Source organism: Oncorhynchus mykiss, chromosome 29 (assembly GCF_057628025.1).
Source record: "Oncorhynchus mykiss isolate SJ-2025 chromosome 29, ASM5762802v1, whole genome shotgun sequence".
NCBI lineage: Eukaryota > Metazoa > Chordata > Actinopteri > Salmoniformes > Salmonidae > Oncorhynchus > Oncorhynchus mykiss.
This window is the reverse complement of record NC_143050.1, coordinates 37,569,827-37,641,915: the sequence shown is the minus strand read 5'-3', so window position 1 is coordinate 37,641,915 and position 72,089 is coordinate 37,569,827. Positions and strand designations below refer to the sequence as shown.

The 72,089-nt window shown below is 42.1% G+C and overlaps 1 protein-coding gene across 2 annotated transcripts; it reads left to right on the top strand.

The window, feature by feature from the left end:
- Positions 1 to 17,784: 17,784 nt before the first annotated feature.
- Positions 17,785 to 41,309, top strand: zgc:63972 (protein CutA homolog). 2 transcript variants are annotated; one of them, XM_090227124.1, is made up of 7 exons: positions 17,785 to 17,997; positions 18,152 to 18,316; positions 21,635 to 21,783; positions 33,000 to 33,059; positions 40,117 to 40,162; positions 40,273 to 40,322; positions 40,483 to 41,309. In XM_090227124.1, the coding sequence occupies exons 2-7, from the start codon at positions 18,236 to 18,238 to the stop codon at positions 40,583 to 40,585; spliced, it is 489 nt and encodes a 162-aa protein (XP_090083250.1). In that variant the 5' UTR covers positions 17,785 to 17,997; positions 18,152 to 18,235; the 3' UTR covers positions 40,586 to 41,309. The 2 variants fall into 2 exon arrangements, with proteins under 2 accessions (XP_090083250.1, XP_090083251.1); XM_090227125.1 differs by lacking the exon at positions 18,152 to 18,316 and having other exon boundaries at positions 17,789 to 17,997.
- The last annotated feature ends 30,780 nt before the right edge of the window (positions 41,310 to 72,089 follow it).

The window sequence follows — 72,089 nt, the reverse complement described above, 5'->3', positions numbered from 1 at the left end:
AACGGTTTGATCTCAACCACTCTCCTCTTTCAACCGTTCCCTGTCTTTTCCATCCTTTTGTTTAATCACTCATGCCGGTGCTGGGGAGCGTTGCAGCCAGGCAGCGGCTCGTGCCACATCAAGGTCAACAGACTAGAGAAAAACATATGTATTCAGCAAACCCGCAAAATGGTGGATATCTTCCCACAGGAGATCCGTTCACACAGACAACACTTTGTTTGTAGCTGTTTTCTCTCACACCTTCCCACCGTAATTAGCGTCATCACAGCAGAAAACAGCCCCTCGTAGCGGCTCATTTAAAACTTTTCATGATCATCATTCTAATCGGACCAGACTACATTATGTTGTTAAAATAGGGATCTAAAACCAAAGTCGCTCTAGATAAAATTGCCACTAAATGACTATGACGTAAGTTTAAATGTCTATTTGGAAAGGGGGGAGTCGATATTTCTTTCACCATGTGAATTGGCCCCTATAATAGCTGGATGGGCACCTCAATAGAGTCATTTGGACGCAGGGCATATGAGAGAGCTGAAAGAGCCACCGCTGGATTGAAATCTACATCTATACAACACAAGGCTGTTTCATCACCAAAAAATACATTGGCATGTTAACCAGATTGACTGAGTCCCTGAATAGAATCCATACCCATCTGCCCATAAGGCTATGGCTGCGTAAGTAGAAGTAGTTTAAATAATTGACCTGCACTTGATTAATCTTGCTTTGGCTGGCATAATGGGACCAAAGAAATAGTCCCATAAATGCAAACCTGCCCATCTGGCATTCCATGCGGGCACTTGCAAGTGTTTGAAAAAACAAAATACGACTGTATTAAAACCAGGTCTGCTGCTTAGTGAGTGTGTTGGTACCACTTTACCATAAGGAAGTAAGAAGGCCTTGTCACCTGCTGCTTGGAGTCACATCTTCTCCTGCTCCTCCCCTCCGGCATATGATGTCTCCAGAATACTAACTACCGGTCCTGGGATTCATCATTACGCGCACCTGGAACTCATCATTGCGCGCACCTGTTAACCATTATGATTCACACCTGGACTTCATTACCTTCATCATTTCCTCCCCTTTATATGTCACTCCCTTTTGTTTTCTCACCAGCTGGTATTGTTCTTGTTTACCGGCTTGTAGCCTTATGGAATTGTCTCGTTACTGGTTTTGTTGTTTTATTAAACGTTTCACCTGCACCTGCTTCCCGACTCACAGCTCGGTTATTACACTTGGTTTATAATCAAAACCTTCCAATCCTAAAAGCCTTGTCTTAAATTGTGACCAAACCTTAAAACCTGTCTAGGACACAGGTTCCGCTAACGGAACCCCCCCCCCCCAACATTCCGCTGAAAAGGCAGTGCGGGAAATTCAAAAATATTTTTTCGAAATATTAAACTTTCACACATTAACAAGTCCAATACAACAAATGAAAGATAAACATCTTGTTAAGATAAACATCTTGTTAATCTACCCATCGTGTCCGATTTTAAAAAAAATATGTTTTACAGTGAAAACACAACATATATTTATGTTAGATCACCACCAAATCCAAAAAAACACAGCCATTTTTCCCAGCCAAAGAGAGTCACAAAAGCAGAATTAGAGATAAAATGAGTCAATAACCTTTGATAATCTTCATCAGATGACACTCATATGACATCATGTTACACAATACATTTATATTTTGTTCGATAATATGCATATTTACAAATCTTGGTTTACCATGGCACCATGTTCAGAAATGCCTCCAAATTATCCGGAGTAATTACAGAGAGCTATGTCAGATAACAGAAATACTCATCATTTGACGAAAGATACATGTTTTACATATAATTAAAGATACACTGGTTCTTAATGCAACCGCTGTGTCAGATTTTTAAAAAGACGTTACGAAAAAAGCATACCATGCAATAATCTGAGACGGCGCTCAGACGTAAATATATTTCTCCGCCATGTTGGAGTCAACAGAAATACGAAATTACATCATAAATATTCCCTTACCTTTTGATCTTTCATCAGAATGCAGTGCAAGGAATCCTAGTTACGCAATAAATTGTTTTGTTCCATAATGTCCATTACTAGTGTTCAATTATCTACTTTTGCTAGCACGTTTAGTTCACATGTCGAAAAGCTGGGGCTGGTCCAGGCGAAATCGGACGAAAACTTCAAAAAGTTATATTCCAGGTCGTATAAACTGATCAAACTAAGTAGAGAATCAATCTTCAGGATGTTATTATCAGATATATCCAATAATGTTCCAACCAGAGCATTCGTTTTTGTCTACAGAGTAATGGAACGCTATGCATATAATGACTACTGCGCGTAACCAGGAACTGGCATTCTGCCAGACCAGTTACTCAAATAGCTGCCATCCGGTCCCACATCACACTAGAGGCTTCATTCCACGTTCTACTGGCTGTTGCCAGGTTAATGCGCCTAGATAGCAGACACACTGGTGTTGCTCTGTCCCAGTGTCATGTTGTCCATTCTCTGTTCTCACCTTATCAGTAACCACGCTGAAGTCCTTTCTCTCACACACACACACCCAAACTCACGCACACACCCAAATTCCCACACGAACAGGCCACATAAACAATCCCACTCATTAGCATTTATTTATCTTTGAATAACCATCCCTCCTCTCTCACTGCTCTCTCTCTATTTACACTCTATCTTTTCTCTATCTCTTTTTCTCTTCCTCTATCTCTGCCTTCTCTTTCGCCTATGTCTCCCCTTTTTTCTCCCTCTGTCTCCCCTCACTTTTCTGAAGTGATTTTTCATTCTGAGTGGTAGGTGTGTTTAATTGTGCACAGCGGTAGAGGTCTGCCTCCCAAATGACACCCTATAATATAGTGCACTACTTTTGACCAGGGCACATAGGGCTCTGTTAAAAAGTAGTGCAATATACAGGGAATAGGGTACCATTTTGAACACAGTAGTAGAGGTTATCAGTTCCCTGGCAGAGATAGGCTGCATAAATATCCAACAGCACAGGGGCCACTTGTTTGGGAATAGGGGTGAGGGGTGAGGGAGAGGGGACAAAGGGTGATGGATATAAGAGGTGTTGGTCGCTATGTGTTTAGGTGAATACAATATATGATAGGCAGTAGGTAATAGGTTGTTGCTCACGTAGATAGGGTTTGGCCCCAGGTAAGCCTGAGGCCCCTGGTTTTAATGCTACTCATTTACATCACGTCATTCTGACACCTCCAGGGGATGCACAGATATCCAGGGGATGCTCGTATACACACACACACACACACACACACACACACACACACACACATAAATATAACCATGTTAGTTAGCGTTGCACGCTAGTAGTGTTTAAACTGGTGACGTCACTTGGCTTTTGTGGAGCAATAAGAACCCTTGTGGCTCAGTTGGTAGAGCATAGCGCTTGTACTTCTCCTGTCTTATCCGGTGTCCTGCGCTGCCGTGTTGCCTCCTCATACCACCGCCTCTCGGCTTTCGCTGCCTCCTGCTGTGCCTTGGGGCGGCGATACTCTCCCGGCTGTACCCCGTGTCCCTTGCCATCCAGGATCTCCTCCCATGTCCAGGAGTCTAGAGATCGCTGCTGCTGCCCGATACCACGCTGCTTGGTCCTTTGGTGGTGGGTGATTCTGTAACGGTTGTCTTCCTCTGACGAGGAGGAGTAGTAGGAAGGATCGGAGGACCAATGCGCAGCGTGGTAAGTGTCCATAACTATACTTTATTTACATGAACACTAAACTATAAAATAACAACGTGAATAACCGAAACAGACTAAACAGCCCCGCGTGGAACAAACACTGACACGGAAAATAATCACCCTCAAATCAAGGGTGAACACAGGCTGCCTAAGTATGGTTCTCAATCAGGGACAACGATTGACAGCTGCCTCTGATTGAGAACCGTACCAGGCCAAACACAGAAATCCCAAATCATAGAAAAAGGAACATAGACAACCCACCCAACTCATGCCCTGACCATACTAAAACAAAGACATAACAAAAGAACGAAGGTCAGAACGTGACAGTGAATTTACGTATGCTCTCACTAATTCTCTCTCTCTCTTTCTTTCTCTCTCTCGGAGGACCTGAGCCCTAGGACCATGCCTCAGGACTACCTGGCATGATGACTCCTTGCTGTCTCCAGTCCACCTGGCCGTGCTGCTGCTCCCGTTTCAACTGTTCTGCCTGTGATTATTATTGTTTGACCATGCTGGTCATTTATGAACATTTGAACATCTTGGCCATGTTCTGTTATAATCTCCTCTTCTGGCTGTGTCGAGTGGACTGGCCACCCCTCATAACCTGGTTCCTCTCTAGGTTTCTTCCTAGGTTTTGGCCTTTCTAGGGAGTTTTTCCTAGCCACTGTGCTTCTACTCCTGCATTGCTTGCTGTTTGGTGTTTTAGGCTGGGTTTCTGTACAGCACATTGAGATATCAGCTGATGAACTATATATATAAATTTGATTTGAAAGGGGGTGAGCGTAACCGGTGTGAAATGGCTAGCTAGTTAGCAGTGTGTGCTAGTAGCGTATAAATTGGTGACAAGCCTTGCTCTGAGTCCTTGAAGCAAGTGCCATGTCTAATGATGCTTTGTGGGAGGCAGTTGTTGATGTGTTCAGTGGGTCCCTGACTTCAAGTCAAGGTTGGGGTGAGGAGAGGGATGGAATCTATGCTGTTACACAAATACACACATAGATAGAAACAGTAAAGCCCAAGTTTTAAAAGATTACCTTGCTAATAGGTGTTTTTGCACTCTGTGAAGACCTTGGACAATGTTTTCACATGTTGAGCTTAAATTTCACATGTGAAATCATATTTTCACGTTTATTACATTTTAATACCACCTTTTCCGATGTGATGAGAATAGCATGTTTTCACCTCACGTGAATTGCAGTTTCATATGTGAAGTTACAACTTCACATGCGAAAAACAATGACTTGCAAATCACATTTGCAGTTTCACACATAAGAAAACTCCATTTGTATATCTAACTCTCACGTGTGGAATTGCAATTTTCACTTTTCAATTGCAAATTATGTAGTGCCATTCTGTATAAAAGTTACTTAGCCTGCCTGAGTATAATCATTCAAATAAGTATTTCTTAGCCATCCACTCCATTATGTAGTCATCCATGGTGTTGCATTGATATGCATGTATACTTAGTGCTACCACTCGGGAGATTGTTACTGCTGCAGACACTCAACCTTCTCTTCTTCATATGTTGGTCAGCGACCGTTAGAAAAAGCTCAGTGAAAAGAGCAGAGAAGTTAGCTCTCTGTGTCTCTATATTTTGAATCCTGTTTTTTTCTCTCCCATTAACCCTTGTTTGGTCTTAACATTCTGCATACACCCTTGTCCTAAGGGTAAAAAATACCTGCCTTCACTAAACCTCTAAAATAAAGCATCTTAATTTACTTTTAAACCCCAAATCTATTTTGCATGAAGACAACCTGTCGTTCATCACAAACTTTGTGAATATCTGTGTTTTTCCTCTTTACAATGCAGAAAGACTGCATTTAATCAGTGGACACCACTCGTTTTTATTACAACACACCTGTTATCATTGTTTTATTTACTAAAGTAGAGGTTTATAATTATTATTATTATTGCTAAAGGTACTGCATAAGTGTAAACATATATTTTTTGTAAGAGACCTGTATAGCCTAAGAGTAGCAGAAATGTGCAGAAAGTAGTTTTGAAAATTTTTATTGAAGAGAAACAATAAGTCTTGATTTTTTTGGGCCACATAGTGATATGTTCTTATATACCGTACAATGAGGAATTCAACTACAAAATATTAGTTTTTACCCAGTTTAAACCATTTGTCACGTTCTGACTTTAATTATTTTGTTATGTCATTGTTTAAGTATGGTCAGGGCATGAGTTGGCTGGGTTGTCTATGTTCCCTTTTCTATGTTGTGTTTCGTTTAGTGTTCTTGGTTCAATAAATATATGATGAACACTTACCACACTGCGCTTTGGTCCTCACCTCATTCCAACGATGACCGTCACAGAATCACCAACCAACCAAGGACCAAGCAGCGTGGTAACGGGCAGCGACCGAAATCGCAAGACTCCTAGGCATGGGAGGAGGGGACCCTGGGCACAGGCTGGGGAATATCACCGCCCCAAGGCAGAGCTGGAGGCAGCTAAAGCTGAGCGGCAGTAGTATGAGGAGGCAGCACGGCAGCGCGGCTGGGACGAGAGGCAGCCCCAAAAACTTATTGGGGGGGACACAAGGGGAGTGTGGCTAAGTCAGGTAGGAGACCTGCGCCAACTCCCCGTGCTTACCGTGGAGAGAGGTGGACCAGGCAGGTACAGTGTTATGCCGTGAGGCGCACGGTGTTCCCGGTGCGCAGACATAGCCCGGTGCGCTACATAGCAGCGCCTCGCATCGGCCGGGCTAGAGTGGGCATCGAGCCAGGTGCCATGAAGCCGGCTCAGTGCATCTGGTCTCCAGTGCGTCTCCTCGGGACGGGGTACATGGCACCAGCCCTGCGCATAGTGTCCCCGGTTCGCCAGCACAGCCCAGTGCGGTCTATTCCACCTCGCCGCACTGGCCTGGCTAGGTAGGGTTGTACAGGCTCGGTGCTCGAGACCTCCAGTGCGCCTCCACGGTCCGGTCTATCCGGTGCCTCCTCCACGCACCAGGCCTCCGGTGGAAGCCCCCCGCACCAGGCTGTCTCTCCATCTTCTCCCTACAGCTGCTCCCGCCTGCTCAGCGCTGCCAGAGTCTCCCGTCTGTCCTGAGTTGCCAGAGTCTCCCGTCTGTCCTGAGTTGCCAGAGTCTCCCGTCTGTCCTGAGTTGCCAGAGTCTCCCGTCTGTCCTGAGTTGCCAGAGTCTCCCGTCTGTCCTGAGTTGCCAGAGTCTCCCGTCTGTCCTGAGTTGCCAGAGTCTCCCGTCTGTCCTGAGTTGCCAGTGTCAGGACAGAACAGGACAGGGGGGGGGTACTGTCACGTTCTGACCTTAAGTTATTTTTGTTATGTCTTTGTTTTAGTATGGTCAGGGCGTGAGTTGGGTGGGTTGTCTATGTTCCTTTTCCAATGTTGTGTTTTGCATTTGGCCTGGTATGGTTCTCAATCAGAGGCAGGTGTCGTTAGTTGTCTCTGATTGAGAATCATAATTAGGTAGCCTTTTCCCACTTGTGTTTCGTGGGTGATTATTTTCTGTTATGTGTATGTCACCTATCAGAACTGTTTCATTTTGTTTCTCCTTTGTTATTTTGTTTAGTGTCCTCAGTTCAATAAATATATGATGAACCCTTACCACGCTGTGCTTTGGTACTCACCTCATTCCAATGATGACCGTCACACCCTTACCTCCACTCACAAGGTGTATAAACAATAAATAACAATAAAATAAAATAATAGATTTGTTTTAAACGTGAAGTACATAAATCATCTCTAATTAGCACATGTAGGACAGTATGCGTGTTCATGGACTTTGCAGATGTATTTTTCACATGTGCAGAACATAGTATTTGTTTTACTGTCCTCCTGTCCTTCAGGCTGCCTAAGTATGGTTCTCAATCAGAGACAACGACAGACAGCTGTCCCTGATTTAGAACCATACCCGGCCAAAAAAATAGAACGCCCACCCTAGTCACACCCTGGCCTAACTAAAATAGAGAATAAAAAGCCTCTCTATGGCCAGGGCGTGACAGTACCCCCCCCCCCCCCCAAAAGGTGCGGACTCCAGCCGCAAAACCTGACTCTAAAGGTGAGTTGCGGGACGTGGACCCTCAGTGTACCGCTCCACCTCAGTCTTGGCCCACTTAGGTGGCGCCTCTGGAGCGGGGACCCCCGCAGCAGGCCCCGGACTGAAAACCCTCGTAGAGGGCGCCACTGGACTGAGGGGCTCCGATTCTAGCAGCTCCGGAGTGAAGGACGATTCTAGCAGCTCTGGAGTGAAGGGCGACTCTGGCAGCTCCGGAGTGACGGTCGGCTCTGGCAGCGTCTAACTGATGGGCGGCTCTGGCAGCTCCGGACAGGAGGGAGAACCTGGAGGAAGGAGACGGAGAGAAAGCCTGGTCCTTGGAGGGGGCACAGGATAGACCGGGCCGTGGAGGCGCACTGGAGCTCTTGAACTAAGGGCCTGCACAACCCGTCCTGGGTGGATGGGGATTTTAGCCCGGCACGTGTGGGCGCAGGCTCAGGACGCACTGGGCTGTGCAGACACATGGGAGACCCAGTGCGCAGAGCCGACGCAGGATATCCTGGCCTGAGGAGACACACTGACTGACTGTCTGGAGAGCAGGGCTGGCACCATCCGCCCTGGCTGGATCCTCACCCTAGCCCGGCAGATGTGGGGAGCTGGGATGTAGCGCACCGGGCTAAGAATGCGTACTGGAGACACCGTGCGCTCCACCGCATAACACGGTGCCTGACCAGTACGACGCCCACCACGGTAATGGGGTCACACGGGGAGTGTGGCAGAGACAGGTTGGAGACCTGAGCCAACTCCCCGTGTGACCCCCAAAACATTTTTTGGGGCTTCCTTGCCAGCCGTGTTTGTGTCGCCAACTCCATTCTCCGGTACCACTCCTCGCACTGTTCTAGAGAATCCTGGGCTCCGGCACTCTCCCTGGGTCGACCGACCACCTCTCTATCTCCTCCCAGGTTCTCATACTCCAGATAGCGCTGCTCACCTGTCCAGTCCCTTTCACCACGCTGTTTGATCCTTTGGGTAGTTCTGTAACGGTTTTCCTCCTCTTTTGAGGAGGAGTAGGAAGGCTCGGACCAATATGCAGAGTCGTACGTGTCCATGTTAATATTTATTTAAACTGAACACAAAAACAAAATAACAAGAGAACGAACTAAAATGTAACAGTTCTGTCTGATGCAGACACAGACAGAAAACAACTACCCACAACCCATAGAGGGAAAACAGGCTGCCTAAGCATGGTTCTCAATCAGAGATAACGACAGACAGCTGTCCCTGATTGAGAACCATACCTGGCCAAAATCAAAGAAATACAAAAACATAGAAAAAAGAACAGAACGCCCACCCTAGTCACACCCTGGCCTAACCAAAATAGAGAATAAAAAGCCTCTCTTATGGCCAGGGTGTGACAACTGCACGTAACGCACCAATGTAAACTGAGATTTTTGGATATAAATTTGCACATTATCGAACAAAACATACATGTATTGTGTAACATGATGTCCGATGAGTGTCATCTGATGAAGATCATCGAAGGTTAGTGATTAATTTGATCTATATTTCTGCTTTGTGTGACTCCTATCTTTGGCTGGAAAAATGGCTGTGTTTTTGTGACTTGGCTCTGACCTTATTCTCTACATATGTTGTGCTTTCGCTGTAAAGCCTTTTTGAAATCGGACACGATGGGTAGATTAACGAGAAGTTTATTTTTCATTTGCTGTATTGGATTTCTTAATGTGTGAAAGTTACATATTTCAAAAAAATAATTGAATTTCACTCGCTGCCTTTTCAGTGGAATGTTGTCGAAGGGTTCCGCTAGTGGAATGCCTGCGCTAGAAAGGTTAATTAACAGAGTTTACAGTCATTCTTTAAAGGGTGAATGCTTGTTAGTAACTGGAATAAGCAATTTCATAAATGTGTCAAGTGCAGCATCATTACACAAAACAGACCAACAAATATTATTTACATCAACAACATAGGAATCGCGCTACAAAATGTATTGTATGACCTATTATACACTGTATTAGGCCCAGCCTTTGGAACTTTGGTTTTTCTAGATATGGCTACTTTATTGTGATCACTACATCCGATGGATTTGGATAGTGCTTTCAATCAAATTTCTGCAGCATTAGTTAAGATGTGATCAATACATGTTGATAGTTTCAGTCCTGTTTGTAACTACCCTGTTAAGTTGATTGGCAGCTTGATGAAAGCCAGTCAATATTTAAATCACCCAGAAAAGATTCCGCTCCATTGATATAATATACAGTACATTGTCAAGCATTTCATACATGTTATCCAAATACTGACTGTTAGCATTTGTTGGTCTATAGCAGCCTCCCACCAGAATGACTTTAGGTGAGGCAGATGAACTTGTAGCCTTATTATTTCAACAGTATTTAACCTCTCTGGGATATGTGGGACGCTAGCAAAAGCCATGGGAAAATGCAGAGCGCCAAATTCAAATAAATTACTATACAATTCAAAAGGCACTCGCACATCTGAGCAATCTAATTTGCAGGTGCATGGCAACAATTGAACAAGATGAAGGAAAAAGGAAACTGCACACTGCCCTTGATAGTATCACTGATATTTAATAAGCTTACGTGTCGGCCTCAAGGCCTCCGTCAGAGCTTTTTGAATTTTTTTAAATTTGCACCCTTATGTAGACCTAGCCCCTCCCACATCCATTCTACACATCGAATGGGGTTGAAGGCAAAGGGAAAAACAAATAAGTGCTACCAAATATATCAATATGCATTTCATAAATATTACAACATTTTATAAATAAGACGTATGAAACACGTCTGTAAAATCACAATGAGAACATACAGTGACATACAGTGACGACATTTATTGGATATTTCAAACTTTTTTAACAAATCAAAAACTGAAAAATTGGGCGTGCAACATTATTCAGCCCCTTTACTTTCAGTGCAGCAAACTCTCTCCAGAAGTTCAGTGAGGATCTCTGAATGATCCAATGTTGACCTAAATGACTAATGATGATAAATACAATCCACATGTGTGTAATCAAGTCTCCGTATAAATGAACCTGCACTGTGATAGTCTCAGAGGTCCGTTAAAAGCGCAGAGAGCATCATGAAGAACAAGGAACACACCAGGCAGGTCCGAGATACTGTTGTGAAGAAGTTTAAAGCCGGATTTGGATACAAAAATATTTCCCAAGCTTTAAACATCCCAAGGAGTACTGTGCAAGCGATAATATTGAAATGGAAGGAGTATCAGACCACTGCAAATCTACCAAGACCTGGCCGTCCCTCTAAACTTTCAGCTCATACAAGGAGAAGACTGATCAGAGATGCAGCCAAGAGGCCCATGATCACTCTGGATGAACTGCAGAGATCTACAGCTGAGGTGGGAGACTCTGTCCATAGGACAACAATCAGTCGTATATTGCACAAATCTGGCCTTTATGGAAGAGTGGCAAGAAGAAAGCCATTTCTTAAAGATATCCATAAAAAGTGTTGTTTAAAGTTTGCCACAAGCCACCTGGGAGACACACAAAACATGTGGAAGAAGGTGCTCTGGTCAGATGAAACCAAAATTGAACTTTTTGGCAACAATGCAAAACGTTATGTTTGGCGTAAAAGCAACACAGCTGAACACCCCATCCCCACTGTCAAACATGGTGGTGGCAGCATCATGGTTTGGGCCTGCTTTTCTTCATCAGGGACAGGGTAGATGGTTAAAATTGATGGGAAGATGGATGGAGCCAAATACAGGACCATTCTGGAAGAAAACCTGATGGAGTCTGCAAAAGACCTGAGACTGGGACGGAGATTTGTCTTCCAACAAGACAATGATCCAAAACATAAAGGAAAATCTACAATGGAATGGTTCAAAAATAAACATATCCAGGTGTTAGAATGGCCAAGTCAAAGTCCAGACCTGAATCCAATCGAGAATCTGTGGAAAGAACTAAAAACTGCTGTTCACAAATGCTCTCCATCCAACCTCACTGAGCTCGAGCTGTTTTGCAAGGAGGAATGGGAAAAAATTTCAGTCTATCGATGTGCAAAACTGATAGAGACATACCCCAAGCGACATACAGCTGTAATCGCAGCAAAAGGTGGCGCTACAAAGTATTAACTTAAGGGGGCTGAATAATTTTGCACGCCCAATTTTTCAGTTTTTGATTTGTTAAAAAAGTTTGAAATATCCAATAAATGTCGTTCCACTTCATGATTGTGTCCCACTTGTTGTTGATTCTTCACAAAAAAATACAGTTTTATATCTTTATGTTTGAAGCCTGAAATGTGGCAAAAGGTCGCAAAGTTCAAGGGGGCCGAATACTTTCGCAAGGCACTGTATATATACACACAAACAGGCTATGGGTCATACACATACAGTACATACAAACATACCCCCACCCACAATGTATAGCCAACGTGTACTTTACACATTTTGTTACATTTTTATATATTGCTACTAAAATTTTAAAAAATCACAAATAAAATGTTATATTATTGATTTCAAACAACGGCATTCGCATGAGAAGAACTTACCAGTCCAAAACGATGTCCTCTCCGTTCAAAAAATATTCCTCCATTTGGGAATCGCTAAATGAATCGTCCTCCAACAATCTCTGTCTCACTTTCCAGATCAATTTCTTCTAAAATTGTGTGTACATCTGTATATCTAGACTTAGATTTAGCTTTCCCCGACTTAGTCGCCATACTGATTGATATATAAACAGCTGAAGATCCGCTTTTCCAAAATAATGCTGTGCGTAACATGCGTGGCTCCTTCCGGTATGAATCTTCAATGGCGAATGACCCTCATTACGCCAGAGTTTACTGCATGGGTTGGTCTTCCAACACATAAACATTACATATTGCCATTTACCTCAGCTCATTGGCTATCTACCCAGCTAGATTTCAAGACGATCAGTGGTCATTGGATTAAAATACAGTCAATCAGCGAAATAGCGGTCATATCATTGGTGCACAATGATGTCTTTACTTGTTGTCTTCAAATCGGTTTCTTTCAGTCAATATGTCCTGCGAAATGACCCATCACGTTTGGTTGTGTTACAAACAAACCAGTTGATTGCAATGAAACCAAACATGACTGGATAAAGTCACGTTTAGTGTGTGTATTTACATCGAACGTGTCGTCATAAATGGAATGAGACGGAATTCACGACACGAGGTTCACAAAACGTTTCGTGTTAGGCTATAAAAATGGATTTTATCAAACAAAAGACCATTCATTGTGTAACAATGAGCATTGGGATTGCAAACAGAGGAAGATCGTCAAAGGTAAACAATTTATTTTATTGCAATTTGTGATGTTACGCCTGTGCTGGTTGAAATAGTTTTTTTTATGGGGCTCTATCCTCAGATAATCGCAATTGTATTCTTTCGCAGTAAACCTTTTTTTAAATCTGACAACGCAGTTGGATTAGCAAGATTCTAGACACTTGTATTTTCATGAATGTTTAATATGACTATTTATGTAGCGATCACCGTATGTTGTCGAATTTAATCCAGCTAACGGGTTCGGTGCGCAGAGAGGTTAAATACATGTCAAAACGTGAATATCTGTGTGAATCGTCACACAAAAATGTGTTTGTGACATTATTTAGATGTCATTTATTCAAACGTGTGTTCAGAAATGTGTCTGAAAACCACATTTATTGTTTCCATTTGATTTTTTTAAATGTCTGTGTGTGCATACGCGTGTTTTTTGTGTTTGTGTTTAAGATTGTGTTTATAAGTGATTTTGAGGTGTCAATCATTCTGTGCTGGAGAAGTCCCACGGGTCCAAAGCATTTAAGCAGTTAGAGGGAATGAAGATGCTTATTGTAATTCTCGCTCTCTTTCTGTCCTCTCTCTTCCTTTCTCTCTCTTTCTGCCTCTCACTCCCTCCCTCCCTCCCTCTCGCTCTCTCCCTCCATCTCTCGCTCTCTTTCTCTCTACTTTCCCTTTACTCTGTCGCCTGAAGGCACAGTACACGCCACTGCAAACTATCAATAAGCCAGCACACTAAAACTTTCAATCCGAGGTAAATATCATCCCCCTCCCACCCCTCCTGTGTGATTTTGGCGCAGGCCGCGTATATTATGAGTGGAGCTGTAATGAGATCGTTCCACAGCCATCAGAGGGGGCAATGAGTGAGGCGGTGACATGGTATGGGAGTGTATAGAGAGGGTATAGATTTTTCCTCCATGGCGGTAGGAAGGGGCTGGCTCTAAGCCCTGGTTCCTCTCCTAGTCTGTTGCTGATCATGTGTGACACGATTTAAGCCCTACGCCCACGGCAGCAGGCAGACTCCACAAGTAAAACCAAAAATGGAACCTTTTTTGTGCCTCTGCTGAGCTGTCTGTCTTAACTCAAAACCACTCAACCAAAACGTTCCTGTATCTCTTTTTCTCTCTTTTCCTTTCACCTTCATTCTCTGTCACTCATCTGCACTTCTGTCTACGGAAAAAAAAGTAATTCTTTCTCTTTGGCAAGGATACCTGGAAGGGTGGTTTTTTAAAACGATGGTGGTGATTTTCTCAAGCTGTGGCTATGATCACGAAATCACAGCTAGAATCTTTGGTCAGAAAAACATGAAAATGGCACAAATGTAGTTCACAACAACATGAAGAAATGGTCCTCCAAATGTATGCTGGGTTGGGGAGGTGGTCATGGTGGTCATTGTCCCAGCCAGACAAGCAGGCAGACAGGCAGCACAGAGAGAGCAGTGGCATTATTGTAACAGTTATTGTCACAGCCAGTCAGTTAGTGGTTGTGGATGTGGTTGAGTCATCATTCAGGGACTTTAGCTGTAAAGGACAGAAAGCAACGCAGCAACCAACCCCAGGAATCACATGATGGATGGCTTACTCACTCTGTCCATGAAGAGTGTGTGTGTGTGGAGGGGGGGGGGGGGCTCCTCTTCCTTTAGCTCCAATCACTACCGGGGAAAACCCCTCGTTAGGCCTCACCTGACCCCCCTACATACCACTCCACCCTTCCACCCCAATCCCTCCCTTCTTCAACCTACACACAGATAGAGTAAGGAGGGAGACTGTTTTGAAGGTCACCCACGATCTTGCTATTCACCCTGTCTCCTCTGACTGTTCTGCTGCTCTTTTCATGATTCCTTTACTTTCTTATCTCTCTTCATTATTTATTACTCTTTTCTCAGCCCTCATTTGCCGCCCTCTGCCTCTTGACTCCCTACACTCGTTCTTTAGATGTATCTTTCTTCACCTTCTCTATTATTGTCTCATCTCCTTTGTCACTCCTCACCATTTTCCCTCTCATCCCGCTTTCCCTATTATCTCTTTAACTTCTTCCACTGTAAAAAAAATTATCATATTTTTTTTTTAAATGGGGACCTGTGGCCTCATTATTTACCTCTCCACATTCCACTTTAAGCCTGCTGATATAAAAAAAATAAAAAGATGAAAAAACACAAAAACAGAATAAAAAAAATCCAAGGGACCACAAATGCTGTCTACTGAACTCCTAGGGAACATCCCCCCCACTGAGCGATGCCCCAGAACGAGCAGATCAAACGCCTCTCTCCCTAACTTTCTTTTTTCCCTTTCTCTCTTTTTTTCTCCACCATCCCTCTATTTTGGTGTTCCTCTTTCATGTTAGGGAATAGTGGCTTAAGTGGCTATATTGGTTTCTGACAGGATTCTCAAATGAAGCCTGTGTGAGTTGGCTGAGAGGGGGAAGTAAATTGGTTGGTTCTGGGGGCTGTGGCCCTGGTGGCGACCAATGCTGTGAACTCTTTGATCTGCACCGTTGCAGGATGAGACAGCTAGACAGCCACACACACGCATGCAGGTACACATGCACGCACACACACTCACACACACACCCATACCAACACACACACAAACACACACATAAAGTGGAGGGGTCATGGGTGGGGAGGGAGATTGAATTGGACGGATGAGTCACACTATTTTCATTCTTGGAACAAGCCTGTTTCGTTACAGTATATTCTGGTTATTGCCTATCATGACATGGGGATTGAGCGAGTGCCCTGAATTATTGATTTTCACATTGAAGGCAAGATTATGAAGGAGAAGATATGTGAAGCTACACCCCCATCTTGTGGCGGTCATGCAATATGACACCACAGGTTTGACAGGCTTTTATTGAGAGATGTGTCCTTAATAAACTGAAGCAGAAGTCAGTTGACTGTCTACTACCAACAACAGCTCAACCATGTCACAATCATGGAGCTGTTTATCCTTTTATTTATCATCTTCTCAGATCTTCGTGGGCTATAATCAGCCTTGTCTCAGGGTAGTAAGTTGGTGGTCTGTTGATATTCTCTCAGTGGTGTGGGGGCTGTGCTTTGGCAAAGTGGGTGGGGTTATATCCTGCCTGGTTGGCCCTGTCCGGGGGTACCCTCGGACGGGGCCACAGTGTCTGAGGCCTACCTGGCCTGATGATTCCTGGCTGTCCCCGGTCGACCTGGTTGTGCTGCTGCTCCAGTTTCAACTGTTCTGCCTGCAGCTATGGAACCCTGACCGGTTCACTGGACCTGCTGTGTCTCTCTCTCTCCCTCGCTCTCCTGCACCTACTGTCTCGACCTCTGAATGCTCGACTATGAAAGGCCAACTGACATTTACTCCTGAGGTGCTGACCTGTTGCACCCTCTACAACCACTGTGATTATTATTTGACCCTGCTGGTCATCTATGAACATTTGAACATCTTGAAGAGCAATCGAGCCTTAACGGCCATGTACTCTTATCCACCCGGAACAGCCAGAAGAGGACTGGCCACCCCTCAGAGCCTGGTTCCTCTTCCTAGGTTTCTGCCTTTCTACTCACTGTGCTTCTACATCTGCATTGCTTGCTATTTTGGGGTTTAAACCTCTTACGGATTAGCACTTTTTTTTCAATTTTCACCTAAAATGACATACCCAAATCTAACTGCCTGTAGGTCAGGTCCTGAAGCAAGGATATGCATATTCTTGGTACCATTTGATAGGAAACAGTTTGAAATATGAAAGGAATGTAGTAGAATATGACACAATAGATCTGGTAAAAGATAATACAAAGAAGAAAACAACCATTCTTTTGTATTATTTTTTTTGTACCATCATCTTTGAAATGCAAGAGAAAGGCCATCATGTATTATTCCAGCCCAGGTGCAATATAGATTTTGGCCACTAGATGGCATCAGTGTATGTGCAAAGTTTTAGACTGATCCAATGAACCATTTAATTTCTGTTCAAAACGTTGTATCAAGACTACCCAAATACCTAATTTGAATACCTAATACCTACCCAAATACATAATACCTACCTTAAATACCTAATACCTACCTAATTTGTTTATTAACTTTTCATGTTCAAAATTGTGCACTCTCCTCAAACAATAGTATTCTTTCACTGTAACAGTAACTGTAAAATGAACAGTGCAGTTAGATGAACAACAATTTAAGCTCTCTGACAATAGCAGATATGTTCTTGTTACTTACAACCTCGTGCTAATCGCATTAGCCTACGTTAGCTCAACCGTCCTGGGAAAGGGACTCCGATCCCGAATACGTTTGTAAGACTGGGTTTCTGTTTAGCACTTTGTGACATCTGATGTAAAAAGTGCTTCATAAATACATTTTATTTTATTTTGATTTAAAGGTGTGCCCTGTCAAAGTCCACCACCATGTCCTCTGTGGGTGTGCCCTTATAGGAGGAAGTATGTGGCTATATTCCAATTCTCTACCCTTGTCCCAAACTGGGTGAAGCCAGGGTAGAGAATCTGAAAGAAGCCAGTGTCTTGATTAATGACGGAAGATGTCTGATGCCTATGATAAAGAAAACCAAGTTCCTCAAATTATCTATATATTCACAGTGTGGGATTAGGTTGTGGCAATATTTTTTAGGACATGTCATTATGTCTTTGTTTATCATAACATATTTATATATTTTATAATTATGAACTGCGTGTTCAATAAACTCAACCATTATTGTGTTGTTGATGCCATGACCCTGATGTTGGTTTGCAGGTAAATGGAGCTGTTTCCTTGTGCATATATTTGGCAGATTTACTCAATTGTACCTGTCAAACAAGCGGGCCTACAGTATAGCCTCGCCCACAAAAAATTCAACCATTTATATTCCTAATCTGCGCACAACATACTTCCCACTCTCTATCCACTTTCTCGCATCCAGTGAAAAGCGCTTGTTTATGACAGCGCAAAAACTGTTTATGACAGGGTTTCGGGTAGCGACCTAGGGCGAAACCGGTGTTTCGTTGGACGCTGTTGTATCAGGAAGTGTCAAACATCCAATGACAAGCGGATTCTTGTTTCCACTGCGCTGATCCACCGATAAATGGTTTATCCAGCAGAAAAGTGAGTAAGGTTCACTTTTGCAGATTTTGAACATTCAAAATAGACTATTATTCACCAGAAATTACTCACGGACTATGAAGTGAGAACTTTATTGGTAGGTGAGGGTAAGCATATAGCTGCCTAGAAGTTAGTAGCCTACTCTCCCCTTCTCCAGGACAAATTGAGCGCACAAGGTGCCTCTGTTCTCGAACTCACTCTCTCCCGGACCTGACAGTTTGAAGAACTCGGTCAGAGTAAAATGGACTGGCTGTACCCACGATTTCACAAGGAGTCCCTAGCTCAAATTCTCTGTCGTTTGGGATTGTTCGTGATCTGTATGGTAAGTTAATTATTTTGTTGAATAAAATGATGTGTATCCAGCAGGTGGCAAATTATTTTCGCGTTGGATGGAGTTTTGTAGTAATAAGTAACACATTAGCTATATAAAATCAGTTAAATTATATGGGGCAACCCTCACCAAATAGGCCTAGTCACATATTTATTTAATTAGCCTACGTGAAATGCGTCTGTTTAATTATAAAACATTTTGGCGGATGTTTTGGACGGGGAGGGAGGGGGCACTTTAATATTGATTGAAATGCCAATCATTCCATCTCATACCATGCCGCTTGCAATGAAGCAGGGACAGGAGCTGCAGAGAGAGAGCGGATTATAAATTGGCCGCTATCTGTTCCAACTAACCATTCAGCTGTGGCAGTGCAATGATAAGAGGATAGAGGACAGAGAGAGTCACCAAGCTGTATCCCGGACACAGCATTCCAGCATTCTGAGAGGACAGTTATATGGATAATACCTAGCTTTGTTCGCTACCAATGAATGACCGTCAGGGTCAGGACCGTGTCCTAACTCCTTTCACCACTTGTCCTGATGTGACCTCAACTCAGAGATGTGACATGTGAAATATGTCCCTATAAACACTGATGCAGGGTTAGGTTTTGTTCAGCTCACTAATGGTTAAGATTAGGAGTTGCGGTATCTAATACTAGATCTGTGACTAAGGGCAACATGGTTCTCCCTTTGGGAAAAAAGGTATTCTGAGTAAATAAATGTTCAATAAAAAATATGTAAAAGTATTATGTTTGTTATGTCATCATCATTACTACCACCTCAAGGTGCACTGTAAAACATTTCCTGTCATTTTTCAAGGAAATTACAAGCAGTACAGTAGCCAGAAGGTTGCTGTAAATGTACAGTAAATTACTGTACAGTAAATTACCATAGATTTACAGGACTTTTACTGTAACACAAATTTACAGCATAGTACTGGAACACCTGACTACAGTAACATGCTGTATTTCTAGAATTTACAGTACATCACTGGAAGCAGAGTGGTTAGTAAACTTTTGCAGATTTACAGTGCAGGTAGCTCATGCCAACGACAGGCAGTGTATTCTGTTACATGTATTTGAAATAGGTATTTCAATACTTCCAATACGTATTTTGTCATTTGTATGTCACTGGCCTAAAATACATGTTTGTCATTTAGCAGACACTCTTGTCCAGGGCAACTTCCAGTCAGTGCATTCATCTAAGGGTGCTAAAGAAAACGCATGTCAAACAAATCTGTATCCGTTACAGGGAATGTTGTTTTAGTTAAGGATACATTGGTCTTCAATATCCTGTATTTGTAATAACATACCTTTTGGATGTATCTTTGCCCATCGCTGGCTAGTGCAAAGTACGTTATTGTAATATTCACATGAACTTGCCACCAGCTTCCTGTAGGTAACTGTAAAATGCAGAGCAATGACTGACATAGTACAAAACTGTGAAATGAGCCTACTATAATGTAAGAAAATAAATGCTACTGTAATCATGTTGGTATTTTACTGTAATCACATGGGATGAGTGCAAGCAGGTTGGCTGCTAGGTATTTGTATATTACAGCATATTTACGAATATTTGGTGTTTAATAACTTTAAGTTAATAACTAAACAAAGGCTTCCAAACTGGCAGTGATTACAAGGCAAAACAAATCAAAGGGACACTGCTTAACCCTCCTGCAGTGTTTCTGGTCGAATTGGACTGATTTACAAGTTTTCTCTCTGAAAAATGTAGTTCATTTAATCTGATTGTCATAAGGTTCCATGACTTTGTCCACACAGGGCATCTGAACACACAAAATACATTTGGCTGATTTTCATAAGATTTTGGGTGTTTTATTTAACTTTTGTACACCTGAGGTGTACAAAAATGACCGGTCATTAGAAATGAACGGGTGAGACTACAATTAGTGTCTAAAATTTAGTTCAGGCACATGCCCATTCATCAGATGGGCACACTTCGTCTCCCAAACCCCCACATGCATGTGTGTTTGAGCGCACACACACACACCCCACTCCCCTTCTTGGCTTCCATGGCAACCCAAACAGGAACCTTTCCCCAATATAATCTTTCCCCTACGGGAACCACACCTGTTGGCATTCTCACAAACAATTGCAACATTGTTTCAATAATATATATAACTTTTCTCGCAACTCTCATATATACAGTTTTTTTGAGGCCTTGCTCACAATTCATTCTGTGGCAGCACATGACCAAACGATATACTGAATGTGAGGTTCTTGATCATATATTTGATCATGACACTGGTAAGGAGGAGAGAGTCCTTGTTAAACTTTGACACAAAGTAGTCTGTGATAAATAGCACAATAAATTTCATCGGAATATTTGTTCAAGTCAAAATAATCCATACATTATGCTTTTTTTAAACTCAAAAACAAGTTGTATGAGCTCAGGTCAATGAGGCCTACAGGCCATAAACTGCAAATTAGAAACTTGTAATGTTCACAAGAACGTAAGTTGATAAAAAGATCTAACACAACATTAGGTGATAATATATGTATTATTATGGATTTATAATCTGCTATAAGGGGGCGGTCATTTTGGACCGGGAACACAGAATTAATGAACATGAAACGAACACTACAGGAGGGTTCATATTCAACCATTATAGGTTTAAGACCCACTGTCACTGTGATCTTTACCCAATATACTGTACTTTAAATCAGTTCAATTGGTACAGAATTCTCACTAACGGGTGCAACAAACATAGCCACTTAAAATATGTTAATGAGCCAGCTATTCTTTCTTCTCCCACAACATTTTTCCACAATGCTCCATCCTTTACGAAACACTGCAGTAAAATTATAGCAAAACAGGAATACAGTACTTTATTGTTAAATTGTATTGTAATACAATTACAGCAATTGCTAACAGTGAATATGTAATTGTATATTACAGTATACCAATTAATATTTACTGTTATACACCGCTTGCACTTGTAGAGGCCTTAACAAAAGTTTCTAAACTGGCACTGACTACAGGGCGAAATAGATCATTCTCGCTAATGGGTGCAACAAATATACCCCCTTTCAAGGCAATCCTCAAAATATGATAATGAGCCTGAGATTATTTCGCCCCACAACATTTTCCCACAATGCACCATAATTCACAGTATGCTGCTGTAATTCTAAATCAGTGTAGCGGAACAGCACGGTACTGTAATTTAGAATTACAGTACCTCACAGTGAAATTTTGCTGTAAATTTACAGGAATTTGTTACTGTGTGGGTGACATCTTGCGATTGTATTAATGTGAATTGTATTGTTGTTCTCCCTTCCATCCTCAACTCCAGGGAATGGTGTTGACCATGTCCATGTATCCCATGCTGAGGGCCCTGTGTGTCCAGCTCCATTCTGCCTTCACGGGGAGCTACGTACCTGGACACCACTCGGTCCTCCTCATCAACTGCCCCAATGAACAGGCAGCCAAGGACATAGGCAGGTAGGCTACCGAACAGCCAGCCTGGTCTCAGAGACGAGACATAATATAGTAAATGTAAAAGGAGGGTACTCAAATTAGTATGATATGTTACGTTTGGTATGGTTACGTAAGACAGATGGTTACTTAAAATCTTTAACCTCTCTCTGAAACTTAACCCTAACCCCTAGCCTAGCTAACGTTAGCAAGCTAGCTAACATTAGCACCCACATAGCAATCGTAACATATCCTACGTTTTGCATATTCTTTACATATTGTACATTTTCAAATTCGTAACATATAATACAAATTGTAATTTGTAGCGCATCTTACGAAATGGGTGATGGACATCCACATATTAATACATACCATACCAATCGTAACACATCATACTAAACTGAGTTTCTCGGATTTAGATACAGAATTATACAAAATGCTCTGAGACCAGGTTGGGACAACATACCATTACCACAACAGAATACTACACTCCAGTGTTGTCATACTCAAGACCAGTCTCGGTATAGAGCCCAGAGTTTTTCCTGGTGAGGACACTTGGCCAGGAAAAACTCCTGGCCCTATTAATATCACCCATGTGATATATCTAACCACTAACTAGAATATATGCTGGGTAATTAGTATTTCCACAATGCGTCAGTTCTCTCCTATTTGTAGATTACTTATTAAAAAAAACAATTAATAACAATAATAATACATACTTATTTGGAGCATTCCGGAATACTGAGTGATGTTACGTTCACTTCAGACCTAAGCTCTTATTATTGCTTTCTCTTTCTGCATTTATAGGAAATAAGTGAGTAAGCTGTGAAAGCCATAAGCCAGTGGAGTACTACTGTGAGTGCAGCTTCCTCTCTCCCTGCGTCTGTGGTGCATGTAGATGAGCTATTCTCTGTTTACCGTGTGCCTGCCTGGAGAGAACACTGAGTAGCTTTCAAACAAGCCACAATCTTCTGCCAAAATGTAAATGGCCATCCTCCCTCCTGTCTTCACAGGTTAGAGCAGTCAAATCAAGTTAAACAAAAACTATTTTTTTTTGTCATATGCTTCGTCAAACAACTGGTGTAGACTAACAGCGAAAAGCCTATTTATACAAGCCCTTCTAACAATGCAGAGAGAAAAAAATGATAACACAAGGAATAAATATACAATAAGTAACAATAACTTGGCTATATACATGGGGTAACAGCCGAGTCGATTTACAAGGGTATGAGGTAATTGAGGTAGATATGTACATATACAGTGCCTTGTAAAAGTATTCATCCCCCTTGGCAATTTTCCTATTTTGTTGCATTACAACCTGTAATTTAAACAGATTTTTTATTTGGATTTCATGTAATGGACATACACAAAATAGTCCAAATTGGTGAAGTGAAAAAAATGACTTGCTTCAGAAAATCTTTTTAAATAAAAAAATTAAAAATTAAAAGTGGTGCATGCATATGTCTTCACCCCCTTTGCTATGAAGCCCCTAAATATGATCTGGTTCAGCCAATTACCTTCAGAAGTCACATAATTAGTTTAAAAAAGTCCACCTGTGTGCAATCTAAGTGTCACATGATCTGTCACATGATCTCAGTACATATACACCTGTCCTGAAAGGCCCCAGTGCCTGCAACACCTCTAAACAAGGGGCACCACCAAGCAAGTGGCACCATGAAGGCCAGGGAGCTCTCCAAACAGGTCAGGGACAAAGTTGTGGAGAAGTACAGATCAGGGTTGGGTTATAAAAAAATATCAGAAACTTTGAACATCCCACGGAGCACCATTAAATCCATTATTAAAAACCTGAAAGAATATGGCACCACAACAAACCTGCTAAGAAAGGGCCGCCCACCAAAACTCACAGACCAGGCGAGGAGTGCATCAATCAGAGAGGTAACAAAGAGCAAAGATAACCCTGAAGGAGCTGCAAAGCTCCACAGCGGAGATTGGAGTATCTGTCCATAGGACCACTTTAAGCCGTACATTCTACAGAGCTGGGCTTTACGGAAGTGTGGCCAGACAAAAATAAGCAAACATGTTTGGTGTTCGCCAAAAGGCATGTGGGAGACTCCCCAAGCATATGTAAGAAAGTACTCTGGTCAGATGAGACTCAAATTTAGTTTTTTGGCCATCAAGGAAAACACTATGTCTGGCGCAAACCCAACACCCTTCATCACCCTGAGAACACCATCCCAGGGACTGGGAAACTGGACAGAATTTAAGGAATGATGGATGGCACTAAATACAGGGATATCCTTGAGGGAAACCTGTTTCAGTCTTCCAGAGATTTGAGACTGGGACGGAGGTTCACCTTCCAGACAATGACCCTAAGCATACTGCTAAAGCAACACTCGAGTGGTTTACGTCTTGGAATGGCCTTGTCTTGGAATGGCCTAGTCAAAGCCTGGACCTCAATCCAATTCAGAATCGGTGGTATGACTTAAAGATTGCTGTACATCAGTGGAACCCATCCAACTTGAAGGAACCGGAGAAGTTTTGCCTTGAAGAATGGGCAAAAATCCCAGTGGCTAGATGTGCCAAGCTTATAGAGACATACCCCAAGAGACCTGCAGCTGTAATTGCTGCAAAAGGTGTCTCTACAAAGTATTGACTTTGGGGGGGGTCAAGATGCCCTCAATTGACTTTTTCAGCCAGTCAAGGTGCCCTCAATGGTGCAGCTGTAGAACTTTTTGAGAATCTGAGAGCCCATGCCGAATCTTTTTAGGATCCTGAGGGGGAAGAGGCGTTGTCGTTCCTTCTTCACGACTGTGTTGGTGTGTGTGGTCCATGATAATTCCTTAGTAAACGAGGAACTTGAATCTCTCGATCTGCTCCACTGCTGCCCTGTCGAAGTGAATGGAAGCATGCTCTGCCCTCCATTTCCTGTAGTCCACGATCAGCTACTTTGTCATACTGACATTGAGGGAGAGGTTGTTGTCCTGGCACCACACTGCCAGGTCACTGACCTCCTCCCTATAGGCTATCAAATCAAATTGTATTTGTCACATACACATGGTTAGCAGATTGGAGTGGGTCTAGGGTGTCAGGTAGGGTGGAGGTGATATGGTCCTTGACTAGTCTCTCAAAGCACTTCATGTCTCTCAAATCACTTCATGAAGACGGAAGTGAGTGCTACGGGGCGGTAGTCGTTTAGCTCAGTTACCTTAGCTTTCTTGGGAACAGGAACAATGGTGGCCCTCTTGAAGCATGTGGGAACAGCAGACTGGGATAGGGATTGATTGAATATGTCCGTAAACACACCAGCCAGCTGGTCTGCGCATGCTCTGAGGGCGCGGCTGGGGATGCCGTCTGGGCCTGCAGCCTTGCGAGGGTTAACACGTTTAAATGTTTTACTCACCTCGGCTGCAGTGAAGGAGAGGCCGCATGTTTTGGTTGCAGGCCGTGTCAGTGGCACTGTATTGTCCTCAAAGCGGGCAAAAAAGTTAGTCTACCTGGGAGCAAGACATCCTGGTCGTGACGGGGCTGGTTTTCTTTTTGTAATCCGTGATTGACTGTAGACCCTGCCACATACCTCTTGTGTCTGAGCCGTTGAATTGAGATTCTACTTTGTCTGTATACTGACGCTTAGCTTGTGGTTGTCTGACGCAATACGAAACATATCCCAGTCCACGTGATGGAAGCAGTCTTGGAGTATGGAATCAGATTGGTCGGACCAGCGTTGAACAGACCTCAGCGTGGGAGCTTCTTGTTTTAGTTTCTGTCTGTAGGCAGGGATCAACAAAATGTAGTCGTGGTCAGCTTTTCCGAAAGGAGGGCGGGGCAGGGCCTTATATGCATCGCGGAAGTTAGAATAGCAGTGATCCAAGGTTTTGCCAGCCCTGGTTGCGCAATCGATATGCTGATACAATTTAGCGAGTCTTGTTTTCAGATTAGCCTTGTTAAAATCGCCAGCTACAATGAATGCAGCCTCAGGATGTATGGATTCCAGTTTGCAAAGAGTCAAATAAAGTTAGTTCAGAGCCATCGATGTGTCTGCTTGGGGGGGAATATATACGGCTGTGATTCTAATCGAAGAGAATTCCCACATTTGATTGTGAGGAATTCTAAATTAGGAAGGGCTTGAGTTCCTGTATGCTTTTGTGACCACACCACGTCTCGTTAGCCATAAGGCATACGCCCCCGCCCCTCTTCTTACCAGAAAGATGTTTGTTTCTGTCGGCGCGATGCATGGAGAAACCAGCTGGCTGCACCGACTCCGATAGCGTCTCTCCAGTGAGCCATGTTTCCGTGAAGCAAAGAACTTTACAGTCTCTGATGTCCCTCTGGAATGCTACCCTTGCTCGGATTTCATCAACCTTGTTGTCAAGAGACTGGACATTGGCGAGAAGTATACTGGGGAGTGGTGCACGATGTGCCCGTCTCCGGAGTCTGACCAGAAGACCGCTACGTTTCCCTCTTTTACGAAGTCGCTCCATCCATTCCATTGTCCTGGGTGAAAGGCAGAACACAGGATCCGCTTCGCGAAAGTCATATTCTTGGTCGTACTGATGGTGAGTTGACGCTGCTCTTATATTCAGTAGTTCTTCTCGACTGTATGTAATGAAACCTAAGATGACCTGGGGTACTAATGTAAGAATTAACACGTAAAAAAAACAAAAAACTGCATAGTTTCCTAGGAACGCGAAGCGAGGCGGCCATCTCTGTCGGCTATCTCAATGTCGTCGGTGATCAGGCCAACCACTGTCGTGTCGTTTGCAAACTTAATGATGGTGTTGGAGTTGTGCATGGCCACGCAGTCATGGGTGAACAGGGAGTACAGGATGGGACTAAACACGCACCCCTGAGGGACCACAGTGTTGATGGTCAGTGTGACGAATGTGTTGTTGCTTACCCTTACCACCCATCAGGAAGTCCCGGATTCAGCTGCAGATGGAAGTGTTCAGTCCCAGGGTCCTGAGCTTAATGATGAGCTTGGAGGGCACTATGGAGTTGTCCAGGTGGGAGAGGGCAGTGTGGAGCAGACCTGGGATAACTATAGTTTTAAATATGCTTTGTGGAAAGTAACTATTTTTTGGGCAGAACAAATAGTTACATTGGAGGTGACAACTATTTAAATACAGATCTGAAAAAAATTAGATGTTTAACTATTTAAATACAGATCTCAGAAAGTGACTATTTTTCAGATTTGCTGCCTTCAACTAATATCAGGGCTGCAACTGGGGCTGCATGTTCCAGATAGAAATATAATGACTAGAGCACACACAATGTCCTATAATATTTCAATCTATCGGACAGCAGATAATATTTTATCTAAATCAAATCAAGCTTTATTTATAAATCACATTTCAGACATGGAATGCAATGCAATGTGCTTTACAGGGAAAAAAACAACAAATAAAAAACAATGAAAATAATGCTGAAATATTTACTACACAAAATACACTATATATACCACGGTAAGTGGACACCCCTTCAAATGAGTGGATTCAGCTATTTCAGCCACTCCCGTTGCTGTTAGTTGTTTAAAATTGAGCACAAAGCCATGCAATATCCATAGAGAAACATTGGCCGTAGAATGGCCTTACTGAAGAGCTAAGTGACTTTCAACGTGGCACCGTCATAGGATGCCACCTTTCCAACAATTTGTCAAATTTCTGCCCTTCTAGAGCTTCTCCGGTCAACTGTAAGTGCTGTTATTGTGAAGTGGAAACGTCTAGGAGCAACAACAACTCAGCCGCAAAGTGGTAGGCCACACAAGCTCACAGAATGGGACCGCAGGGTGCTGAAGTGTGTATAGCGCATAAAAATGGTCTGGCAGTCAGATGGACTAATCTGGGTTTGGCGGATGCAAAGAAAATGTTACCTGCACCAATGCATTGTGCCAAATGTATAGTTTGGTGGGGGAGGAATGATGGTCTGGGGCTGTTTTTCATGTTTCTGGCTAACCCCTTAATTCCAGTGAAGGGACACCTTAATTCTACAGCATACAGAAATTACATTCTATATGCTTCTGTGCTTCCAACATTGGCTCTACAGTTTGGGGAAGGCCCTTTCTTGTTTCATTGTGACAATGCCCCCGTGCACAAAGCGAGGTCCATACAGAAATAGTTTGTTGAGATTGGTGTTTAATAACTTGACCTGCCTGCACAGATCCCTAACCTCAACCCAATCGACACCTTTGGGATGAATTGGAACGCCGACTGCGAGCCAGGCCTCATCGCCCAACATCAGTGCCCGACTTCACTAATGCTCTTGTGCCTGAATGGAAGCAAGTCCCTGCAGCAATGTTCCAACATCTAGTGGAACGCCTTCTCAGAAGAGTGGAGGCTGTTATAGCAGCAAAGGGATGACCAACTCCATTTTAATGCCAATGATTTTGGAATTACATGTTCGAAGAGCAGGTGTCCAAGTACTTTTGGTCATGAGTGTACGTAATGTGCATTCAGAAAGTATTCAGAACCCTTCACTTGTTCCACATTGTGTTACGTTGCAGCCTTATTCTAAAATGGAATAAATTGTTATATTTCCTCATCAATCTACACACAATAACCCATAATGCCGTAGCAATTTTTTTTTTTTTGAAATGTTTGCAAAAATATCACATTTTCATAAGTATTCAGACCTTTTGCTCAGTACTTTGTTGAAGCATGACGCTAGAAGCTTGGCACACCTGTATTCTTCTCTGCAGATCCTCTCAAGCTCTGTCAGGTTGGATGGGGAGCATTGCTGCACAGCTATTTTCACGTCTCTCCAGAGATGTTCCATCTGTTTTAAGTCCGTGCTTAGGCTGGGCCACTCAACGACATTCAGAGACCTGTCCCGGAACCACTCCTGCATTGTCTTGGATGTGTGCTTAGGGTCGTTGTCCTGTTAGAAAGGTGAACCTTTGCCACAGTCTAAGGTCCTGAGCGCTCTGGAGCAGGCTCATCTTTCCATCGATCCTCCCATCTCCACAGACGAACTCTGGAGCTCTGTCAGATTGACCATCGGGTTCTTCGTCACCTCCCTGACCAAGGCCCTTCTCCCCCGATTGCTCTGTTTGCCGGGCGGCCAGCTCTAGGAAGAGTCTTAGTGGTTCCAAACTTCTTCCATTTAAGAATGACCTTCAATGCTGCAGACATTTTTCTCTACCCTTCCCCAGATCTGTTCCTCGACACAATCCTGTCTCAAAGATCTACAGACAATTCCTTCGACCTCATGGCTTGGTTTTTTCTCTGACATGCACTGTCAACTGTGGTACCTTATATAGACAGGTGTGTGCCTTTCTAAATCATGTCCAATATATTTAATTTACCACAAGTGGACTCCAACCAAGCTGGAGAAACAGACTTCTCACAAGTCCTCAACTGGCAGCTTCATTAAATAGTGCCCGCAAAACACCAGTCTCAAAGTCAACAGTGAAGAGGCGACTCCGGGATGCTCTAGGCAGAGTTGCAAAGAAAAAGTACATATCTCAGACTGGCCAATAAAAATAAAATATTAAGATGGGCAAAATAACACAGACACTGGACAGAGGAACTCTGCCTAGAAGGCCAGCATCCCAGTCGCCTCTTCACTGTTTGAGACTGGTGTTTTGCGGGTACTATTTAATGAAGCTGCCAGTTGAGGACTTGTGAGGCATCTGTTTCTCAAACTAGACACTCCAATATACCTGTCCTCTTGCTCAGTTGTGCACCGGGGCCTACCACTCCTTGTTCTATTCTGGTTAGAGCCCGTTTGCGCTGTTCTGTGAAGGGAGTAGTACACAGCGTTGTACAAGATCTTCAGTTTCTTGGCAATTTCTCGCATGGAATAGCTTTCATTTCTCATAACAAGAACAGACTGACGAGTTTCAGAAGAAAGTTCTTTGTTTCCAGACATTTTGAGCCTGCAATCGAACCCACAAATGCTGATGCTCCAGATACTCAACTAGTCTAAAGAAGGCCAGTTTTATTGCTTCTTTAATTAGCACAACAGTTTTCAGCTTCGCTAACATAATTGCAAAAGGGTTTTCTAATGATCAATTAGTCTTTAAAAATCATACATTTGGATTAGCTAACACATCGTGCCATTGGAACACAGGAGTGATGGTTGCTGATAATGGGCCTCTGTATGCCTATGTAGATATTCCATTTAAAAATCTTCCGTTTCCATCTACAATTGTAATTTACGACATCAACAATGTCTTCACTATACAGTGCCTTGCGAAAGTATTCGGCCCCCTTGAACTTTGCAACCTTTTGCCACATTTCAGGCTTCAAACATAAAGATATAAAACTGTATTTTTTTGTGAAGAATCAACAACAAGTGGGACACAATCATGAAGTGAAACAACATTTATTGGATGGGAGACTCTGTCCATAGGACAACAATCAGTCGTATAGTGCACAAATCTGGCCTTTATGGAAGAGTGGCAAGAAGAAAGCCATTTCTTAAAGATATCCATAAAAAGTGTTGTTTAAAGTTTGCCACAAGCCACCTGGGAGACACACCAAACATGTGGAAGAAGGTGCTCTGGTCAGATGAAACCAAAATTGAACTTTTTGGCAACAATGCAAAACGTTTTGTTTGGCGTAAAAGCAACACAGCTCATCACCCTGAACACACCATCCCCACTGTCAAACATGTTGGTGGCAGCATCATGGTTTGGGCCTGCTTTTCTTCAGCAGGGACAGGGAAGATGGTTAAAATTGATGGGAAGATGGATGGAGCCAAATACAGGACCATTCTGGAACCTGATGGAGTCTGCAAAAGACCTGAGACTGGGACGGAGATTTGTCTTCCAACAAGACAATGATCCAAAACATAAAGCAAAATCTACAATGGAATGGTTCAAAAATAAACATATCCAGGTGTTAGAATGGCCAAGTCAAAGTCCAGACCTGAATCCAATCGAGAATCTGTGGAAAGGACTGAAAACTGCTGTTCACAAATGCTCTCCATCCAACCTCACTGAGCTCGAGCTGTTTTGCAAGGAGGAATGGGAAAAAATTTCAGTCTCTCGATGTGCAAAACTGATAGAGACATCCCCCAAGCGACTTACAGCTGTAATCGCAGCAAAAGGTGGCGCTACAAAGTATTAAATTAAGGGGGCTGAATAATTTTGCACGCCCAATTTTTCAGTTTTTGATTTGTTAAAAAGTTTGAAATATCTAATAAATGTCGTTCCACTTCATGATTGTGTCCCACTTGTTGTTGATTCTTCACAAAAAAATACAGTTTCATGTCTTTATGTTTGGAGCCTGAAATGTGGCAAAAGGTCGCAAAGTTCAAGGGGGCCGAATACTTTCGCAAGGCACTGTATTTCTGGTCAATTTGATGTTATTTTAATGGACAAAAACAAGGACAATTCTAAGTGACCCCAAAGTTTTGACAGGAAGTGTACATGTAAATGAATCAATACATTCTAGTATGGTAACATGATTAAGTATATTTCAAGCTAGAATCCAACAGCTGGAAATAATCCTGGAACCCCTGCGGTTAGGGTGAATCCTGTCTCTGTTAAAAAGTGCTGGTTTCTTCCACAGCAAATCAAAGTTGTCACACAAAGTTGCAAAGTTTCTTCAGGTACTTGTTGATGAGTCAGCTGAAACGTACCGAACCCCTTCGGTATCACGGGAGGGGATCAGAGATGATTATTATATTCCCTGTGCTAGCGAGCATGTTTAAAACATTTTTGTAGTCCTCCCTCCGATCACCTAAAACGAAGGTCGTTAAACCTATGTGAGTGACGATGGTCTCAATGTTAGAGTAGTTGGCCAGAACCGTGGGCAGGAGGGAGTTGATGTCATGGACAGAGGCTCCTTGGTGACAGTGGACCTTGGTCGGTCCACAGATCATAGGCAGGCCAAAATCTCTCACCATCAAGCTGCCCACCATGATGTTGGTTGTGATGGAATCCGATGGGGAAGCAACCTGTTGAACTGTGGTTGCCATGGCCGTGAGGGAGGTGCCACTGGGCGGCCGCCGGCTGTTGGTAAACATCCAGGATCCGTGCTGACTCCCAGGGCTGGTAGGTCCGGCACCAAGGGGAGCAAACCAGTTTGATAACTGGATTGTATCTTCTTGGATAGATGAAGGGTGCCCAGACTGCCTCCCCAATCTCTTACGCCTTGTGAGTGTCCAGTCTCCCATGGGCCACGGAGTTGAGTTTAACTTCTGTCTGTTGGATTGGGACAGATGACGTCTGTTTCTATATGAATATTATTTTCATTTCCATTCTCCTGAACATACCCCAGGTGTAGATAATCAAGTATACCCAAGCAACCAACCAATTATATTGTGTACAGATAAGTATAAATAAGCTTTGACACTATGCTGCACAGCAAATTCTCCACTGTTGAAATAAAACAAATGAACACTGACATATAGACACCGGAACAGTGTTAAATTAATACACTGCTTAGTCTAAAGCCGTATTCAAATATTTCCCGCCTTGCCTTTCGGTTAAATTGTGGAGTTACCACCCATGACTGTATTTGTTATGGGTTCATCCATTTTCTGTCCGATGGATTTCACGGATCTCTCAAGTGAGATCCAAAGTGAATAAAATACAAAATACATATATATTTCCTAAGGCCTTATTTTGAGGACCTAGTTTTACCCTAATACAGGGACCTGAAACTCATGCACATTTTCTGCCCAGTTCTGGTGTGGAGTGCAATAGGGATTGCATCACCTGTGGATCTGTTAGTGAGGTATGCGAATTGGAATGGGTCACGGGTGTCTGGGATGATGGTGTTGATGTGGAGCCATGACCAGGCTTTCAAAGCATTTCATGGCTACAGACGTGAGTGCTATGAGGTAGTCATTTTAGAGTGGTTACTTTGGCATTCTTGGGATGTTGGGATGTCCATGGCTTCTGTTTGAGCTATGTAGGTACTGTCACTGTGGGGACGACATCGTCGATGCACTTATTAAGGAAGCCGGTGACTGATGTGGTCAATGCCTCAATGTTTTTGGATGAATCCCGGAACATATTGCAGACTGTGCTATGAAACAGTCCTGTAGCTTTGCATCCACTTCATAGGGCCACGTCCGTATTGAGCGCATCACTGGTACTTCTTGTTAGAGGGCGAGGGAGTAAAGGTGATCTAGAGTTTTATCTCCTCTAGTTGTGCAGGTGGCATGTTGGTAAAAAAAAAAAAATGAGGTGAGACAGATTTCAGTTTTGCAGTAGCATTGAGGAAATGTTCTCAATTGTTTTCAAAATTAGAAACAACATATCCTCAAAATAACCAGATCATATCCATAAGTGTTTTAATTGATGTCTCTCTCCTCCTTCCCACTCTTGTCCACAGAGCCCTTATGGAGAGGAGGATGGCAGCATGCATCAATATTCTGCCCAGGACTTCTACGATGTAAGTTCTGTCTGGCTAGCTGGCACGCATGCACTTCTTGAGTATGGGTACCCGTTGCTAAGGAAATCACTATTGTGGTTACTTGACTGAATGTAAATGACTCACATTACCACAAGAGAGTGAGAAAGTTTCAATCTAAAGTGTGTAAGCCTGTAAATGCATTGGCCATGAATAAGAAAGTGTGTTCTGTTCTCATAGAGGCTTGTCAATGTTTTACCAGCTACTCAACAAGGTGCTACTGGATTTACACCTTCAGGAAACAGAACAGCAGTGACCTGCTACTAAAATAGTTACTTATCTACAAGTTGAATGCACAATGTCATTGAGCCACCAAAAGAAGGTCAGATAAGGACAGAGTGCAATGACTGGCATTTTATTTTACCAGGCAAGTCAGTTAAGAACAAATTCATTTTTTCAATGATGGCCTAGGAACAGTGGTTTAACTGCCTTGTTCAGGGGCAGAGCGACAGATTTTTACCTTGTCAGCTCAGGGATTCGATCTTGCAACATTTCGGTCCAACACTCTAACCACTACCTGCTGGGTATCGCCATTAACTCTCCTTTAACTCAGTATTCAACTGATTGATACGTAACTATTTTAGTAGCAGGTCAGGCTGTTCTATTTCCTGAAAGTGTAACTTCAGTAACACCTCGTTGAGTAGCTGTTTAAACATTGACAAGCCTCTATGAGAACAGACCATACATTCTTATCCATGGCCTAAGATAAGAGAAAGCTAGATGGAGTAAGATACAGCAACAGCCACCAGGCCAGAATCAAGTGCCAAACCCTCAACTTAGCAGGCCATTGTGTGACTTGTGTCACTGTAGAGAAACTGTGGATATTGGCCAGCTGTCAGTCAAAGTGGCTGTGTCTGTTACTGAATGTCCTGCTTGACTTGAGACTAACTGTTTGTGCAACCATGAGTGAGAGTGTTTTATTCCAGTTTATCTAATGTGTTGTGTTATGAAATGACATTATCTATGACTATGGGCAAAGATGGTCTCTTGTGAAAGAGTCACGTGTGGCCTTGTGTCAATCAGTGGTTCTCAATTCTCTCCTCAGGGACCCCCAGCTATTCCAGATGTAATTCACTTCATTTAACGTGTCAATTAACACAATAATTTTAATAATATAATATGGCTGACCAGATGTTTCTTCAAAAGGATCCAAAAATAACCTTTCAGATTATCCATAAAGGTTCTATAAAGAACTATCGTGTCTTTACTATAATTTCCCAATATAACCTTTCAGATATTTTCATATCTGATCAATAATCTTCTGATTAATGATTTATTTATTTTCCCTCACCTTAGTCTCATTCTAAGCGTCGTAAATTGTTGGTTATCTGCACGAATCCTAGTCTTCACTATGAGTCATCCATACATCAATTGTCCTAAATCATGTATTTATTACTAACTAAGTAATTCATATAAATGCATAAACAAACAGTAAATATGGTTACATGAGATGATAGAATGTGCCCTAGTGGGCTGAACCGGCATGGAGGCTTGTTAGACAAAGGGGCAATGGGGGTGTCGACTAAGAAGTCCCTACAGAGTTAATTATAACAATTAAAATGCTAATCCCTTACACATGAACGCTCACTCATTCGGGAACAATTGCAATCAATATATATATTTACGCTCAGTGTGTCGTCTTGATCGCTGGTGAAAAGTCTTTCTTTTGTAGAATTGTCCGTCTCTCTCTCTCTGTGTTGTTTAGAGGGGATAGTTCGAAGTGACATTCATTGTAGAATGGATGTTTCGGCGGTTGTCGTTCTTCGCGTTCAATGATACCGAATTCCTAGCTGCAGACTAGTAATCAATATCAAAGACTTGTTCTTATTCTGTCGGTATCGATAGTATAAGAGTAACCACGTGGTATGGTTAAAAGATTCAGCAATGGTCTACAACCTTTGTCCTCCCCTAATGGAGAAAAACATGGTCTGCTGATAATTTCTCAAAGTTGGGTTTTATTCGGAATGGCAGAAAAGGGCTGTCCCAGGATGTCTGACCCTAACTGGGCTCAGGGGCGGTCCTCTAATTTAGTTCAAATCCAATTGGGAATTTTATTTTTCTTCATTAAACAGTCCACAATCATATTACACCATTATACAAACAGTATCATACTCACTCATTCATCTTATACAACAATTAGATGTAAACCTCATATATGAGGCTATTATATAAACAGCGTTATGGTAATGTGGCCACACCGTCTCTCTTGAGCTTCCCAAGTTGTGACAAACGCACCAGTTCGTAGCTGGATTCTTCACCGATCTTTTACACTTTCTCTGGAACATGAAATTTGTTCGTACCTCGAGTTCTGTGAGGTGGAAGGATTTCCTTTGTCCTCTGTGAAAGTTTACCCTCTAATACTGTGAGGCAGGGTCTTCTGAGGAATTTACGACCTCTGACCACAGCAGCCTAGTTGAAGGAGGAAAGGGGGGCGGCAGGGAGCGGGGGATGGGGTTGCTATACTCAGAGACCAACGTCATGACAGAACCATAAAAAGGGGTTCTAGATAGCCCCACAAAAGGTAACCATAATGGAACCCATTTTTGGTCCTTTTTAAAAAAAAAATGTTCTTGATAGCACTCTGTGGTTACAAGCAGGGCATAACATTTACTTTTTGTCCAGAAAGATGGCAGCCACTCAGATTTTTTTACAACCCAAAATATTTTTTATCCCGCTAATATTACACCAATAAAACACCCAAAATGTATGAGCATGCTTTGTAATGTTTCTAAAACAATAAATGTATTACTAGTAAGAAGTAATGTGCAATATTGTTTAATTTATTTACATTTTTGTGACGGAATTATTTTAACCAAAATATCACAGATGAGACAAAAATGTTAATCTGCCAGTGTAAGGGCGGAAGGATACCGTGGTTGCATGACTAGAGACATATTTGTGCCTGTGAGATTGAGTTTGACAAGTAGAAACATTGTCTTTTCTTCCCTAGCAGTTGAAACTCAAACTTAGGAAAAAAAATTTAGCTTGTGATGAAAAACCTTTAAATAGCCAAGAAACACAAGGACAAATTCTCACTTCAGTAGACTTTCACTTCAAGTAAATTAGACCAACTTTTATGTCTGTGCTCAGCTCTTCTAAAAATGAATCTTTTACTCAGCTCTTCATGTGTGCACAGCCAGCCCCCAGTAAGGCAGTGTTGCAGCGCGAGGTGGAATAGGCTAAATCGGATTCGTAGTTATTTGATTTTGTGCGATTATTTAACCAGCTATGAAACAAAACGTCAGAAATAATTTGAAAACAGCTCCTGCAGCATTTATTTTACTATTTATGATAATACTTGACTATTGTTATTAACAAATGTGAGTGAAATGCTCGCGCTGGGGAGCCCTGACCACCCGCTAATGTGGCTGGTGAAATTAACATCTGAAGGGCACTGCATGGTCATTCCGATCGCTGGATTTGCCGTGCAGCATTTACAGTGATATGATTGACCGGCTCAGATCAGTCTTATGTAGCAAAATTTGAAAGTTGATAAACTCACTTTTGAGAAAAGTGCCTTTGAATGTTTTGGTACCTCCTGGAGAGCTCTCCGTTGTCTACACCCATTCAGCATTGTTCACACTCTCTTAAGCCAGCCCCACCTATCTCTTTAAGGATTCACATGTGAGGTCATGTGCTAAACAGTGAGTAGTGTAGTAAAGAATAAGACTAAAAGTGGTATTAGCCTACAATAAGGAAAAATTCTAGGTAAACAGAAAGTGTCCAGATAAAAATATTTCAGAAATATTAGGTGACGCTAGCCCAGACACCGTTGTCTAAATTGATGGGTCATGTGAAAGAAATGCTATAACCTCCAGCCACATCCAGTGGTGGAATAAGTACTAAATTGTCATACTTGAGTAAATCTAATGATAGAAACCTTCAAAGTAAAATACTTGGTTTATTTTTAAAAGTATCAAAAGTATAAATAATTTCAAATTCCTTATATTAAACCAGACAGACCAATTTTTTATTTACAGATAGCCAGGGGCACACTCCAACATAATTTACAAATGAAGCATTTGTGTTTAGTGTGTCTGCCAGATCAAATGCAGTAGGGATGACCAGGGATGTTCCCTTGATAAGTAGTGAAGTAAAAGATTCCAAAAATATAAATAGCAAAGTAATGCAGAGATATTATAGTACTTTAAAGTATTTTCTGAGGCAACCTTCGTCAGCCTCAGAAAGCCTGGCCTCTCAACAATTTGAAATGGCATCATGTCCTTTGCCATGTAATACGAAAAGGACTGCAGTGAGGTCTTGAGCATTTTTTTGACGTGGGTGCATAAGCAGCCTGACTTTTTAAATGCTTGCTCGAGTGTCTGTGTCACAACTGTAGAGGAGGGACCGGTAGCATCACTGGGTTTGCCTGCTGCACACCCACTCTGTAAACAAGGGAAAAGCAAATGTATTATTATTACTAGTATTGTTACATTATGATTATTATTCACTTACACACAGTCTCTTCGGTGTTGCATTTGAGTATATGCAATGACCCAATGGACAATTTACATAAATACAAATGAGTCTTAAGACTGTGATGGTAATTGTAATGAGCCCAACAATTGACATAAACCTTGTATAGTCTTGTATAGTCTTGTATAGTGTTTCTCCTGTTGGAACACTTTTACAACCAAGTCGACGTCTGCTGGATTTTAAATTAACAAAATATGTTGGTGGGTGACTAAACTACCTAACGTGTTATCGTGTGCAATGGGCGAATAGAGTCTGCAGACACACGATGCAGACACACAAGGTATACAGCAGCAGAACAACGTGTAGTGTTTTTACAAGAGTAAATAACACTGAAAGCTTCAGTTTACATTATTGACAAGCTATTAGCAAGTTAGACAAACCTTAACATTTTTCCCCATTCCGAAGTCCCCACATCATGCATTGAGCTAAAAGTTCACTTACCTTGCATTCGCTATAAAGTAGTGGGTGGTGGTCACCAAGATGACTCAAAAGATTTTAAATGTTTCGCATCCATTTTTTGTTGTTGCATGTTCTGCAGACAGGGTGACCATCTTCAATTAAGTTTCCCTCAGCACTCTTATGAACCCCAAAATACGACCACACTTCAGATTTGGTCCTCTTGGAAGGCTGAAAAATCTCCCGAGCGCTGTCACTGCCTTCCGCCATGTTTTCACACAAAGCAACAACACTCACGTTGCATGCTGCGCCTGCTTCAGACTGTTGCTAACTTTGGTTGATGCTGGACAGTATTTACAGTGAGTTTTTCAAACCGTGGTAATCAAACATGATTTTAATTATAATTAATATTTGAAATGGTAATATTAATCGTCAGGAATTTTACCGTGGTTTATCGTGAACCCGTAACCGTTTCATCCATACGTTACACACACTTCATACACGTAAGTTAATGTTAGCTAGCAAGCCAGCCACCGCTAATGTTAAGCTAATTTAGAAATGTAATGTTAACGTTAGCTAGCTAGCTATTTTTTTTACTTGAATCCCAGTCCATAAAGTAACGTTACAAGCAATACAAACCGATTGTCATAGATAGCTAAAGATAACCCAATAGGTTCAATGTTAATCAGCAAGCAGCCATCGAACTGCAGCTGGCTGTCTAACAGCAAGCTTTAACTAGCAATACAAACCGATTGTCATAGCTAGCTAAAGTTAACCAAATAGGTTCAATGTTAGCTAACTAACATTAGGCTATAACTAGCCATGCAAAATGGCATTCTGAGAAAACATCACTAACGCTACCCACACTTCATACACATAAATTAATCTACAATGTCTTCTTCAATTAAATTGTTTGTACCTAAATCAGGGAAGGTTTTTACCTAAATTTCTCATCTGATTCATTTTCATAATCAAAGTCTCAGCATGCCACGACCTTCCTCCAGAAATTAATCCACAACTTTTTCCCACTGACCTTTGTCAATAGCGCCCAATAAATTCAGGGCAGCAAAGTTATTGAGAGCAGTAGCAACATATTTGCAGTTCTCCATGGCTAACGTTATATATTTAAAAAAAACTGCAGTAAAAAGCATTTTCTACGCATAACGACCAGCTAATTTTATAGACACAAGATGCTACATGGCAGACCAATCTGAAACGAATTTCTCTGAATGTCCAGCCGACTCATTATCTCAGCCACTCATGGCTAGGGTGAAGGTTCCTGACTTTCTTTGGCTAATCCCACAGGGCTTGTAATTTAACAACTTTATTCATATTTACAGATGACATAAATTTGTTATCGAGAAGGCAATTCTCCCAAAAAACGCATATTGATAAAAATAAAAACAATTACGTTCAAACGTCTCTCCTGTGAAGTCATGACTTGCGACATATGGCTAGTTTCCTGAATTGGGTCATATATGTCCACTGCTGAAGTCAGTGCATTCATACTTCTTGCGCTTCGCAAGCGCAGAGCTGTTGTGAAGGTAGTTGTCAAGGAAGTGAGTTTGTGTTTATGCAGGATCTCCTACCCCAACTACCGTCAACCAATCATGTCAATGCAGAGCAGCCCTATGGAGCCCATATGGAGCCCTCCGCATTGTTACAAAATATGAGAGGTGCATGGCGATGCGGTACAAAGCTCATTTTGGCCTTTGCGTGCCTATGGAGGCTCTGCATTTGCGTCACACCATCCATATATCACCTCCAACCACATTTTCGGATCAAGCATGAATTTGCTCTTACCTGCCAATGTCAAATTCTACCTGCATTTGACAGGTGGTGGATGTTAACTTCTAGGTCCTGGTTACAAGCCAAATAACCTCTATCTGGTACTATTTAGAACCATTATATTTGAGTGTGTATTTTTTTAATCTATTTTTTTAATTGAACCTTTATTTAATTAGACAAGTCAGTTAAGAACAAATTCTTCTTTACAATGACGGTCTACCCCGGCCAAACCCGGACTACACTGGGCCTATTGTGCGCCACCCTATGGGACTCCTAATCACGGCCGGATGTGATACACTACACAGAAGTATACTTTTCACTGTGTGTGTACAATTTCCTACTGCATGTCCCAAGGTTTTTTTTTTTTTTTGTCCCATAGGTATTACTGGAAAGGAGAGGTTCAAGATGCGACAGAAATTCTGATGGTAAGGTTATTTGGCAGAGCTTTTAAGTCTCTGGCCAGTCATTCAGAATTACGCTGTGAGTTGTGAAACCAACTTTCCAGAGTGATAACAGGGACTTTTCTGCATTGTAGTTTGTGAAGACGAGGACCTCGAAGATCCAGAGGGTCACAGACTTTGTCAAGTAAGTTACATTTGGTTCCTTTAGAAATCATCCCAAGCAGTTACATGTCAGGTAAAGCCAAAGCATTTCTGGGTCCAGGGCAACAGTACTTCAGGTCTCAGGAAGGCAGTAGGGATGCTAATTTGCCTAATATCTATGTTGTTCCTTCCCTCCACCCCAGATCTGTCCATCCCTATGAGACTCCAGAGGTGCTGAGTTTTCCAGTTGAGGACGGGAGCCTGCCATATATGAAATGGATGGACGAGGCCGTTCCTGACGACTGACGAATGAGGGAGCATAATATCCCCAATGGTCTGTGATCTTATTGGATGTGAATCTCCAATCGGTTGATTAACAGGAGAGTTAGGCCACAGGGATTGGCTAGGAACCAGGAAGCTTTGGATTAGATCGAGGGGTCCAAAGTTTAACTCATGCTTTTGAACTCTCAATCCACAGATGATAACGGATTAGCTCCCACCAGAGGGGCATACAGTGCCTTGCAAAAGTATTCATCCCCCTTGGCGTTTTTCCTATTTTGTTGCATTACAACCTGTAATTTAAACTGATTTTTATTTGGATTTCATGTAATGGACATACACAAAATAGTTAAAATTGGTGAAGTGAAAAAAAATGAAAAAACTTGTTTCAAAAAAGAAAAAAGAAAATAAAATGGAAAAGTGGTGCATGCATATTGTCACGTCCTGACCTTAGTTCCTTTTTTTAATGTCTCTATTTTAGGTTGGTCAGGGTGTGAGTTGGGTTGGGAATTCCATGTTTTGTTCTATGTTTGTATTTCTATGTGTTTGGCCTGGTATGGTTCCCAATCAGAGGCAGCTGTCAATAGTTTTCTCTGATTGAGAACCATACTTAGGCAGCCTGTTTTCACCCTTGAGTTGTGGGTAGTTGTTTTCTGTCTCTGTACCAGACAGGACTGTTTCGTTTGTTCCGTTTTGTTATTTTTGTTTTAGTGTTCAGTGTAATTAAAAGATAATGAACACGTACCACGCTGCACCTTGGTCCTCTCCTTCTTCCACCAACGACAACCGTTACACATATGTATTCACCCCCTTTGCTATGGAGCCCCTAAATAGGATCTGGTGCAGCCAATTACCTTCAGAATTCACATAATTAGTTAAATAAAGTCAACTTGTGTGCAATCTAAGTGTCATATGATCTCAGTATATGAACACCTGTTCTGAAAGACCCCAAAGCCTGCAACACCACTACGCAAGGGGCACCACCAAGCAAGTGGCACCATGAAGACCAAGGATCTCTCCAAACAGGTCAGGGACAAAGTTGTGGAGAAGTACAGATCAGGGTTGGGTTATAAAAAATATCCAGATCTTTGAACCTCCCACGGAGCACCATTAAATCCATTGTAAAGAAATGGAAAGAATATGACACCACAACAAACCTGCCAAGAGGGCCACCCCCCAAAACGCATGGACCAGGCAAAGAGGGCATTAATCAGAGAGACAACAAAGAGACCAAAGACGACGCTGAAGGACCTGCAAAGCTCCAGAGCAGAGATTGGAGTATCTGTCCATAGGACCACTTTAAGCCATACACTCCACAAAGCTGGGCTTTATGGAAGATTGACCAGAAAAAAACAAGCAAACATGTTTGGTGTTTGCCAAAAGGCATGTGGGAGACTCCCCAAGCATATGGAAGACGGTACTCTGGTTAGATTAGACTCAAATTTAGCTTTTTGGCCACCAGGAAAAAAATGTCTGGCGCAAAACCAACACCTCTCATCAACCCAAGAACACCATCCCCACAGTGAAGCATGGTGGCCATCTCATGCTGTGGGATGTTTTTCCTCGGCAGGGACTGGGAAACATGTCAGAATTGAAGTAATGATGGATGGTGCTAAATACAGTGAAATTCTTGAGGGAAATCTGTTTGTCTTCCAGAGATTTGAGACAGGGACAGAGGTTAAACTTCCAGCAGGACAATGAACCTAAGCATACTGACAAAGCAACACTCGAGTGGTTTAAGGGGAAACATTTTAAATGTCTTGGATTGGCCTAGTCAAAGCCCAGACCTCAATCCCAATTGAGAATCTGTGGTATGACTTAAAGATTGCGGTACACCAGCGGAACCCATCCAACTTGAAGGAGCTGGAGCAGTTTTGCCTTGAAGAATGGGCAAAAATCCCAGTGGCTAGATGTGCCAAGTTTATAGAGACATACCCCAAGAGACTTGCAGCTGTAATTGCTGCAAAAGGTGGCTCTACAAAGTATTGACTTTGGGGGGGTGAATAGTTATGCACGCTCAAGTTTTCAGTTTTTTACAAAAAAATATATATTTTGCACCTTCAAAGTGGTAGGCATGTTGTATAAATCAAGTGACACAAACCCCCAAAATAATCTATTTTAATTCCAGGTTGTAAGGCAACAAAATAGGAAAAATGTCAAGTGGGGTGAATACTTTTACAAGCCACTGTACTACAAAGCATGATCAATGAGTTAGCCAGCTAACATTGATGAACAACCAGAAATAACCTTATTTTTGTGTGATTAATTTAAGAAAGCTACATTTACACATGTTTTACGTTGTTGAGTCAACTAGATATGTCCATTTCAAGGTTATCTTAAAAAAAAAAAAAGAAGTTGTGTCAGAATATTTAGGCAAGTTAGCTTGCTAACTCATTGATCCTCCTTTGTACCCCTCTGGACATTGAGATTAAGTCAGACTCAGAGTTGTTAGACTCTTGTTGTTAGCGCTCTGTGTTGTACAGGTCTGTGTTTTGCCATGATAATGCTGTGTTTGATATGACCTCTAATGTTTGTTGTCAGTTTGTCAGACCTGAAAGAATGTGTAACTCCAAATCTGAAAAGAATTGCCTGGAAACAGCATTAGGCTTGAAACAGTAATGTTATGTGTTTATTCAAGGAATTATAGCTTACTACATAACATTACAAACTCAGCAAAAAACGAAACGTCCTCTCACTGTCAACTGCATTTATTTTCAGCAAAAATAACGTGTAAATATTTGTATGAACATGACAAGATTCAACAACTGAGACATAAACTGAACAAGCTCCACAGACATGTGACTAACAGAAATTGAATAATGTGTCCCTGAACAAAGGGGGGATCAAAATCAAAAGTAACAGTCAGTATCTGGAGTGGCCACCAGCTGCATTAAGTACTGCAGTGCATATCCTCCTCATGGACTGCACCAGATTTGCCAGTTCTTGCTGTGAGATGTTAACCCACTTTTCCACCAAGGAACCTGCAAGTTCCAAGACATTTCTGGCGGGAATGGCCCTAGCCCTCACCCTCCGATCCAACAGGTCCCAGACATGCTCAATGGGGTTGAGATCCGGGCTCTTCGCTGGCTTTGGCAGAACACTGACTTTCCTGTCTTGCAAGAAATCAAGAACAGAACGAGCAGTATGGCTGGTGGCATTGTCAGGCTGGAGGGTTATGTCAGGATGAGCCTGCAGGAAGGGTACATGAGGGAGGAGGATGTCTTCCCTGTAACTTACAGCGTAGAGATTGCCTGCGATGACAACAAGCTCAGTCCGATGATGTTGTGTCACACCGCCCCAGACCATGATGGACCCTCCACCTCTAAATCGATCCCGCTCCAGAGTACAGACCGCGGTGTAACGCTCATTCTTTCGACGATAAATGCGAATCCGACCATCACCCCTGGTGAGACAAAACCGCGACTCGTCAGTGAAGAGCACTTTTTGCCAGGCCTGTCTGGTCCAGCGACGGTGGGTTTGTGCCCATAGGCGAGGTTGTTGCCGGTGATGTCTGGTGAAGACCTGCCTTACAACAGGCCTACAAGCCCTCAGTCCAGCCTCTCTCAGCCTATTGCGGACAGTCTGAGCACTGATCAGGGATTGTGCGTTCCTGGTGTAACTCGGTCAGTTGTTGTTGCCATCCTGTACCTGTCCCACAGGTGTGATTTTTGGATGTACCAATCCTGTGCAGGTGTTCTTACACGTGGTCTACCACTGCGAGGATGATCACCTGTCCGTCCTGTCTCCGTGTAGCGCTGTCTTAGGCTTCTCACAGTATGGACATTTCAATTTATTGCCCTGCCCACATCTGCAGTCCTCAAGCCTCCTTAAAGCATGCCTAAGGCACGTTCATGCAGATGAGCAGGGACCCTGGGCATTTTCTTTTGGTGTTTTTCAGAGTCAGTAGAAGGCCTCTTTAGTGTCCTACGTTTTCATAACTGTGACCTTAATACACAAACCGCTTACAGACGGTAGGCAATTAACGACCATTCCACCGGTGCGTTTTCATTAATTGTATGATTTATGGTTCCTTGAACAAGCATGGGAAACAGTGTTTAAACCCTTTACAATGAAGTTATTTGGATTTTTAGGAATTATCTTTGAAAGACAGGGTCCTAAAAAAGGGATTTTTAATAAGTTATTTCTATTGAATTGTATTCCTAAAACATCAGACTAATGATTTAAATCACATTTGTTTTTCTTATCTGGTTTCCGTAAAGCTGGCACAGCACCCGTTTCTCGTTTGTGAAGTGAAAGTTGATAGTACTGCATTTTGAGTAGGGATTATTGAGCTGAGTTTGAAATTATTGCTCTAAGGATAGCGTTTTGTAATATATAATTGGTCAAAAATACTTTCCTTCTTCCTTGAGGTGATACGTGATGCTTTGTACCAGTTAGGGTTCTATTCAATCTGTATCACTGAATATACATTTTAAGGTAAATTCCAATTGAGCCGACATATATAGTGTTTCTGTGAATGCAGTCTTCGCTAACACTGGAACATTGCCTTTAAATTTCAATCATGCTGTAATGCTGAACTTCCGTGGTACGGATTGAATAGAGCCCTTACATGTTTGAATTTTAGAGTGGGGTGAAGGCACTTACACATATTTCCGGGTTTTGCCTTACATGGAAAGAGGAGATTTGGTGCATGTACTAGCACTCTGAATACTGTAGCGTGTTGTGTTCACCAATTTTTAGCCCGTGATCCCTGACTGTTAGATCCAGAGAGGAAGCTGTGTGTCCACATTAAACCTGTTCCCCTGGGTACATGGAGCACAGAGAAGAAAGGTCCACCTGTTCAGGGCCCAGATGGATCCGGGCCTGGTAAAAGCAGGGCCTGTTGTGTATACACATTAAAACAGCCACACGGTTAGGTCACTGTTTACATTGCATGCTGTAGATTACTGAGCTCTAGTTGATATACACATACACACACAGTTACATTCACACCTCGGCACCCTGCATCCTCTGAGGGTCATCTCTCTTGCTCACACATACACAGTGAACATAGTATACCTGAGGGACTAACTGAACAATGTTCTGTAATAAATGATAGACAAGATGTCAAACAGCTACAGTTTGAGTGGAGTGATTTATCATGGTACCGTTTTCAGAGCCAGTTTAGTTTGCTTCCTCATAGTCTTGAATAGAAGAATGCTGGTTAAACCATTGATGCAGCATAGTTTCGCTTAACTCGCTGAAGTTAGAATAGGGGTTAATCCCCCATCGGAAAACTGTTTCCAGCATCAGAACCTCACAAAGGAAATGCAGACATGGTTAAGCAAGGTTTTGTTCCCGTGGATTTACCCATAATCCACTTTACCCCCAAAGACAGAGGAAAGGGCAGTAGCGAGTAGCCTATTCCCTATATAGTGCACTACTTTTGACCTGGGCCCATAGGTCTCTGGTCAAAAGTAGTGCACTAATACTGTATAGGAAATAGGTTGCCATTTGGGACTCACATTTTTCCTTTTCACCATTGGATTAATGAACGACCCAAAAAATTTACAGCTATGATGTATATGTCATCACTATGTATTTGATGTTACTATCAGGGTCATGAATAGTGGATTGAGTTCCTATGAGACTAAATCACATAATGTTATGTCAGCGTAATATGTCGCTGACTGATCATGCCCACTGGAGGTTATCACTGAGTGGACTGCATACTGATAACCATTTACATTGAGGGGGATCAAAGATTGTGTTCACCACTATTGTATTGTGATGGATAGGCCTACTTTCTATTTTGGCAAACTACATTCAATAAAGGATCTCAACATTCAGTTACTAGCAAACAGGGTTGGGGAGTAATGGATCACAAAAAAAATTTAACTAATCCGTTACCATCAAAAATATTGCAATCAGATTACAGATACTTTTGAAAACTAGATGAAAAATATCTTTCACACTTCTCTGTTTTCTCAATAACAATCAAAAGAGCATTGACAAAGTTTGTTCCACCTGAGCGAGTCTGACCACAAGTTAGAGACCACTATGACACACCAAATGTGTTTGATGGATCGCGGGAAAAGAGTAGGAATAGGCTTTTTTAGGCTACAGTCCAAGCTATTTCTTCACATGGTGCGACTGCTGTTGGCATCCACAGATTATCCAACTTGAATAAACGCTTGGAGGTAAGGATGACAGCAGTGATGTAGTCTACGGCGATACGGATATCACTTATTATTGATATCTACATAGAGCATTGATGAGAATCACATCCCTTTAAACCAGTGGGCAGCATTTGAAAAATCGACTCTTGCAATAGATGGATAATGCAGATCCACACCTATGGAATAAGGACACATACTCTCACCTTTAATAGATTTAAAGGGGCAATCTGTAGTTGCTACATCAATTTTTGGACATATATATATATATATATATATATATATATATATACACACACACTACTGGTCAAAAGTTTTAGAACACCTACTCATTCAAGGTTTTTCTTTATTTTTACTATTTTCTACATTGTAGAATAATAGTGAAGACATGAAAACTATGAAATAACACATATGGAATCATGTAGATTCCCCCCCAAAAAGTCTTAAACAAATCAAAATATATTTTATATTTGAGATTATTCAAAATAGCCACCCTTTGCCTTGACAGCTTTGTACACTCTTGGCATTCTCTCAACCACCGTCACCTGGAATGCTTTTCCAACAGTCTTGAAGGAGTTCCCACATATGCTGAGCACTTGTTGGAAGCTTTTCCTTCACTCTGCTGTCCAACTCATCCCAAACCAACTTAAAGGGGGTGAGGTCGGGTGATTGCGGAGGTCAGGTCATCTGAAGCAGCACTCTATGAATCTCCTTCTTGGTCAAATAGCCCTTACACAGCGTGAAGGTGTGTTGGGTCGGGTCATTGTCCTGTTGAAAAACGAATTATAGTCCCACTAAGCACAAACCAGATGGGATGGCGTATCGCTGCAGAATGCTGTGGTAGCCATGCTGGTTAAGTGTGCCTTGAATTCTAAATAAATCTCAGACAGTGTCACCAGCAAAGCAACCCCACACAATCACACCTCCTCCTCCTCCATGCTTCACGGTGGGAACCACACATGCAGAGATCATCCTTTCACCTACTCTGCGTCTCACAAAGACACAGCGTTTGGAACCAAAGATCTCACATTTGAACTCATCAGACCAAAGGACAGATTTCCACTGGTCTAATGTCCATTGCTCGTGTTTCTTGGCCCAAGCAAGTCTCTTCTTATTGGCGTCCTTTAGTAGTGGTTTCTTTTCAGAAATTCAACCATGAAGGCCTGATTCACACAGTCTCCTCTGAACAGCTGATGTTGAGATGTGTCTGTTACTTAAACGCTGTGAGGCATTTATTTAGAACGCAATTTCTGAGGCTGGTAACTCTAATGAACTTGTCCTCTGCAGCAGAGGAAACTCTGGGTCTTCCTTTCCTGTGGCGATCCTCATGAGCCAGTTTCATCATAGCGCTTGATGGTTTTTGCGACTGCACTTGAAGAAACTATCAAAGTTCTTGAAATTGTACAGCTTGACTGACCTTCATTTCTTAAAATAATGATTGACTTGGGGGGGGGGGGGGGGTGAATAGTTCTGTATGCCCATGTTTTATGTTTTTTTTTTGTTATTTCTTGTTTGTTTCACAATAAAAAATATTTTGCATCTTCAAAGTGGTTTGTAAATCAAATAATACAAACCCCCAAAAATCTATTTTAATTCCAGGTTGTAAGGCAACAAAATAGGAAAAATGTCAAGTGAATAGTTCACAAGCTGTAAAATATAGAAAATAATACAAATAAAGAAAAATAATGTAAATAGTCCAAACTTTTGACTGGTACTATATATATCTATATATATCTATATGTATCTCCATTCATTCTTGAAGAATATACCTTATAAATGCCTCATGAGCTTAGTTCAACTATCACAGTCCATGAGAACCCAAAATATGAGCTTGTTTTACTCCAATGTTTGTAAACACTGTAAATTTAAACAACCACTGTAGTCTCATAACATGGTTAAAAACATAAACAACAGAGTAGGGCTGGCTAATAAATCCTTAATTTTGGGGACATGCTCAGGTAAAATCATTTGGCTAATCTATAGTTCCATACTTTCCAGTCCTATTCTTGAAGATCAAGAGGTATACCAGTTATTGGAATTACTGGAATTCTAATAGACTTTGTTCTTGATATAATTTAATCGTGGTATTATATTTAATAGAAAGTGATGGGTTAGAAAAAGCCTACATAACCAACCCATAAAGTAACACTTGACATCCATACTTGGCCAGCTACGTAAACCTTAACATTGATTTATCCTGCAATAGATGTTGTCCAATTGGTAACATACGTTTTTGTCTTCTAATGCCTCTTAAGGGAAAAGTAATTTAAAAGTCACGGAAGGTAATCAGATTACATTTCTGAGATGGGTAATCCAAAATTGACTTATTACAATTTTGGACAGGTAACTAGTAACTGCAACGGATTACATTTTGAAATTAACCTACCCAACTCTGTGAGCAACTATACTTTATAATTTACTTGAAATTAATAAAGCACTTGCCCTGTCATGCTCAAATCCTGGAATTATCTTTAACACCCATTTGTCAATAATAAAACCATATGACATATGGCTCAATGTTATTTGTCTTTGCGTGTGATAAAAGTACATTCTGTGAGCAGAACTAGAACACAGTAATTAAGAATAGGCTATAAACCGTTGCCTTTAGCATTCCCGCTGAGTTAGTTAAAAATAGGATAAAATGAACCGACAGAGCAATTACAATCCACGTGGAGACAGAGAAAACTCTGCAGGGGAATCGCAGGAGGCCCGACAACCTTTAGTATTTATCTGAAGTTGTCTCCAACTCTATGTTGTTATCAAAATGACAGTCAGAAACAGTGCAGTGTTATTAGTAGAATAATCCATTTCTCAACTACTGGAGACCAGTGAATGTCAATCACATGACAACAATGATTATGTGTGAAACATACTTATCCAAGGTTGTGGTGGACATTGTCACTAGACCAGGCTGCTCCAGGCCTTGAAGCCCTGGTCAGCCAATAGAAGACCAATATTGAAAGGCCCTTAGTAGGCTACTTGTGTGGGTGAAGTTCTAAAGGCCCCTGGAAATAGGGAGTCTCGCAATTACATTTCAGATTCATCATTGACTTTATTGCCAAATATTCGGTGCACCCCAGATTGTTGTTTTTTTCACACCTAATAGGCTACCTGTTTTTCTCTCTGGCCAACATATAGGCCAGTAGTTTAGGCCACATGAGCTGGACAAGCATGCGGAATACAGCAGCGTGGTCAATAACTTTCTAGGGTGGTCTGTCACAGTCTGTCACGCACCACCATGCAGGCATGCGTTTCCCAATGTGTATACAGTTGAAGTGGGAAGTTTACATACACTTAGGTTGGAGTATTTAAAACTCGTTTTCAACTACTCTACAAATTTATTGTTAACAAACTATAGTTTGGGCACAATCGTTGGTAAATTATTTTTCCAACAATTGTTTACAGAGAGAATGTTTCAGTTATAATTCACTGTATCACAATTACAGTGGGTCAGAAGTTTACATACACTAAGTTGACTGTCTTTAAACAGCTTGAAAATTCCAGAAAATGATGTCATGGCCTTAGAAGTTTCTGATAGGCTAATTGACATAATTTGAGTCAATTGGAGGTGTACCTGTAGATGTATTTCAAGGCCTACCTTCAAACTCAGTGCCTCTTTGCTTGACATCATTGGAAAATCAAAAGAAATCAGCCAAGACCTCAGAAAAAAAGTGTAGACCTCCACAAGGTTCTGGTTCAATTTCCAAACGCCTGAAGGTACCACGTTCATCTGTACAAACAATAGTATGCGAGTATAAACACCATGGGATCACGAAGCTGTCATTCCGCTCAGGAAAGAGACCTGTTCTGTCTACTAGAGATGACTGTATTTTGGTGCAAAAAAGTGCAAATCAATCCCAGAACAACAGCAAAGGACCTTGAAGATGCTGGAGGAACAGGTACAAAAGTATCTATATCCACAGTAAAACGAGTCCTATATCATCATAACCTGAAAGGCCACTCAGCAAGGAAGAAGCCACTGCTACAAAACCACCATAAAAAAGCCAGACTACAGATTGCAACTGCACATGGGGACAAAGATTGTATTTTTTGGAGAAATGTCCTCCAGTCTGATGAAACAAAAATAGAACTGTTTGGCCATAATGACCATCGTTATGTTTGGAAGAAAAAAAGGGAGGCTTGCAAGTCGAAGAACAACCTTGAAGCACGGGGATTTTAGCATCATGTTGTGGGGGTGGTTTGCTGCAGGAGGGGCTGGTGCACTTCTCAAAATAGGTGGCATCATGAGGTAGGAAAATGATGTGGATATATTGAAGAAACATCTCAAGACATCTGTCAGGAAGTTCAAGCTTGGTTGGAAATGGGTCTTCCAAATGGACAATGACCCCAAGCATACTTCCAAAGTTGTGGCAAAATGGCTTCGGGACAACAAACTCAAGGTATTGGAGTGACCATCACAAAGCCCTGACCTCAATCCTAGAGCATATTTGTGGGTAGAACTGAAAAAGCGTGTGCGAGCAAGGAGGCCTACAAACCTGACTCAGTTACCCCATCTCTGTCAGGAGGAATGGGCCAAAATTCACCCAACTTATTGTGGGAAGCTTGTGGAAGGCTACCTGAAATGTTTCACCTAAGTTAAACAATTTAAAGGCAATGCTTCCAAATACTAATTGAGTGTATGTAAACTTCTGACCCACTGGGAATGTGATGAAAGAAATAAAAGCTGAAAAAAATTCTCCTCTACTATTTGTCTGACATTTCACATACTGAAATAAAGTGGTGATCGTAACTGACCTAAGCCAAGGAATTTTTACTTGGGTTAAATGTCAGGAATTGTGAAAAACTGAGTTTAAATGTATTTGGCTTACAGTATGTAAGGTTTACAGTATGTAACCATCCGACGTCAATTGTAGATTTAAACTCAGTTTCACAATCCCTGACATTTAGTCCTAGTAAAAAAGTCCCTCACCTTTGTTTTTACACTAACTTTACCCCTACCTACATGTACAAATTACTTTGAATAACCTGTACACCCGCACATTGAGTCGGTTCCTATACCCCTGTATATAGCCTGATTATTGTTATTTTGTTGTGTTACTTTTTTAAATGTATTTGTATGTAAACATTTTTACTGTAGTTTACTAAGTAAATATTTTCTTAACTTTATTTTCTTAACTGCATTGTTGGTTAAGGGCTTGTAAGTAAGCATTTCACGGTAAGATCTACACTTGTTGTATTTGGCGCATGTGACAAATAAAATGTTATTTGATTTGCACTGTTTGGATTATTTTGGAGTGAGCGAACATGCACAGGAAGCCTATGATTAATTGTTCAGCAGTCTTATGGCTTGGGGTCAGAAGCTATTAAGGACCATTTGGACCTAGTCTTGGTGCTCCAGTACCGCTTGCCACGTGGTAGCAGAGAGAATACTCTATGACTTGGGTGACTGGAGTCTGACAATTTTTTGGGCCTCCTCTGAAACCACCTAGTATATAGGTCCTGGATGGAAGGAAGCTTGGCCCCAGTGATGTACACTACCCTCTGTAGTGCCTTACTGTCGGATGCCGAGCAGTTACCATACCAGGTGGTGACGCAACCAGTCAGAATGCTCTCAATGGTGCAGCTGTCGAACTTTGAGGATCTGGGAACCCATGCCAAATTTCAGTCTCCTGAGGGGGAAAAGACGTTGTAATGCCCTTTAACAACTTTCTTGGTGTGATTGGACCATGATAGTTTGTTGGTGATGTGGACACCAAGGAACTTGAAACTCTCGAACCGCTCCACTACAGCCCCGTCGATGTGAATGGGGTGAATTCGGCCCTCCTTTGTCTTGCTCAGGTTGAGGGAGAGGTTGTTGTCCTGGTACCACACTGCGTCATCTGTGGATCTGTGGGTCTAGGGTTTCCGGGATGATAGTGTTAATTTGAGCCATGACCAGCCTTTCAAAGCACTTCATGTCTACCGGCATGAGTGCTACAGGGTGGTAGTCATTTAGGCAGGGACTATGGTGGTTTGCTTGAAACATGTAGGTATTACAGACTCGGTCAGAGAGAGGTTGAAAATGTCAGTGAAGACACTTGCCAGTTTGTCTGCTCATGCTCTGAGTACACATCCTGGTAATCCGTCTTGCCCCACGACCTTGTAAATATTGACCTGTTTAAAGGTCTTGCTCACATCGGCTATCACACAGTCCACAGTCGTGATCACACAGTCCTCTCATGCATGCTTCAGTGTTGCTTGCCTCGAAGCTATCACAAAAGGCATTTAGCCCTTCTGGTAGGCTCGCGTTACCAGGTAGCTCGCGGCAGGGTTTCCCTTTGTAGTCTAATAGTTTGCAAACCCTGCCACATTTGACGAGTGTCAGAGCCGGTGTAGTAGGATTCAATCTTAGTCCTGTGTTGACACTTGCCTGTGTGATAGTTAGTCTGAGGGCATAGCGGGTTTTCTTATAAGCTGCTGCTCCTTGAAAGCGGCAGCTCTAGCCTTTAGCTCGGTGCAGATGTTGCCTGTAATCTATGGCTTCTGGTTGGGATATGTACGTATGGTCACTGTTGGGACGACGTCGTCGATGCACTTATTGATGAAGCCGGGGACTGAGGTGGTAAACTCCTCAATGCCATTGGATGAATCCTGGAACATGTTCCAGTCTGTGCAAGCAAAACAGTCCTATAGCATAGCATACATGGCATCTGACCACTTCCGTATTGAGCAAATCACTGCTACTTCCTGCTTTAGTTAATGCTTGTAAGCAGGAATCAGGGGGATAGAATTATGGTCAGATTTGCCAAATAGAGGGCGAGAGAGAGCGCTTATTACCCCTCTCTGTGTGTGGAGAGGTGGCCTAAGGTGGAGTTTTTTTTCCTCTGGTTGCACATGTGACATGCTGGTAGAAATGAGGTAAAACGGATTTAAGTTTGCCTGCATAAATGTCACCGCCCACTAAGAGTGCCGCATCTGGATGTGTATTTTCTTGTTTGCTTATGGCCTTATATGGCTCATTGAGTGCAGTCTTAGTGCCAGCGGTGGTTTCTGGTGATAAATAGACAATTATGAAAAATATAGATGAAACTATCTACCAAGAGAGTTGTGTTCTACAGCTTATCATGAGATACTCTACCTCAGGTGAGCAATACCTTGAGACTACCTTAATATTAGACATCTAACAAAGCAGCTGTTATTGACAAATAGACACACACCCCCAACCCTTGTCTTACTGGACGTAGCTGTTCTGTCTTGCCAATGCACGGAACACAGCCAACTGTATATTATCAGTTTCGTCATTCATCCACAACTCAGTGAAACATAAGATTTTTACAGTTTTTAATGTCCCATTGGTAGGATAGTCTTGAAATGAGCTCCTAAAATTTATTCTCCAGTGATTGCACATTGACCAATAGAACAGATGGGCGGGTTACCCACTCGCCAGCGAAGTCTCACAAGGCTCACAAGGCCCCTGTATTTCCTTATTTTATGTGAATGATGGGGATTTGGTCCTTGTCTGGGAGCAACATTATATCCTTCGCATCAAATGTTCGTCCAGTTCGAGGTGAGTAATCGCTGTTCTGCTATCCAAAAGCTATTTTCGGTCATAAGAGATCAACCATCAACTTTCTGTACAAAAAAGCTACAAATGATGCGAGAAAACACACAGAATAGCACAATTGGTTAGGAGCCCGTAAAACGACAGCCATCTCGCCGGCACCATTCTTCAAATTGACATTTTTACAAAACACCAAAAAGTGTGCCTAATGACAGTCATCGATTGCCTTTGATTTGGCTTATATTATTTGATGGTTCTCGCTGACAAATTGACCTTTTTTGTAGCCTGAAAAGTTGGGACACATGAAATGGGGCTGAAACTGTCCCGGGAAAAACAGGATCGTCACCCTAACACAAGTTCAATTTACTAGACTAGGCTACAATGTGTAGGCCTATTACCATGAACTTCAAATAGGCCTACCTGTAGTCAGTGATGTAGTGGTAAAAAAAAAAGCAGGTTTGCCGTCAAGGCGATAAAAGTAACGCTCCCTATACTTTCAATGCATTTATCTGAAAAAAAGAGGGTAAACTGAGTTTAGTTGAGTTTACCCTCCACTGCCTACACGGCTGCTGGTAGCCTACCCTCACAGCCAAGGCAATATTACACACATGAAAACACATTGAATGCAGGCTACCTGTTCTGCATAATATATGAGTTGAATCAAAACATGTTTACACCCTAGTTTATGAGTTGTCCATAATTCAATGAATGGTTGGAGTCTTCACAGATCGTGTGACATAAAACACCACTTTTCTGTCCTTACATTAATGATATTTATGACCGTGTTATTAGTCATTATTACGCATTTAACAATTGAATTAGCACATTGAACTTAACCCTGTACGATTCCTGGATCTTGGAGATCTTGGAAAATGTGTAACAAAGTGCAACTATGCCTACGTAACAATTCGTTACGTTTCGTCATGAAAACAGTTCTCAGGGGCACAGAAATCCCAAATAATGTAGGCTTATGCCATTGCAAAACTGAATGCTTCTAACAAAAAGAGTCAACCATAGGCCTACTGTCATTGTCGGACGGATTGGATGCGCATTGGTGTCTAGCTGTAGGCTAGTTGTCTGGTGATATTGGCGACCCTCATCAGCTGATCCAGGAAATAAAATAAATAGTGATAGAAAAAAATTATGCTAAATAAATAGTATACTTCTGGCCACGGATGGCACGGAGAACACTAATACCCACGTGCACATGAAAATCAAAGCAATGAGTGCTCTACAAAAAACAAACATTGATAAATCCAACATTTTAATTAGCAAGTACAAAGGAAAATCTATGAGTTTAAAGAGGCTCAACTGAGGCCTAATTCAGCACTACTGACCAGTGGAGGCAGGTAGGAGGAGCTATAGGACTCCGTTCCTTTATCACATTCCAGCCATTACAATGAGCCCATCCTCATATAGCTCCTCCCACCAGTCTCCACTAACACTGAGTGGACAGTGCCGTGGATAGGGAAACGGGGAAACGTACAAATAAATGGTTTAAACCATGACAGAGAGGTAGGGGTGTTTTTTTCATTTGGAAGTTTTGATTTTCATATTTACCACCGTAAGACATATTTACCACTGCATTTGAAACAAATAGGAGAACAGTTAAATTAGCATTATTTAGAGAACCCCCTTAAAGATGTATTTTTGTTGCATTTAGGGGAGCTAATGTCTCATCCAGGGGAACTGAGGCCCCACTGGCTTCAACGTCATTCACACCCTGCCTGTACATCATGTTATGGGTATGCTTGTTATTGTTATGGACTGGGGAGTTTCAGGGAAAAAAACTAATGGAATGGCGCTAAGCACAGTAAAAATCCCGGAGGAAAACCTGGTTCAGCCTGCTTTCCACCAGAAACTGGGAGAATAATTCAACTTTTAGCAGGAGAATAACCTAAAACACAAGGCCAAACCTAGTTGCTTACCAAGAAGACAGGGAATGTTCCTGAGTGGCCGAGTTACAGTTTTGACCATCTGCTTGAAAATCTACGGCAAGACCTGAAAATGGTTGTCTATCATTGGTCAACAACAATTTGACAGAGTAAGAAGAACTTTGAAAATGATAAATGGGCGAATGTTGCACAATAATCTGAGCTGTAATCACTACCAAATATGATGTATTGACTCAAAGGGTTGAATACTTACTGTATCAAATGAAGATATTTTAGTGTTTTATTTTACAATTTGTATTCAACTTTGACAGAGTATTTTGTGTAGATTGTTGACAAGAAAATCATTGTTAATCCTACTTTGTAACATTCCATAATGTGGAAAAGGTCAAGTGGTGTGAATACTTTCAGCAAATTTGTCAGTGTTCATATCCTGGTCTAAGCAGCTTTCATGTTGAGATGGTGTTATGTTAGTATGAACAGACTGAACACCAGCTGGTGTTACTTTTTAACCTGTTTAAAAAAAAAAAACACTTGTTAATACAGGGTATCAAATTGGCCAGTGTTACCTAGTGTACTAGTGTACTAGTGTACCTAGTATACCTAGTTTACATGTTAAAGTGTAAAATTTGAGTGATGATTCAATTGTTAAATTAACACTTATTGTTGTAAAGGAACCCCCATTGAGTGTTGGTGTTAATAACCAGTGTTAAACAAAAAAAACAACCATCATTATCATATTTCCCAGCATGCTCTTTTGCAGTTTGATTCTTTTCATTATTTGATTCAATATCTATGTTTTTGCATGTACATTGATTAATTAATCAATCTTATGCTACTCAAATATAAATAACATTAATTTTTCTAAACTAATCCAATCTGTTATATGGACTTATTGCACCTGTTACTGAAATGGTTGTTCCAGTTAAGATGCTTAAGGTAGAGCTCAGATTTTTGAGAAAGGGAACCATGAGGTCGGGGTAAGATGGGGGACAGGAAAAAAAAGGAGAAAAGTGGAACATATCAAAAGTAAATACGGAATGGGGGAATGCAGAAGCCTTCTGGAAGATCTGATGAAGAAGAAGATGGTGGACAGGTAAAAAAAATATACATTTTGTTCGTGAATATGGAGTGGTGGATCACAGAGAACTTTTGGAAGAGCTAGAGAAGGAAATTGAATGTGACGATAAATTAGTGTAGTGGAGACTGGCGAATTTGGGCCTCGGCCTGATGATGACAAATATGATTCTGGCCCAGTGGCAGTGAGATTTTTGGAGAGAATTCTGGCAGGTCCATATGTGGTGTAAGGTTGGGAGGAGCAGAGGATGGGAAATTTTGGGTTGGTCAAAGTGACTCGAAGTGCAATTGTTGAAGGAATTTTGTCAATAATGACTAACTAATGTATACATTTGGCGTAGAGTTACATGATGTCTGTTAAAGAATATGGGGCTGTGGTCCCGTAGAACAAAGTCCTGTCCCCTGACATTGGGGCTCTATAACAGGCCGGTACACACCCCAGGGTGACAGGAACGGTGACTAGATTCAACCAACATTGCTTTTTTTTCGAATTTGGGGGGAATGACTTAAGATATTTTTTATTTGTTGTTCTAAAAATGCTTAGAATTGATCAATAATAGTAGCTTGAGAATTCCTAACAGATTCACTCAGGGGTTACACATTGTTGTTTAAAGATCGATATGGAGACAGGTCCGAAAAGACCTGAGGTAAGGCGCTGCCACAAATAAATATAACGAGGATATAGTATGTTGGTAGTATAGGATGGTCGTTTTGTAGAAAATAGCATAGTCATGGTTAAGCATTAAAGCGGTAAATTATCCATTGTCATGGTTAAGCATTAAAGTGGTAAATTAGCCATAGTCCAAATGTAAAAGCTGGTATGCGAACAGGATAACTTAAACCTATTTAACGCTGAAAGAAATTAATATCCACACAGGAGGAGAGGGAAACGTAATCTAGAGGAGTGGGATAAAAGCTAAATCTATAGACAGAAGTTTCCAGGAGGAGGGAAACCTAATCTAGAGAAGTGGGATAAAAGCCAAATCTATAGACAGAAGGTTCCAGGAGGAGGGAAACCTAATCTAGAGAAGTGGGATAAAAGCCAAATCTATAGACAAAAGGTTCCAGAAAGGAGAAATACATATAGAGATCCATACACATAGATGGTAAACATTAAAGAGACACACACATAGTCAGACAGGAGAGCAACTATAGTAACCAGGTAACGATAAACAACACTTACATAGATCATATAAATACATACACATAAATAGTGAAAAATACCATAATTACTAGCAACGGCAAGGATTTATCCAATATGGGTAGTAAATCCTCAAAGGAGGTCCCGGAATCAACGGGAGATCAGCGCTATATGGAACTTAAAGATAAAAGGAACATTGAATTCTGTCCAAAATGGAGAAAGAAGCATGAATTTGATTCACGTCTGGATGTGGAAAAGCTAGAATTTCTTATAAAACAGATACATAAGGAGTGTGGTAAGGATGTGAAGAAGCAGAATAAACAAGGGCTGAACACAGCTAGAGTCTGGCTGTCGGAAGCCAGGAAAAGAGTAGAAGGGGATAGGAAAAAGAAAGATGCAGAGAACCAAGAAAAGCTACCCTCTGCTCCCGCAGCCGAATAAGTTAGCCAATCGGGCGGGGATGGGGGTCAAAAACGATATCCTTCTCTAATAGACCAAGCATACAGAGGTAATCCCGACGATGAGGTGGTAATGGCTCAAAGAAGAGTGCAATTGCCACTCCATGCTGGGCCTCCCCCAGCTTATGATCTGGGAGTGGATGGTGTGGGGCCAGATGGATAAAGAGACCTGGAGAGGGAGCAGGAACTGGTTAGGGCTTCATTGAGGAAAGTGGAGTTGGAAAGGGCATGGGCAGAGGCAGAGGCAGTGAAGGAGATAGATTGGGGAGGGGAAAATATCAGACAGAAAAATCTCCGATATAGGAGAGAAAAATAGATTGAGGCCTAGGAGAGATTTCCAGTATTATAATGGGGAAGAAAAAAAAGAGCAGAGAGAAAGAGAGGACCAGTATCCCCTAATAGAATTACCCAATCCCCAGGAGGGGGAGGGTGATCATGAACCTATTGTTCGGGTCTATAGGCCCTGGACGCAGAGAGACGTAGAAAAGGCAGTAGAATGAATCCCCCACCAAAAGACTGGATTTAGCGTCCAGTTTCAGGCTAACCAGAACCAGCCCCCGGGGGTGATCAAAATACCCCTTATCATCAGCAATTAAAAATACCCTTTTTAACCGGAATGCGCGTTGAAGTCAGTAAGGAGGTTAAAAAAAAGAACTTAGTGTTGGCAACCCTAGCGGAGGTCAAAAGATATGCTGTCCACCATGAACAGCAAGGACAGACAGAAAAAAGAAAAAGCGAGAATAGGAAGGATGAGTTCTTAATGGCAGTACTAGAAGACAGAGCTACCGGAGATAAGGACAGGGAGAACAGGACTTGGAAAGGGAGAGAGTATGTTTTAATTGTAACAAAAAAGGACATTTCGCCAGAGAATGTAAGGCGCCTTGTATACATTGCGATAAAAAAGGGCCATTATCACCGCGATTGTAAACAGAAACCACATGAAAAGGGGGTAAAAAGGAAAAGGGGGAGAGGTGCCCGAAACCTGACTCAGGCAGCGACAATGATGAATCCTGACATGGAGACTGATACCGCTAAAATAGTCAGGAAGTAGTTAGTGGGCTGGTACAGCGAAAACGACAGTGACTGTAGTGACAATTTAGACCTTGATATGTTGGATAAGATGGACTCTGAGACTGAGGTGTTTGAATTAGCAACAGTAGACCTTGCCCTCGCTCAAGAAGAGAAACCCTTTTTGACACTTACAGTTATGGGAAAAATAATCACATTTCTGTGTGATACGGGGGCATGTAGGACAGCTATATGCAGTGAGGATGCACCAAAAGGGATTCAATCTTTGGGAGAAAAAAAATATATTGTTCATTCTGCGTCTGACCACCATTGTGTAGAAAGACTCTCGACTCCCATAACCCTCAGACATGAAATGACTGAGGGGGAGGCGACGGTCCCAGTACTCATATCAAAATTGTGTCCTGTGAATCTGTTGGGGAGAGACATAATGAAACTCTTGAATATTGCCATAACACCGACAGACAAAGGTATGAAAGCCCAGGTTGTTAAATATAACATGGTAATCTGTGGGGAAGGGGAGCCGTATTACTGGTATAGTCAAGATTTATTGAGGGGAGGTTTGACAGACATACCCAAAGCATTGATGGAACTAACAGATGATGTCATATCAGGACCCACTAAAATGTCTCCAGATGACTTGCACTGTACTCTGTGGTATAACAGACACCCCGGCCCTGACCCGGTATATGAGAGGGCACTTCTAAAAACCACTATATTGGTCTGAAATGGCTTCACTATGACTCTACTCATGCAGCCGTGGAAGCAGAACTGCCTACTCATATGCAGGCTCTTTACAGAGGAAAATGGAGCCCCCATGTGTCCCTAGCTAAAGAGCCCTCTGGGCAGTGGAAGGATATGGGATATTGTGTGACAAAGGGGGAAAGGCTAACAGACTGGGTAAAGGGGGAGGGAGGTTTGAAACATAGCTCTCCAGTTCAGTTTGCGTCTGTATCTGTCTGTGGTCGGGCTAACTGTACCCCCACAGTGCACATGGGTGAGAGTGGGGGTTTGAGAGGCAGAGTACCTCTTAACCATTGAACAGGAGGAAGATTTAAAAGGGATACCTGAATATTTCTGGTCTCAGGGCCCCCGCTGACGTAGGCTTAAAGGTGTAACTCCGGTGCAAGTAGTTCCAAAATCAAATTATGGACCTTACCAAAAACAGAACCCATTAAAGCTGGAAGCAGTTAAAGGGATAACACCCACTTTTGAACAGCTGAGAAAGGGAGGGGTTATCATACCAGGGTACGAAGCGTTCTGTAACTCTCCTCTTTTTCCAGTAAAGAAGGCGTTTCCTAGCACTGACTGGAGAATGGTAATGGACCTACAGGGGGTCAATAACAGTGTGATACCAAGAACACATTGTGTACCGGATCCGCACACTCTGTTAAACCAGTTGAAGCCTGAGAATGCTTACTTTACTGTGATAGACCTTGTTAATGCTTCCTTTAGTATTCCGATACACCCAGACAGCCAGGGGTGGTTCGGGTTCACCTTTTTAGGACAAAAATGGACGTATAGCCATTTAGCTCAAGGCTATTTGGAAAGTCCAACAATCTACAGTCATTACCAGGAATCTTGGAAAATTCTACCGTCCCCATGGGGAGTCAAATTTTGATATACGTTGATGATATTCTGTTGTCAAATTTCTCATGGGAAGCCCGTAAAAGCAGATACTCTTGCTCTGTTCCTCTTCTTAGCAGACCAAGGTCACAAAGTTAATAAGAGGAAATTACAGCTCTGGCAGGAACAAGTCATCAATTTAGGACACATCATAACCAGAAAGACAGCTATCTTAGAAGCACCCAAACCACTTAACAAAAAACAGATGAGTTTCTTGGGAATTATTAACTATTGTAGGGCATGGGTCCCACACTTTGCATTGCATACAGGGTTACTTAGTGATTTGCTCTATGGTAAGGCTATGACAGCAAAATACAAAATTGTATGGACAAAAAAGGCGGAGAAACAGTTCGTGGCTATTAAACAGCTATTGATATCCGATACTGTTCTGGCATTCCCTAGGTATGGCCATGAATTCACACAGACTGTGGATTGCAGGGAGGGGTTCATGACATCAGTGTTGACTCAGAAACACGGAGGGAAGAATAAGCCGGCCTATTGTTCCTCCCGTCTTGATGAGGTGGCGCAAGCAATGTCCCTGTGTTTGCAGTCAGTGGTGGCTGCAGCAAGGGCTGTGGAGGACTCAGCCTCTGTAGTACTTTACCATGATTTGACTTTGAGGATACCACATGCAGTCTCAATCTCGTTATTGGAACATAAAATGGCATACATGTTGCCAGCTAGACACTTGTCTTGTATGATCATTCTGTTAACTTCTTAAGATATAGGGGGCAGCATTTTCACTTTTGGATAAATAGCGTGCCCAATTCAACTTCCTGCTATTCACGCCAAGAATATAAGATATGCATATTATTAGTAGATTTGGATAGAAACCACTCTGAAGTTTCTAAAACTGTTTGAATCATGTCTGTGAGTATAACAGAATTTATGTAGCAGGCAAAACCCAGAGGACTAACAGTTCAGATTTTTTTCTTTTGAGGTCTCCGTCTGTTCAGTGAATTCTCATTGGCGAACGATATTTCTTAGTCACTTGTTTTCAGTTCCTACCGCTTCCACTGGATGTCAGTCCAGTCCAGGAATTTGGTTGAGGTTATTCCTTTGTGCAATGAAGAACGGCCATCTAGGAAATGGGTAACACTGTTGACTTGAAGACTTGAAAAGTAGCGTTGGTTTGTTGTCGTCTATCTGTATTGAACACAGATAGACCAGTCGTCAATTTGATCAATTATTAACGTTTAAAAATATCTAAAGTTGTATTACAAAAGTAGTTTGAAATGTTTTGGCAAAGTTTACAGGGAACTTGAGATATTTTGTAGTGACGTTGCGCAAATTGGAAGCTGTTTTTTTCCTGTATCAAACGCGCCAAATACATGAACATTTTGGATATATATGGATGGAATTAATCGAACAAAAGTACCAATTGTGATGTGTATGGAACATATTGGAGTGCCAACAAAAGAAGCTTGTCAAAAGTAAGGCATGTTTTATATTTTATTTCTGCGTTTTGTGTAGCGCCTGCAGGGTGGAAATATGCTACTCTTCGTTTACTGTTGTGCTATCATCAGATAATAGCTTCTTATGCTTTTGCCGAAAAGCCTTTTAAAAATCTGACATGTTGGCTGGATTCACAACGAGTGTAGCTTTAATTTAGTTTCTTACATGTGTGATTTAATGAAAGTTTGATTTTTATATCATTTTATTTTAATTTGCTGTGCTGCATTTTCCTTGGCTTTTGGCCAAATGGGACGCAAGCGTCCCCTATACCTTAAATTTGCCAAATATAACAATTGAGCGATGTACTACCTTGAACCCCTCCACTCTAATTCCTATAGCTACCGATGTGTGTCCCCATGATTGTGTAGCAGAGACGGAGAAAGTAGCTATCCCCAGACCAGATCTAACTGATCTGCCTTTGCCAGATGCTGAAATAACTGTGTTTGTTGATGGGTCTTCCAGAAAGAACCCAGATGGCTCAAATGCTACGTGTTATGTAGTAGTGACTCTCACTGAGGTGCTTGAAGCTGAAGCTTTACCAAATAATTACTCTGCTCAACCATTTCTACAAATGTACCACAGGAATGGAACATAAATCACAGAGGATCAGTGGAGGCTCCTCAGAGGAGGAAGGGGAGGACCATTCTCCTCAGTGAATTTCATAAAAATTGAAATTGTAATATAAATTATCCATTTTAGATTAAACTATACTAAATATAATCACGTCACCCTAATAACTGATTAAAACACACTATTTTGCAAAGAAGGTCTACTGTAGCCTCAACAGCACTCTGTAGGATAGCACCATGGTGTAGCCAGAGGACAGCTAGCTTCCGTCCTCCTCTAGGTACATTGACTTCAATACAAAACATAAGAGGCTCATGGTTCTCATCCCCTTCCATAGACTTACACAGTAATTATAACAACTTCCGCAGGACGTCCTCCAGCCTATGACATGTTGTCCAGCCTATGACATGTTGTATCCAGCCTATGACAACTGACATGTTGTCCACCCAATCAAAGGATCAGAGAATGAATATCATACTGAAAGCATAAGCTACTGCTAGCTAGCACTGCAGTGTATAAAATGTGGTGAGTAGTTGACTCAAAGAAAGAGAAAGTGAACAGTTAACAAATTAATTTATTCCAAAATGAAGGAGAAGCAAGAGAGAAATAGAGAGATTGTTATTATTATTATTTTTACTTTGTTTCACTTACTTAGCTAGCAAATGGCAGCTAGCTAGTTTAGCCTACGGAAACACCCTGCTCAAACAGAGGGATGCTTTGTTAGCTAGCTGGCTATGACATTCCAACACAACACTGAAACTCTTCCAAGGTAAGCTTTTGGTATTATTAATTTATTGCCACCGGGGCCCGCCAGTGTAACTGCTTATTGACTGTACACTAACGTGTTAGTGGCCAGATGGAAGCAACTCCTCAGTAAAAGGCACATGACAGCCCGCTTGAAGTTTTCCAAAAGACACGTAAAGGACACTCAGACCATAAGTATCAAGATTCTCTGATCTGATGAAACCAAGATTGATATCTTTGGCCTGAATGCCAATCGTCACGTCTGGAGGAAACCTGGCACCATCCTTATGATCAATGGAAACAGGAAAAAGAGGACCGTGTACGCCCCCATTCTCAGTGGAGCAGGTTGAGAGCTTCAAGTTCCTTGGTGTCCACATCACCAACAAACTGACATGGTCCAAGAACACCAAGACAGTCGTGAAGAAGGCAAGACAAAACCTATTCCCCCTCAGGAGACTGAAAATATTTGGCATGGGTCCTCAGATCTTCAAAAGGTTATTCAGCTGCACCATCGAGAGCATACTGACTGGTTTCATCACTGCTTGGTATGGAAACGGCTCAGCCTCCGACCGGAAGGCACTGCAGAGGGTAGTGCAAACGGCCCAGTACATCAAAAGGGCCAAGCTTCCTGCCATCCAGGACCTCTATACCAGGCGGCGTCGAAGGACCTAAAAATTGTCAAAGACTCCAGCCACCCTAGTCATAGACTGTTCTCTCTGCTACCACACGCAGGCATTACCGGAGCGCCAAGTCTAGCTCCAAGAAGCTTCTAAACAGCTTCTACCCACAAGCCATAAGACTCTTGAACATCAAATCATATAGCTTCCCAGACTATTTGCATTGCCCCCCCTTTTACACCGCTGCTACTCTGTTATCATCTATGCAAAGTCACTTTAATAACTCTACCTACATGTCCATACTACCTCCACTAACCGGTGCCCCCGCACATTGACTTTGTACCGGTACCATCTGTATATTTGTATATCTGTATATCTGTATCTTTTCATTCCAAGATGGCATAGCAGTTCAGACGTCTTTTGTCCTCGTCTTGTCGTGTCCCGTATTTATATATATATATATTAAAAAAATAAAAAATCACATACCTTTTTATATATTTTTTTTAAAATTTTCCATAAACTCTCCTGCAACCCGCCTCACCAATTTATATTTATAAAAAAAATATTATTTACCTCAAATCTGTAATCCTCCAAGAAGCTAGCCAGAAACTAGCCAGAAGCTAGCCAGAAACTAGCCAGAAGCTAGCCAGAAGCTAATCAGAAGCTAATCAGAAGCTAGTTAGCTTCTTTACTGGCTAATCGTTAGTATTCAGCTAACCACGGTTTGTGGTCATCAGCTATCCTTTAGCTCGAAAATCTATCGCCAGTTTTGTACGGCGCAGCGTGGCTCGGAACGGAACATACCGGACCAATTTTTCTCTCCATGTCCCTGGATTTCAACTGCTAACTCTGGACATTCATACCCGGATCTCACAGCTAGCTAGCTGCTATCCGTGTGACTATCGGCTTTCGTCGATTCCGGAGCAAACATCAATTATTCCAGAGCTCGCCAGCTGAAGAATTCCATCAATCACTCCTGGGCTACAATCACCTATCCGGACCCGTTTTACTGCCTATGTGGAGCCCCACCGGGCCTTCACAACTGGACTGCCGACGTTATCTACCCGAAGAAGTTATCCGGTTGGCTCCTCCGTCGCGACGTTACCTGAACGCCCATCTGCGGCCCGCCAACCGTTAGCTGTCTTATCGGCTGCTATCTGAATAGACAATCGGAAAAATTATTTATTTATTTTAATTATTATCATTTAATTTTTTTTCTTCTTGGGCCTCTATAACTATATCTATTGTTTTTTTGTTGTTGTGTGATTTGGATTAATCCCCTCTACCACACGGAACCCCACTAATCTACTGACGGAACGCAAGAGGTGGCTAATAACAGACCTCCATCCTATGCTAGCTTGCTACTGATGGCCTGGCTAGCTGTCTAAATCGCTGTGACCCCCAAACAACCTCTCTACTCACTGGACCCTTTTGATCACTCGACTAAACATGCCTCTCCTTAATGTCAATATGCCTTGTCCATTGCTGTTCTGGTTAGTGTTTATTGGCTTATTTCACTGTAGAGCCTCTAGTCCTGCTCACTATACCTTATCCAACCTATTAGTTCCACCACCCACACATGCAATGACATCTCCTGGTTTCAATGATGTTTCTAGAGACAATATCTCTCTCTTCATCACTCAATACCTAGGTTTACCTCCACTGTATTCACATCCTACCATACCTTTGTCTGTACATTATACCTTGATGCTATTTTATCGCCCCCAGAAACCTCCTTTTACTCTCTGTTCCAGACGTTCTAGACGACCAATTCTTATTGCTTTTAGCCGTACCCTTATTTTACTCCTCCTCTGTTCCTCTGGCGATGTAGAGGTGAATCCAGGCCCTGCAGGGCCTAGCTCCACTCCTATTCCCCAGGCGCTCTCTTTTGACGACTTCTGTAACCGTAATAGCCTTGGTTTCATGCATGTTAACATTAGGAGCCTCCTCCCTAAGTTTGTTCTATTCACTGCTTTAGCACACTCTGCCAACCCGGATGTTCTAGCTGTGTCTGAATCCTGGCTTAGGAAGACCACCAAAAATTCTGACATTTTAATCCCAAACGACAACATTTTCAGACAAGATAGAACTGCCAAAGGGGGCAGTGTTACAATCTACTGCAAAGATAGCCTGCAGAGTTCTGTCCTACTATCCAGGTCTGTACCCAAACAATTTTAACTTCTACTTTTAAAAATCCACCTCTCTAAAAACAAGTCTCTCACCGTTGCCGCCTGCTATAGACCACCCTCTGCCCCCAGCTGTGCTCTGGACACCATATGTGAACTGATTGCCCCCCATCTATCTTCAGAGCTCGTGCTGCTAGGCGACCTAAACTGGAACATGCTTAACACCCCAGCCATCCTACAATCTAAACTTGATGCCCTCAATCTCACACAAATGATCAATGAACCTACCAGGTACCTCCCCAAAGCCTTAAACACGGGCACCCTCATAGATATCATCCTAACCAACTTGCCCTCTAAATACACCTCTGCTGTCTTCAACCAAGATCTCCGCGATCACTGCCTCATTGCCTGCATCCGTACTGGGTCAGCGGTCAAACAACCTCCACTCATCACTGTCAAACGCTCCCTGAAACACTTCAGCGAGCAGGCCTTTCTAATCGACCTGGCCGGGGTATCCTGGAAGGACATTGATCTCATCCCGTCAGTAGAGGATGCCTGGATATTTTTTTTAAATGCCTTCCTAACCATCTTAAATAAACACGCCCCATTCAAGAAATTTAGAACCAGGAACAGATATAGCCTTTGGTTCTCCCCAGACCTGACTGCCCTTAACCAACACAAAAACATCTGGCGTTCTGCATTAGCATCGAACAGCCCACGTGATATGCAGCTGTTCAGGGAAGCTAGAAACCATTATACACAGGCAGTTAGAAAAGCTAAGGCTAGCTTTTTCAAGCAGAAATTTGCTTGAAATTTGCACACTAACTCAAATAAGTTCTGGGACACTGTAAAGTCCAAAGAGAATAAGAACACCTCCTCCCAGCTTCCCACTGCACTGAAGATGGAAACACTGTCACCACTGATAAATCCACCATAATTGAGAATTTCAATAAGCATTTTTCTACGGCTGGCCATGCTTTCCACCTGGCTACTCCTACCCCGGGCAACAGCACTGCACCCCCCACAGCAACTCGGCCAAGCCTTCCCCATTTCTCCTTCTCCCAAATCCGCTCAGCTGATGTTCTGAAAGAGCTGCAAAATCTGGACCCCTACAAATCAGCCGGGCTAGACAATCTGGACCCTTTCTTTCTAAAATTATCTGCCGAAATTGTTGCCACCCCTATTACTAGCCTGTTCAACCTCTCTTTCGTGTCATCTGAGATTCCCAAAGATTGGAAAGCAGCTGCGGTCATCCCCCTCTTCAAAGGGGGTGACACTCTTGACCCAAACTGCTACAGTCCTATATCTATCCTACCATGCCTTTCTAAGGTCTTCAAAAGCCAAGTCAACAAACAGATTACCGACCATTTCAAATCTCACCATACCTTCTCTGCTATGCAATCTGGTTTCAGAGCTGGTCATGGGTGCACCTCAGCCACGCTCAAGGTCCTAAATTATATCTTAACCGCCATCGATAAGAAACATTACTGTGCAGCTGTATTCATTGATCTGGCCAAGGCATTCGACTCTGTCAATCACCACATCCTCATCGGCAGACTCGACAGCCTTGGTTTCTCAAATGATTGCCTCGCCTGGTTCACCAACTTCTTCTCTGATAGAGTTCAGTGTGTCAAATCGGAGGGTCTGCTGTCCGGACCTCCGGCAGTCTCTATGGGGGTGCCACAGGGTTCAATTCTTGGACCGACTCTCTTCTCTGTAAACATCAATGAGGTCGCTCTTGCTGCTGGTGAGTCTCTGATCCACCTCTACGCAGACGACACCATTCTGTATACTTCTGGCCCTTCTTTGGTCACTGTGTTAACAACCCTCCAGGCAAGCTTCAATGCCATACAACTCTCCTTCCGTGGCCTCCAATTGCTCTTAAATACAAGTAAAACTAAATGCATGCTCTTCAACCGATCGCTACCTGCACCTGCCCGCTTGTCCAACATCACTACTCTGGACGGCTCTGACTTAGAATACGTGGACAACTACAAATACTTAGGTGTCTGATTAGACTGTAAACTCTCCTTCCAGACCCATATCAAACATTTCCAATCCAAAGTTAAATCTAGAATTGGCTTCCTATTTCGCAACAAAGCATCCTTCACTCATTCTGCCTAACATACCCTTGTAAAACTGACCATCCTACCAATCCTCGACTTTGGCGATGTAACTTACAAAATAGCCTCCAATACCCTACTCAACAAATTGGATGCAATCTATCACAGTGCAATCCGTTTTGTCACCAAAGCCCCATATTCTACCCACCATTGCGAACAGTAGGCTCTCGTTGGCTGGCCCTCGCTTCATACTCGTCGCCAGACCCATGTCATCTACAAGACCCTGCTAGGTAAAGTCCCCCCTTATCTCAGCTCGCTGGTCACCATAGCATCTCCCACCTGTAGCACACGCTCCAGCAGGTATATCTCTAGTCACCCCCAAAACCAATTCTTTCTTTGGCCGCCTCTCCTTCCAGTTCTCTGCTGCCAATGACTGGAACGAACTACAAAAATCTCTGAAACTGAAACACTTATCTCCCTCACTAGCTTTAAACACCAACTGTCAGAGCAGCTCACAGATTACTGCACCTGTACATAGCCCACCTATAATTTAGCCCAAACAACACCTCTTTCCCTACTGTATTTAATTAATTAATTTATTTCGCTCCTTTGCACCCCATTATTTTTTATTTCTACTTTGCACATTCTTCCATTGCAAATCTACCATTCCAGTGTTTTACTTGCTATTTGTATTTACTTTGCCACCATGGCCTCTTTTTGCCTTTACCTCCCTTATCTCACCTCATTTGCTCACATCGTATATAGACTTGTTTATACTGTATAATTGACTGTATGTTTGTTTTACTCCATGTGTAACTCTGTGTTGTTGTATGTGTCGAACTGCTTTGCTTTATCTTGGCTAAGTCGCAATTGTGAATGAGAACTTGTTCTCAACTTGCCTACCTGGTTAAATAAAGGTGAAATAAAATAAATAAATAAAATATAGTCTCGCAATTGTTATTTTATTGCTGCTCTTTAATTAATTGTTATTTTTATTTCTTATTCTTATCCATATTTTTTTAAACTGCATTGTTGGTTAGGGGATCGTAACTAAGCATTTCACTGTAAGGTCTAAACCTGTTGTATTAGACACATGTGACTAATAACATTTGATTTGATTTATTTCGATGGTGAAGCACGGTGGTGGCAGCATCAGGCTGTGGGGATATTTTTCAGTGGCAGGGACTGGGAGACGAATCAGGATCGAGGGAAAGCTGAACGGAGCAAACTACAGAGAGATCCTTGATGAAAACCTGCTCCAGAGCAGTGGTGTAAAGTACTTCAGTAAAAGTCTTTCAAGCACTACTTAAGTAGTTTTTGCGGGTATCTGTACTTTACATTACTATTTATATTTTTGACAACTTTCACTTTAACTTCTTCTTTCTTAAAGGAAATAATGTACATTATCTCCATACATTTTCCTTGACACCCAAAATGTACTCATTACCATTTGAATGACTTGCAGTACAGGAAAATGGTCCAATTCATGCACTTATCAAGACAACGTCCCTGGTTATCCCTACTGCCTCTGATCTGGCAGACTCACTAAACATACAGTTGAAGTCGGAAGTTTACATACACCTTAACCAAATACATTTAAACTCATTTGTTTTCCACAATTCCTGATTTAATCCTAGTAAAAAGTCCCCGTCTTAGGTCAGTTACGATCACCACTTTATTATAAAAATGTGAAATGTCAGAATAATAGTAGAGAGAATCATTTATTTCAGCTTTTATTTATTTCATTAAATTCCCAGTGGGTCAGAGGTTTGCATACACTCAATTAGTATTTGGTAGCATTGCCTTTCAATTGCTTAATTTGAGTCAAACGTCTCGGGTAGCCTTCCACAAGCTTCCCACAATAAGTTGGGTGAATTTTGGACCATTTCTCCTGATAGAGCTGGTGTATCTGAGTCAGAATTGTAGGCCTCATAGATTTTCTATAGGATGGAGGTCAGGGCTTTATGATGGCTATTCCAATACCTTGACTTTGTTGTCCTTAAGCCATTTTCCCACAACTTTGGAAGTATGCTTGGGGCCATTGTCCATTTGGAAGACCCATTTGCGACCAAGCTTTAACTTCCTAATTTATGTCTTGTGATGTTGCTTCAATATATCCACATAATTTTCCAACCTCATGATGCCATCTATTTTGTGAAGTGCATCAGCCCCTCCTGCAGCAAAGCACACCAAAACATGATTCCACCCCTGTAATTCACGGTTGGGATGGTGTTCTTCAACTTGCAAGCCATCACCTTTTCCTCCAAACATAACGATGGTCATTATGGCCAAACAGTTCTACTTTTGTTTCAACAGACTAGAGGACATTTCTCCAAAGAGTACAATCTTTGTCCTCATGTGCGGTTGCAAACCGTAGTCTGGCTTTTTAATGGCGGTTTTGGAGAGGTGGCTTCTTCCTTGCTTAGCGGCCTTTCAGGTTATGTCGATATAGGACTTCTTTTACTATGGATATGGATACTTTTGTACCCATTTCCTCCAGCATCTTCACAAGGTCCTTTGCTGTTGTTCTGGGATTGATTTGCAGTTTTCGCACCAAAGTACGTTCATCTCTAGGAGACAAAACGCGTCTCCTTCCTGAGCGGTATGACGACTGCGTGGTCCCATGGTGTTTAAACTTGTGTACTATTGTTTGTACAGATGAACGTGGTACCGTCAGGCATTTGGAATTTGCTCCCAAAGATGAACCAGACTTGTGGAGGTCTACAAATTATTTTCTGAGGTCATGGCTGATTTCTTTTGATTTTCCAATTATGTCAAGCAAAGATGCACTGAGTTTGAAGGTAGGCCTTGAAATACATCCACAGGTACACCTCCAATTGACTCAAATTATGTTAATGAGCCAATCAGAAGCTTCTAAAGCCATGACATAATTTTCTGGAATTTTCAAAGCTGTTTAAAGGCACAGTCAACTTAGTGTATGTAAACTTCTGACCCACTGGAATTGTGATACAGTGAATTATAAGTGAAATAATCTGTAAACAATTGACAGAAAAATTACTTGTGCCATGCACCAAGTAGATGTCCTAACTGAGTTGCCAAAACTATAGTTTGTTAACAAGTTATTTGTGGAGTGGCTGAAAAACTAGTTTTAATGACTCCAA

Bases quoted from the DNA above. Each gene is read 5' to 3' on its own strand.
- zgc:63972 (XM_090227124.1), top strand. From the start codon at position 18,236: ATGGACTGGCTGTACCCACGATTTCACAAGGAGTCCCTAGCTCAAATT. The intron at 18,317-21,634 runs GTAAGTTAATTA...CCTCAACTCCAG, and splicing joins GATTGTTCGTGATCTGTATG to GGAATGGTGTTGACCATGTC. The intron at 21,784-32,999 runs GTAGGCTACCGA...TCTTGTCCACAG, and splicing joins GCAGCCAAGGACATAGGCAG to AGCCCTTATGGAGAGGAGGA.